Consider the following 61,550-nt stretch of genomic DNA (forward strand, 5'->3'; position numbering starts at 1 on the left):
GGCTCTTCATGGGGCATACTGGGAGAGGCGGTCCCGTAGGTATGAGGGTCCTAGGCTGTGAAGGGTTTTAAAGGTCAAAAGCAGCACCTTAAATCTAACCCTGTACTCCACCGGGAGCCAGTGCAGCTGGAAAAGCACTGGGTGAATATGCTCCCATGGCAGAGACCCCGTGAGGAGCCTCGCTGCAGCATTCTGCACCCACTGGAGTTTCTGGGACAGCTTCAAGCTCCCTCATAGAGTGAATTACAGTAGTCAAGCCTGGAGGTGACTGTTGCATGGATCACTGTGGCCAGGTCGGGGCAGAAAAGGTAAGGGAAACCTGTTAGGTTAAACGTTCCTGGTTTTAATTCCACTAAGAAAGCAGCTTCAGCCATTGATAATCTAAATAACAATGACTCTTAATAAGAATCTGTACTTTGTTGAGATGTCAAGCCAGTTCAAATTACCTAAGAACATCTCTGCCAGCATATCCTCTCAAACTCAGCAAAGGCCCCAAAACAGATGAACAGGAATGGATTCCTAAGACTCAAAATGGCTGTGGAAAACTTTAGTATAGCCCTATTGGCCTTTGTTAATGACTTTAAGAGGAGACATGGGAGGAATTCCTGCATTCCCAAAACTATCAGGTGTTGTGAGAATTACCTAAATTAAGTCTAGATGAATCCTGTAAAAATATTCTCTCTCTCTCTTTTTCTCTCTTTTTCATCTTTTAGCATTTAGCCCTCCCAAGACAGTTAAAAAAAATAAAACAGAACTAAATAATGAAATACATTAGCACACCAACACAACACAGCTTTAACCCAAGGAAGAGTGAAACAAGAATCTATTTTGGCATATGGCCAATGCAGATTGGGCCATGCATACTCTCTAGAGAAAGAATTCCACACGTGTGAGGCTACCACCAAAAAGGCGCTGTCTATGGTACTTGTTTAATAATGATGAACCTTATCAGAAAGGCAGAAAGGAAAGCTTAAGAATAGGATGTATCAGTGCAGGAAGGCCTTTAAGCAACTGATAGCTTAGCCTTAGAACTTCAAATGTTATAATCAGCACTTGAAAGTGATCTCATAAATGAATAGGCAAGCAGTGCAACTAGCAACAATGCCTCCTACAAGAATTCTAGAAGGTGCATTCTGTACAAATTGATGTTGCTGCACTGATATGTAGACATAACAACAATGTGTATAGTTGATGCAAGATCTGCTTTCTTCAGATAGGGCCACAACCCAAGCGGGAAACAGACAGTCATACACCTCCATAGATAACGCTGAATCCAGAAGAAGACTCCCAGACTCTATGCTTAGCTTTTTAGGCAAACCTCTACCCCGTTCAAAACCACTTGCAAACTTCATACATCATATATTGTGCAATGCACCACAACACTTACTTTCACTGAGCCACCAAGATGGGGGAGCCTTTTTTAATTAAGAAAATAAACAATATTAATAATTCATACATAGTTATTATATAAATATTTCATCCTTTCTGTATGCAATAAGAAATAATGACTAATGTGCTTTCCCCTTCCCCAACAACTCTGAAGTGGCAGGGGGAAAGAGGATGAGCATACCCCCCCCCAACACACACATATTATTAAAAAGGAAGCTGTGCTGAGAATCCACTTCTCTAATACGTGGCATTAAGCATTCTCAACGGCTCTAAATGAGATGAGCTTTGTTTCATCTTTCCCATGGGCAACATTCAGAGCATTGTAGTATGTTAACAATCGTGCATCTTAAAAAGACACTGGGTGTTCAGAGACTCCCTTATAGAACTGTGATGTTAAAATTTTGCCTTGGATGATCTAGTTGGATGGGCCAAAGGTCAGCTGTGTGTTTTGTTTTGTTGTAATGCTGCCGGTCTTAAAACTTAACGATGTATATTCCTAATATCAACTTATTTCTGTTAGAATGATTAAGCACCAGCAAGGAGAACCTTAAACGGTTTGGAAGGGGAGCATTATGGGGTATAATATTTAAGCATGAGGAAAGAGGCCACTGTCACCTTGAGAGCAGAACAGGTTTGTTTCTCAAAAGTGTACCTATCTTTTTTTTGCATTCCACTAACACTATACCACTATACTTGCTAGACAATATTTCAACTGTGTTTTCCCTGGACACACCCTGGACTGGTGTGGTTCCTGTTGTAAAATGTCATTTTGAGATGAGAAACATGTCACCATTAACTGTTTTGTTTAGATTGTATTTAAGTTTAGACAAAGCAGGGCATTAAATTTTAGTCCCACACTTTTCTGCTCCCCTTTTGCTATTCTGTTTTGACCTTCATTGTCCTTACAACAGCAGACACTCTTGTTCCCAGCTTTTGTGTGAATTTTTGCCACAGTCTTGTTGAGATTCCTTCTCCCTGACAGCAGCTGCATAGCTTTCCAATATTCCATGACAAGACTCTTTCCCACCAACAGCTAGAATATTCATGAGAATTCCACAGAAGTCATTGAATGTTGGGCTTCACAAGTAATAGGAGATAATCAAACCACTTTGCAAATTAATATGTAGGATGTGTCTGCAGAATTTATATAAATATATGCAAATGTCTTTGTTAAACTGCATTTCAGTGCAAACAAATTTGCCTTTCTGTTACTCATGAATGAAATAGGATTTACTTTAGAATTTCCTTGAGCAGTGTGAGACTGAAGTTACTGAACATTGTAATAGTATCTACACTAGGTACTCAGACCTGCTCAGTTGCCAAAGCTTCTTTCAAGACATGAGGAACTTAGGAGTTGTTACACCTGAAGTTATCAACATTTTCTCAAAGTTACAATTTTGGTCCCTTGATTAAAGCTAAGCCCACTTATGTTACCACAGTGAACATTTCTATGCCTTAAAAATACATGGTAGCATCTTCAGATGATAACCCTGTCTGCTGATTCAATGAGTTAAATGTCTATATGTGTTATACCACACTTCAACAGAGCAAGGAAGATTGGACGGATACACCATTTCATGACCCTGCAAGTCCAGAGCGTCTGTAATTTTAAGAGCTTAGATATAAGAAGGAATCTGGATATGCTTTGCTTGTTCAAGTCCTGCATCAGGCAGTTGGCTGTCCAAGGACTTAGGAGAAATAAAAAACTTAGATGGGGCTAGGGCAGCGGGTATTCTGATAGATCAGTCACTGGAAGAGTCCTGTGTAACACACACACGAGAGAGAGAGAGAGAGAGAGAGAGAGAGAGAGAGAGAGAGAGAAACACCCTATGATTATACCTGTAAGGTTTTCCAGGACATGATAAGCTCTGTAATCATGGCATATTAAAAAGACCAGCGCAATCAGCTCTCTAATAGAGGTACAGCACCCAAAAATAGGAGAAGGTAACAGCAAAATCATTTCCCAAGCTTTCCTAGTTACAGATGGTAGATGATAGTCTTTGTTGCCATGTTGAGGATCTTCACATAGATGTTGTGGATTAGGGAATGAAAATGTTGCCTTGTTAAAAAGACTTATGGGAAATAACACCCCTCCCCAGGTTTAATGTCATTGCTAATGACAAGAGGGAAAGATTGGGGTATAATTATATATTGTTTAATCATCTTGAGTGCAGTTAGTGAATACCCCAAATCAACAATGCTTTTGGAATTTTTCTTTTTTTAGATAGAGTTTTGAAATAATGCTACTGTTAGGTCTGTAGCTCTAGGATTAATGGAGACAAATGTGTTTCATTTGGCATAGCTTGGAGAGATGCCCACATGTAATGAGCCACACATTTCCCATTATTACAATGCATTGACTTGCATTTTTTTAAAAAACAAACCTGTAGACTCTGAAGTTTATTGCTCCTCTTTCTTATTTTAAAACCCCTTGGAGGCCGACTATCTCATTAGTCCTATAAACCCAAAATTCAATCAGATGAAGTTTAATCGATATGGCAAAACAAGGTGTGTATCTGGCAGAAAGGACGTGCCCTCAAGCAGCTCTGAGGCTTAATAAAAAGAAAAAAAATCAAATGTTGCCATTAGCCTACATTAGGCTTCCCCTACCCAATAACCTGCATATTTGGATATGAATTATAGCTTCCAGGAAAAATCTTTTTACAAAGTCTAGTGCAGAATTGCTAAATGAGAAAGGTCAGTTTGTTCAAGTGGCATGACTTTAAATTTCTGGTTGATTATCTATAGTGGAGCAGATTAACAACTGCATTGGAGTTACAAAGTTTTACTCTAATTCCCTGGTATAAATCTGTTTTTTGTAGGTCAGCCTTCCCCAATTTGATGCTCTCCAGATATTTTGGACTACAACTCCCAACAGTCCCAGGCATGGCTAATGGTTAGGGTTGAGGGAGTTGTAACTTAAACATCTGAAGGACACCAGGTTGGGGAAATCTGAAATAGGTTATTCGACAAACCTGACACTTAGGAAGATGAACTCCTGATGCTGATACAGCTGAATCCAGGAGAAAGCTGACAATATTATTGCAGAGCAGGCCTCAGCCCTGAAAAGTTTACAGTTCAGATAGACCAAGAAGTTTGACGTTATGTGTGAAACGAGACAGGGAGAAGAAATCACAGGAGATGAGATTCTATATCATATCTCTATCATTCTGCATGAATGCTATTTGCTGTCAGTTGAGTATTTGTAACATAAAATGGTTGCTTCAGTTGCATAGACTCCACAGGTTGTATCCAATTAAGTTCTACACTGAGTAGACCTATTGAAATAAATGGACCTTATTAATGGACATAATGAACTTTCAGTGAGTCTGCTTTGAGTATGACTAGTGTTGGATACAATCTAGTAAGTCTATTCCATCAGCCCACTGAGGACTGCCTTGCTAATAGAAGTACAGAATGTACCCAGCAAAACATTGGTACTTCTGTAAGAAAACCCTGCTCACACAATGCATTTCAGTACATCTACAGGTGGGTAACATGCAATTTAAAGTTGTTTTTTCCTCACTTTGTTGCCCACATATTGGGGAAAATCTGAATTAAATGGGGGCATTGTGCGGACAATGTGAAAAACATGCATGCAGATGATGCCTCATATACACTTTAAATTGTCGTGCGTGCACAGCCTCAATACCAGTAGTTGGGGAACAATGCTGGGAGGGAGATATTGTCTTAATGTTTAGTTTCTAGCCCTATAAACATCTGGTTGACCACTCTGGGAAAGAAGACAATATAGGCCTGTGGCTTGATCCAGCACAGCTCTCTTATGCTGATCATTTATGAAACCGTGGACCCATAAGTATTGTGTGTTTACTTGGAAGCCCCACTGCATTCAATGTGGGTGAGGGTTGAACTCTATTAAAGGCATATTTGAATCCCATGCTTGAGAGTCCCCACAGTATTTTCTTTACAAAAATAAAGCAGTTGCATTGCCCCCTCATCTGACTGCAACCACAATATAGTAGGGGGTGGGAGTTCATATTTTCCCTTTGCTATTTTCCTGCTGAAATTCATATCCAAGGCTACCATTTGTGCTTGTAGCCACTTGGGAGGCAAGAAGCAGCATGTGAGACAGTTCAGTAGAAAAATAGATTAGGGGTAAGTGTCAATACTCATGCAAACTAGACCAGATTGAGCTGTCCATAGCTACTTTTTAAAAATACAGACATAGATGTAGAGATCCTAAACCCAAGATTCTAACACAAATTAACATGTAGCTTGATGCTTTTTAGCAGGTAAGGATCACTATTAATCATGTCTGCATCCTGTCTCATATTAATATTCTTGTATGATTCAATTGAGTTCTTTACATTAATGTTTTTAAATAGTGGGTCAGATTTTGTTAAAACATTCAGTGTGCTTTTTGGTTATATTACAGCCAAATCAGAAGTTGTGCCAACTTCTGATTTATTAAGGCATTGTGCCACTTTCCTTTTGCCCACTAAATTGAAAGTTAGCAAGACAGAGTTCCAATCCTTTTAAAACAGAAGACAATTGTTTAATTAGTGGAATATTCAGTACTTAATTACAGTAGACAATTAAAGCCAATTAAATTTTGGCAGCCTCTTCACATAAGTGTAAATGGGTCATTCTGTGATAGATTATGACATGGGAACCCAAGATACAAAATGAAAATACTTCATACATCAGCACTTTGTAATTTGGCAGCGAAGTATGACCCCAAAGTTACTAGCCATTGTGAACTGTTTGCCTTAAAACAATGTTTTACTCTTTTCACATATTCTATTTTTTAAAAAAGTATAGCATATGCATGTATATAGCTATACTTGGAATAAACTTTAGCTGGAATGAAAATTAAGTTGTTCAATAAGTTAAATGCTTCAAATCAAGCTAAGAACTCTGACTGAATTAACAAGTGAAGGATTAATAATTCAAGCTTCTCACCACTTGGTGACGAGAAGGACTCCAGGAGACATTTCAGTACGTCTATAAACATTTGATTCCATTTGCAGCAGGTGGCAGCACAGAGCCCCTACTCTATTTTACTCAGTATTACCCATCTGTAACTACTCACAGAAATATATACAGCACTGGGCTTCCACTCACACAGGACAGCTTTTCAAACCCCCTGAAATGTCATCTCCTCTTAAGGTTGGGGGTCCAAAGCAGTATTCTGAGAGGTGTGAGACACTGCCACCTCCCCATATGCATGCAGATACATAGTGGAGTTTGAATCCTGACCATTTATAACAACGATGAAAGTTGTCTTTTAAATTTATTTATTTAATGAGAATGAGCCTTAATATGCAATGTTACACTAGCTCTGTGTAATTAAAAGCAACGTATACATGAGAAAATGCATTTATACAATATACTGTAAAATCATTTCAAAATGTGCACTGCAACATTTATTACCACATATATCAATCAAAATTAGACACATATGAGACTTACATGTGATACAAAGGGAAAGAATATCACAATGCAGACAATTTTATTTTTTTAAAAAACCACTTTTTCAGATGAAACAAACCTTATTAATGGAACAGTTTTAAAACAGGTAAATATCAACTAGGTTGACTATTCCACATCTTCTGAACAAAGTCTTTTGCAATTTGATTTTTTTAATACAATCACATGGCCTTGCTTTCACAGCTGTGGAAAAATAAAATACATAATATAACTATGTTGTCATGCTCTTTGCAATTTAGAACTATCATAAAGATCTGGTGGCAAAGAGAAAAAAATCTTCAAAAGTTGAGTAAAACAATCAAAATAACAACTAATTAGGCAGGTCCAAGAATGTTTTGTGTGTTTCGTACTACCCCTAAGCCAACACTATTTCTAAACATATTCTCACATAGCCATACAATGCTTCACATTGCACAATACATACACAAAAACTGCAGCTTGCAAAAAACAAAGAGAGTTTAGGAGTTAAAGCACAGCTAACCCAATTCCAATATAGCTCATGAGCCTCTGAGGGTGAGAGGGCTCATCTGCACCGTACTCTAGCCCTCTGGTTTGGTTGCTGTTCGCACATATTGTGGGATAACCAGCCTCACATAAATCTAATTAAAACATGAAGGGACGCAGGTGGCGCTGTGGGTTAAAGCCTCAGCGCCTAGGACTTGCCGATCGAAAGGTCGGCGGTTCGAATCCCTGCGGCGGGGTGCGCTCCCGCTGCTCGGTCCCAGCGCCTGCCAACCTAGCAGTTCGAAAGCACCTCCGGGTGCAAGTAGATAAATAGGGACCGCTTACCAGCGGGAAGGTAAACGGCGTTTCCGTGTGCAGCTCTGGCTCTGGCCAGAGCAGCGATGTCACGCTGGCCACGTGACCCGGAAGTGTCTCCGGACAGCGCTGGCCCCTGGCCTCTTAAGTGAGATGGGCGCACAACCCCAGAGTCTGTCAAGACTGGCCCGTACGGGCAGGGGTACCTTTACCTTTACCTTAACCCAATTCCAATATAGCTCATGAGCCTCTGAGGGTGAGAGGGCTCATCTGCACCGTACTCTAGCCCTCTGGTTTGGTTGCTGTTCACACATATTGTGGGATAACCAGCCTCACATAAATCTAATTAAAACATGAAGTGATTAATGGCATAGATTAAGCTCTCCTGTCAGGTTTAGCTAGGCCACTCCTCCTTACATTGGGAGGAGGGTAATCAAACCTATTGTTCCCCTTCAGTCTACCTGAGAAGCTCAAATTGTGAAGAGGTTTTGAGCTGGTTGCTGCAACTCAGACTACATGGCTCTTACAAACCATTTTTGTGTTCCTATGCCAATAATTTCACCACTGTAACTAATCCAAGATTTACTGCCTTTGTTTTCTGGCTGATGCATGGAAATGCACATGAAACTGACCTTTGGAGAATTTGTAAGTAAACCATTTTTAAACTTACCTTTTCTAAGCTAGAGGAAGATGGGAACTTTGGAAGGAACTTAGAAAGTCATATTTTAAAGGTCTAATAGCTTATATTTCCATGCTTTACTTTGCTGCATATTTTGTGATTTTAAACTTCTGCTGGGGTTCTCTCACCAAAGAATAGTTGCCCCAACCTTGGATCTTGACACCCAGGAATTCTCCTTTTGTATATCTATATTTTCCTTATAACCAACACATATTATTTTACAAGGACCACACATATGTTTACTTTTGTTTTGCATCTTGTGTAGCATTGCCATTTTGAATATCCTGCCCATGGCTTTGCGTAAGCAACCCAGATCCCTCTCTGCCCTCCACCCCGAACCTCTGACCATGAACTTTCCAGTGGAAAGAAGGTAAATTCATGTGCTGCACAGGGGGCTTTTTTGTATTTCTGGGCTTTTGTCATATTAGATTTATTTGCACATCTACGTAGAGATGGGTCTTTGCACTCTAACAAAAGAAAAGTACTAGGAATGCTTGAAAACAAGGAAATACAATTCTTGGCTTGTGGTAAGTAGTGCAAAATAGCTGAGAAGCACCATATAAGTATAAATCTAGTAGCAAATAAAAAAACCTTATGTGATATTTATTTCATCAATAGCTACGATCATAGGAAGGGGTATAATAAAAGAAAGTACAATTTAGTGCTTACATACCAGTTTTTTCTTTCTTTCTTCTCTAAATACTTATTCTACTTTGATAGCATACTGGTTCTTAGTTTCTTTGGCTTTGAGTAACTCACTTGTTTTTCCTGCCAACATGTTAGAGCATTAAAGCAAATTACATTTACAATTAAGAAAATCAAAATACTTTGAACTGAGTTGCATTCAGCCAAGAGCTACCCTAACAAATGTCATTCCTACCTATTACATATTTTTATTCTGAAATATTGAAGTAATGAGCATACGACATGGGACTAGCAAAACATCCAAGATATCATTCTAAAAGTTTTGATTAAGTTAAAATCAAAACCAGCCACATTGTTTTAGGCCATGGAATTGAAAGATTTTACTATAAACAAGTAAATATTTCATGCAAAATTACCACGTAATGGAGAATCAGAATATGGGACTGGGAAGTATGAATGATATTCTAGAATTAATTAATTTGCTAAACCCCCCCCCCAAAAAAAACCCCTCATATAAACATTTTTGAATAAGACTTTGTTCTTTATGTGGTGCTTTCCATTATTTGTTTTATGTATGAGTCAATACGGCAAATTTCCCTCTCCTTGTTCTTGCACTAACATGCCTATAAATACTATTACTAAACCTTTAACTGCTGTCTTTTTCCACTTCTGTTTGATGCAGATGCCAAGTGTGTTTCCATCTTTGACAAAATCTGAATTGAGTTTGTATCTTTGCAATGGGATGACTTGTTTGTCTTTGGTATCTTAAAAAAAAAAATTATTCCGCCATTAATTTACAATCATACATGGTTACAAATATCCTTGGAAATGGAACTTTAAAAAATATGTGTAGTGTGATGTGTCTTATCATTACAGTACATTCTGTGGAAAACTTTTAATCTTTTTTACTGTTAATTTTAATTCTTTTTACTTGTTTTTAACTGCTCTTATTGATCATATTTCTTGTAAACCACTCCAGGTTTCACCACAAACAAAGTGGTGTCATATATAAATTTTGTTAATATAAATAAAAGGAATGAGAAGAAAACTGGAAAGAAAGCAGATGCTTTTGGCAAGGTACCGTAGTTTACATGTTCAGTGCTAGCCCTGAGTATAAGAAGGTTTTGAATTTTACAGAACTCCACTGAAAGTCTGATCTTGCATTTTAAATGTACATTTTGTTCAATTCTCTTTTAAGAGTGTCATGCTAATGTCGAAGACAATATGAGCTGACCTCGCTTTGCCATCTAAGGAAACAAGTGGTCAAAATGTACCGGTAATCTATGTGGTACAACCCAATAATACTCTTACTGAAGTTAATGAAAAAATGTTATTCATTTGTCTGGTAGAAAAAGACCAGCATCAAAAAAAATGAAAAGGGTATTCTCACTTACCCTTCAAAAAGCACATAGTGAAAAAATCCTAGGCACTTTCTCATCTAGGCACTGATCAGTTTGAGGCCTTAGTTTTAACCATGCAGTATCAGTATGGTGTTCAAATTCTTTTCTAAGGCAGAAGTAGCTAAACTGTGTTGCCCTCCAGATGTTTTTGAGTCCAATTCCCATCATCCCAGCAAGCATAGGTAACAGTCAAGGATGATGTGGGTTGTGGTCTAGAAACATCTGGAGGACCACAAGTTCCACATCCTTTTCTAAGGACACATCTGCACAGATTTGTTTTATTTTCTGTTGGGCTCAGCAGTGCTAATTAAGCCCATATGATTCCCACAGGCCATACAGCACACACACACAGCCTGAGCTAAGCACCTGATATTCAGATAGCGAAGGAAGGTATTTGTAAGAAACTGCTGGCTAAGCATGGGTGGCACAATCAATACCTAAGACGTATACCTGAAATTTGACACAAAATGACCCCCCCCTTCTTTCTATGTTGTCTTTATATGAATCAGCAGTATGAGGAAACTCCTATGCTGAAATGGATTAAATTACTTTTTTTACTTGGTATACCTGTAGGCAGTTGCCCTGCAGATGATGACTAGTAGTCTTAATGGTATCTTGCTGGGATATTCCTAGTGATTCTTTGTGATCTCCTTGTTTGGCCCTTTTGTGTACTGAGCTGCATAAACTGTAAGCATTCATTTTCTCTTCTTCAGCTGAGCTTTGTATTTGATTGTGAAATATTCTGGGATTTCCCTCATCCACATCTGAGTGAGACATGCAGGGATGGGATTTCTTTGACTTAGTGGTCAAGGTATTCTGGCTTGTTCTGAAATTTGAAGGTGTATTCAGATGCTGGTGGACAACTGACACATGATGCACTGCAAGGTCACTAGGTGATTTCAAAGAGGAATTTAGTCTTATGGATTTGAATTTACTTGAATCCCTGTCTAAAACTGCTCCATTAGCTAAAGCATAATTTGCCAAGTGTCCATAATTCTCATTTTTCTCTTTTAATGCAAGTTTAGTAGACTTAACATTGGCTTTTCCAGTCTGTATCTGAAGAGCACTTCCGTTTGTAGTATTTTTTAATGATGCATCACGTAACAATTTGTTAACTTGATCTGTACTAGGCTTGAATACAGCCAATTTAGCAGCTGTGTTCATTACTTTAGAAGCATTCTGCCTTTTCTTTTCATGGGTGGTCTTTGTGGCCTGCTTATCCATCTGCAATAGCTTTCCTTTAAAGATGGGTATGATTCTGGTAGAATAATTTCTTAAAGTATTATTTGACGTTTTAAAAGATACATTTGAGTTTAGCATTCCTGCAGATTCTTCTGAAGTTTTTTCTTGTTTCCTGCTATACACTTTTCTCCCTGGAGCCTCAATGTTCTTGTCTTCTGCTAGTAAACTGAGACTGGTAAAAATATCTGTTTTTGGTTGGTTGGCTTTAAGCTCCATCTTGTGGCTATTTTCTATAGCACATGCTGAAGGACTGAGCATGCCTTTTTTTGGAATTACTTGAGTCAAAGTTACCTTGCAGTTCCTTTTTCCAGTGAGATTGGCTGGTTTGGAGCTAACTTTCTAAAAACAGAGAAACCACAGAGTAATTTGAAATACTTTATGTACCATTAACAGCTTTTGTATATAACAATTTTGGGGGGAAATCTGAATTACTTGGGACGGGAAGTGTGGGCTGCTACTTTAATGAGGACAACATCGTGTGGATGAAGTAAAAAAATAAGCAAGCATACAAGGCATCAAATCAAATAAACTGCATAGTTTAAGACTGCTGGGTGTCCTGTCATGTTGGGGGAGGATACCATATAAATAGCACAATGATTGGTTTCTGAAGGTATTACTAGTTTCTGAAGTTATTACTAGTTTTCCCACAAATCAGTGGAAAACGGCTCTTAATAATCAGAGATCCTAACTAGGAAGACCTAGAATCATTTTAGGCACATAACTATTTGCAGTTATCATGCCAGCAACAAGAGCAACCATCACATCTCTGGTTGTCACAATAAAAATTATGTGGGCTGCTTCAGTTTCCACATGACTGCTGTGTCTGCTTTAGTTGTTCACCCTCTTACTTCAGCCACTTCATATATTATCCCACTGTTATAAGAGCAGAAAGAGATGGCTTCTATGTGCCACAATGGCAAAAACCAAAGTACAGTAGCTGTCTTCCAAAGTTTCTAAAACTATTCCCAAGATCCATTAACAATACATCCAGGAATTCCAACAGGAATATTTAAATAGCCTTTACCTGTACAGATGATTGGGTAAGATCTTTGGTGGCATATAATGCTTTACTTATCATTTTAACAGGAAGCCCACAAATGTGTGGAATGACAGTCTTCAGATCAGCAGCAAAAGCACTTAGAACACCTTCTAAATCTACTCTAGGAAAGTACTGCACTGGCTGACTTCGTATGCAACTGAAAGGATATCTGAGTTGGTGTTAAGGACTGAAAGAAATTGTTTGAGAAATATACATAGAGAAGTTGTTGCTTCATTCCTTGTGCAATGTGTATGATAAAGACAGGGGGTACAATCTCCTGCACAAGGTCTACTGAAATGAATGGAAGCTGCACACAAGTGCCCCTTTCCAGTTCCTGTTTATTGCAACAAGGCTTTCACTTGGAAATTTTCCTTGATTAAGGCCATGCTATATCTGCACCTTAGCAAGAATTGTGAAGAATGGGATCACTTGGCAGTTAGCACCAGTGGCGCTCAAAAGTGTGTGCAGACTGCAAAAGGGCAAACACATAACTGTTGACAATGACCATTTAAACTTCCATAACAATTGATGCAATTGATGCATCTGTGGTAGCAACTGATGCATCTGTGCTGATTCAACTTAAAACTGAAATGGAGCACAAATAAAGTGAAGACAATTTGAATCAAATTTAACAAAACAAAATAAATTATGTTCATATGTATTTCAGTTATCTAAAGAATAGTGGTTCTAGTTCATGCAGTGCTCTGCAGCTGCTGCGATTCTACATAGAACATTACAGTGCAGCACAAATAATTCTGTTTCTGAAAAACCCACCCTTTACTTAGTTTAAAAAATAAATTTTGGGCCATTATGCTTTTTTCAAGCATGTTTTTACAACTATATAGATTCTGCCTGCTGAAATATCAGGAGCTGGGTAAAATGTTCTAATAGTCGGGATAATACTTCAGTGTCCTTCATACCTCCTTCTCCCTCCCAATGAAGATAAAAACCAGGATAAATGATTCAAAACAAGAAAAAAAATCTAAATTTGTACAGAATTTAGGTTGCAGGATTTAGCTTTTTGGTGTAGAATTTTGATTGTGTGTTTATGTGACCATTTAAAAAATGATTTATAACTCAAAGAAGATGAAATTATGTGTATTCAGAGTGGTGATAACTATTATTTGCACTTAACAAACGCTGAATGGGAAATAGCCTTTTATGTTCTCACTAAAATCAGAGACTTTAAAAGGGCTTATGTTATATTATGACACTTTCATGTACTATGGAACTACTTGATAATTTTAACTACTGAGCTTGATTATTTTATGAAACTTTGTGTATAGCAGGTTTGGCCCATAATCTTAGGTAGGTGCCAAAAAGGAGAAACAAATTAATAGATAAATATAAAGCTTATAAAAGATATGTGAAGAGTTGCTCCCCTATCAGTTTGAAGTAAACGTTGCAATAAATCCCAGGATCCTCCTGAAGAATATAGCCATACTGAAGAAAATATATATACATAAATACAAGGAGGTTAAGAACTTGCTATATAAAATAGTCAACATTGAACAAATTATGTATTTGCATTCACTTACCAGATTTTCCCAGTGCAGCTGCAAATCACTATATGACTGGAATGGAGTATCAGGTGGAATTATGTGGCTAATGCTTATGATCTGACCCATTTTCATGCTGTGCAGAAGTAAAGAAAGAAAACTAAAAAAATAATAATTCCATGCCATATAACGAGATAGAAAACATAGCTACTTTCATGACAGATATGAATTGTGCTGGATGATCCTACAGTCCACCCACACCAGTGAGTGATTTACAGCATTGTAACTTAACTTGGCTAGTGAAACAATTTGCCTGTTTTACAGGAAGTAGATCAGAAACTGAACTGTGACTCTTTGTTTATAATTTAACAGTAAAATTTTATCTGCTACAAAGCTGTGACATTTTCGACAGTCTCTCATACAGAAAAAGCTGGTAACGCAAATTTATCTACAGATATCACTTACAGTTTGATACAGGGAAAACAGATAGAATGAATTTTCCTATGGAAATGTGTAAAGATTAAAAATAGTATGCAATAAAATATAGACTTTGAAAAATTCCTTTAAAAAAAATAATGAATATGCCAATTGAATTTGTATGAACACTTATGAAAAGTTGACATTGGTCATGAAATGTTTTTTCTCCTTGAGTAATCAATTTCCAAACTAGTCATAATTACTAATACATATTGCAGGAGATGTGTTGTTCATCGCATTAGCATTTCTTGCTGAAATATAAAAACATACCTTGGCAAAACATAGCACCAGTTACTTAAAATAGAGTATTTTTGAATGATAGCATTATTATCACTGTCAAATTTCTTTAAGATGTTTGCTGAAATATTAAATTCTTCAAGCTGAGAATAGAAAAAAAATCAATAAAGTAATTTTTCAAAGTATCTGCAAACATATACGGCAAGTAAGTATTATGCATTAAAATAATTAAGGTACCATAAAAACCTATACGGCATTCATCTACTTATTATGAAATCAAAACTTCATGAGTACATTGGCTTATAACCAACACAGCACTAAGCAAAAATTTCACCAGTACAAATATTTCTCTTTGCAGAATGGGACTCCCCATCCTGCACACTCACTAAATCTGTTCTGCAGATTCCCCAACCCTCTGGAGCAGATTTGGAGAAGGTGTAGGGTAAGGAAGGGGAAAGTGTCATGAATAATAAATAAACCCCCAATAGGATGCAGACTTGCAGGCCTAGTTAAAATGCAAGTAGAAAACATTGATTTACTCCTGTACCTCAGGTGGTGGCAGACGCACTGTGAAAACTTCGACACTAATGCAGAGCTGAGTCTCTGATACATTGATGTCCATAACTAAAATAAAATTTGTAATATTCAAATAATTATGTCTTTTCACCACATGTACATATAGGCAAAAACATTGTGCTTAATTTTAAACGAAGTTTCCAACCAACAATGTACACTATAGGAATCTGGCAAATCCAATAGCTTAAGCACGTAGAAAATAGCCATCCTGCCTTCTCTGTGTAGCCCTAGTACTTTTCCTGGCAAAAGGGTTGTTTGCAGCAGCTACAGTTGTTTGAGCTATAAGGGAATTTGAACCCATGCTTGAGGAAAACCATAGTGCCTATGGTTCCAGACATGAATTGTTGATCTCCTAAAGGTCACAGAATTAGTAGCAGTAAAGGGGCATTCTAGGTTTTTCCTGGTAGTTTCCTTGTGCCTTGTATTGGGAAGTGACATAATATAGGCATTCTTATCATCACTGCATGTTGACAACTGCCTTTCATGCACATGTTATGTGCAGTCATCTTATTGGCCTCTGATTGCCACTTGACAATGGGAAGTATATGCATAATCTGCCTTCATGATGACTGATATACCAGGCTTTTAAAGATACATGACAGGATTCACCTAGTAAAACCCATCAGCAAGGGCTTCATTGTGCCCAGTGGGGCTTTCTCCCCTCCTCAGCCCCCCAAAATTGGCTCGGCGGGGGGTGGGGTGGGGTTGAAAGAACCCCCATTGTGGGGGGGAGGGAGAGGAGAGGGATTGTTCCATCCGGCAAGCTGATATGCTTGTGCAGTCTGAACATTTGTAATAGCCTGACATAACATTCCACCGAAAGATATCTTCATCAGGTTCCAACAAAGCAAACATAGTAGAGGTTCAGCTGGTGATCCTCTGTACCTGCATTTGATGCACAAATGATTCCATTATTTTTCAACCACACTGACATGAGTACACATATCACCAAAATAATTTCAGGTCCTGAGAGGGCAACATATATTTTCTTCAATCAATATTGTACTTACCAACTGCATTTTGCTTTCCCCTTTGTGACAGAAAATCTTTCCCTTAACAAATGGAATTGGTACATATTATAAAACAAATATGCCTGCTGCCTTTACAAAGCTTTTACAAATCAGTATTTTGGAAAGGATCTGGTTTCTCTAGTCTAAGGCTGCTTCAGAATAGATTCCTTATGCAGTATGAAGCTTGGGTTCTCAAACATTTCACCCCCAGGGTGCACTTGAGATGACTAGAAGTTACTGAGACCCACAAGACACAGAATGGTGGTGCAGGGACAAAGCCAGAAAGAAAATGGTGCTAAATGGAAGCAGAGTTTGACATAATCCGTTGGCAGTGATGGATATCATTTTCCACTGATATCTAATCCATTTTAGGAAATTCTTTGTCACAGCATTTTCCTTGTGACAAGGAGTTCCATAACTTAGCTTTCCCCAAGCTAAGCACAGACACTTGATCTGGAGGTACTATGACTCAACACCCCAATTTTAGACAGAATTTGCTGATCCAGAGCATCTAATAAATCAGGGGTTGACAAACCTTTTGGATCAAGGGACTCATTTTTTTTTTATTTTCAGAGAGGGCTGAGGGCACCAATCACAAAACCTTTTATCTCACTCTTTAATTACTTTCAGCACCTCCTCTGGTCCTTTGGGGGGGGTGTGGAAACTATCCTTACCTTTACTCTGTCTCCTGGCCATCTTTATTCAGCATACAAGGAGTTGGTGCAGGCATTGGTCCCACCAAAAGGCTATGGCATGGCTAGGGAGTGGGGCAGGCAGTTGAGGAGGCACTGGCTAGATTGTGCAATTGAGCCTCACTGAATGAAAAACACAGTGTCTCGAATGGAGTCATGGCAATTCAAACAAGCTGACATACTTGTCTAGGCTTTTCTTACATAGGATTTTGTATGGAAGTGAATATGTTTTGTGCTTTATCTTCTTAGAACCTGTAAATGCACAACTGTCATGTCAAATACCATTTGGCAGGAGTTCCAGTAGTGAACAAGCAGTGTGTGGTCTGATGAAATATGAACAAAAATTATTGTTCTAGTCATGCTATGCAGTTTAGCTCAGTGCTTTTCAATCAGCGTCCCATGGGACCTTTATTCCTTTTTCTCAACTAGTTAGTACTAGGGGAGGTGACTGCCTAGATCAGAAGGAATATGCAAATATGCATGGGTATTATAAGCATTTTCTAAAGTAACACTTATAATTTCCTTAGGATCACTTGACAAAAGAAGATCTAAAGCTAGCAAATTGACAATGTATGCAGAATAGAGCAAATATATAACACTACATAGGACTGTGATTGTCAAAGGTTCAGAATAAATACCTTGTATCAAGAGATGACCAGCTTGGTTCCAATTAGGAGCAAGTTTGGCTATAAGTGTATAGGACAGGCAGGTTTGAAAGACAGCTGGGACAACTCTCTCTGGCATTGCCATCTAGTGTGATAAACCAAAAAGCAATTAAAAAATACATGCTTTCTCTTTCAAAATATTCTAATCATACAGCATATTGACACTATATGAAGTTGATTGATCCATGCAACTCAGTACATTCCACTCTGTTTAGCCGCAGCTTTTCCTTACCAAAGGGCCGAACTAAATGGGGTGACCAACAATTGCAATTGGCAGTTGTGGGATAGTTTTCTGTTTAGTAAAACAGATGGTTTGAAGGGCAGGATACAGATCTGGACCACAGTGTGTGGAGAGAAGGAATGTAACCCACTGCCTCTGCCACGGTTTTTATCTTGATTGTCTCCGCCAGGGAGGGAGGAGCTGTTATTTGCAGGAGGGAAGCTGCCATTGACACTCTCTTAGGGCAGATAACACCTGGGCAGGTGACTCATGGTGGGGACAAAGGGTAAAATCTTATCTCCCACAATGTTGGTTCCAATCTGAGTTGTTATCTACTAAACAAAAAAGCAATCATTCAGTTCCCAGTGATGTGATTGAAATATCTAGTTTTGCCTTGGAAAGTGCTAACACAGCTTCCCAGTGTGCAGTAAAGTACACAAGTTATTTTTCTTGGTTCAACATAAGTGTTGTATACTATTACAATTGTATAACATCTGTGCTAAAAAATGAAGTGAAAATGTAAGCTCTGTACTGAGGTACAGTACTTCAACAGCCACAATTTTTCATGTTTTCTAATTTTCCTGGTTGGAGAGGAGGGAGAAACCAGCTGGGGAACCACCACGGGAAGAAGACTCAGAGCCCAGAGAGTGGTGGTGGGACAATGATGAGTGGTCAGAGGGAGAAGACGGAGAAGGGGAGGTATTGGAAGCTGAGGAGGTAACAGGCCTCAGTGAGCTGGGAAAGTGTGTAATAGAGAGAAGTTCCAAATCAGAGGCAGAAGCTGAAGCAGGAGGTGGAAGGAGAGAGGCCAAGAGGCAGAGATGAGTCAGGCTGGTGAAGTGTCATGGATGTCTTCTCCTGCTGCTGCAACAAGCTCCCCTCCCTCTTGTCTCCCGGAAACAAAGGCAGGAAAAGGGTGGAAGAGCGATTGGCGATGCACAAGTCACAGTCTCCGATTGCTTGGAAAACAAACCCTGGAGAAAAGGGGACTTAGACAGCTGTAGAAAGGCAGGGACCTTCCGTATCAGCAACTGATTCATGGGAACAAGACCTACTGGAGATAAGTTGCTGTGCTCACTAGGCCTTAACACCTCTGTGTCAATTGCGTTTTTGCTAGTAGAGATAGCTCCAACTTTCACCATGTGATTTACCGCTGGCTCACTCCTGAAATTCGCCCTTTTCCTTTTCACTTTTCCTACAGAAAATTAGTTCTGTATTGATAGCAGGTCAGGGAGCAGAAAACCTACAAAAACAGTTTTCTGTTGATTTATACTGAGGCATCTAATCATAAGCTTGCATTTTTATTAAAGCTTATATGTTTAATCAGGGCTTGTATTTTAAAATGAGCTTAAAGATTTTCAAATGTTTCATGCCAGGCAGAAGAGCAGCTGCCTAAGAACCTTGGCAAAATGTTTTTACTCCTAGACAAGGGGGCCCCCTGATTTATAGCAGAAAACAATTCTCAAAGTCGTAAAAAGGGAATTACAGGCTGAGAGCCAAGGTTACACTGACCCTACAAATTAAGGGTGGATAAATAGTAAAATGAGCCATATCTTCTTCCTAAGGTTAAAAAGGTCAAGAGCAGTGAAAAAGCAACTGGTCTGGCTGGCAGAAACAGAACATTTTTGGGAAGTCTTTTCTAAAGCTGTTTCTTTCTTAAACTAAGATCCTTTTAAGATTTCTTTTCCTTTTAAAAGGTTATTTATGTATTAAATATATTAGCTTAAATATAATTATGCAAAGGATTTAAGAAATGCTAGATTCTTATTTCATATAGTTGTAAGAGTTGTAACTATCCTGAAATTAAGTCAGCCACCAGCCCCCCTTGCCAGACAGGAGACGCCATCGAGCACTCCTGATATATGGTTGTCAGGCCTTTTGTTTAGAAACCTTCAAATGAAGGAGATCTCTCAATGTTGATGTGAACTCAAAATCCTTGACATATGTTTAAGATAAAAATTCAAGATTAATCATCTGTTCTGGAAGGCAATAGGGCAAGGAGGGCAAGAGGTGAGCTGGTAATTAAGATTCCTTGTTGAGACACATGTAAGATATATTACTACTTATTTGTCATTTATAGATAGAAGAATATATAGCTTTTTGATTCCCATAAAAGGGCGAGAGGAAATGGGTGTATCTTTTGTGATTGGTTCTAGCAAATAGCCAATAGGAATTTCAACCAGGCTGATTGGACAGAGGCAGCCACAGGAGGAGCAAGGGGGCTGGATTAAGGAAATATAAGTGCTGGCCAGAATGGCAAGAGGCCAGGCCAGAGCTTGGTAACCATATACCACTGTGCCTCATATTTATTTGTCTGACAAATAAATTACTATTTTAATTTCTCTATTGCTGCGTTGAATATTTCATTCCAGCTAAGCGTTAACCACAAGCAGGGTGCTACAATACTAATAGCAAACTCATTATCCAAGTGTGGATTCTTATACAGCCAAAACAACAAGCTTGTGTAAACTGGTGAGGCATTGAACTAGTGATTAAAAAAATAATCAACTTGTGTTACTACAGGTAGTCCTAGGTATACTGCCACCAGCCACTGGACTGGGCATTATAAAGAAAGTTTTCAAACTTTTCAGAGAGCTAGGTTTTATGGGAGGTATATACATTTAGCAAATAAACAAAACAAATAAGTATATGTAATTGCTAAACAATGTAACCAGGCTTAGAAAAAACATTTTTATTACTTACTATAGATCTGTTTTTCTCTATATAAGCTTGAAATTTTCCTGACTTATAGAAGAGTATCTAAAACAAGCAAAACAAACAAATATATCACAGATAGATATTGTTTGGATACATTTAATGAAGATAATCTTACATTTTTTTGAGAAAAATGCAATTGGTCTCAGTCCCATATGTAGAAATGTTGAAATTTTCTCTAAATGACAAAAATCACTACAAAGAAACTATGTTACTTGGTTTGTTCATGACAGTTGTTTGTCTTTAGAATCTTTCTAAACTCATGTATTTAAGGGAAAGAGAAAATGGGAAGGCACTATGTTTAGTCCCCTTGTGACTTCGGGATAAGACCTGAAGGGTGGCTGATAAAGGCAACTCTGTCAAATGCTACCGTTGTATAACAAGCTTCTATGGACTGGAGAGTAATAGTCTAATCTTAAGATCAGGGTATCGATCACATGAATTCAGCTAATAATCTTTATCTTTGTAAGCATGTACATTTGCAGGCCTGCTAAGGAGCCTCATCACTGGCTTGTTCTCTGGTATAATATGAGATAGAAAGAATAGGAGGTTAATGTCACAGATTTAGGGATTTAGGGGAGTGCTACTGGTTCAGTCACTTTGGGTGCAGAGCTTGGGGTTGTTGCAACTATGATATAGAATGAAAGGTGAGGGGTGGCTGGCTTGCTGAACACAAGATGCTGTTGAAATTTGAGACCCCCAGGCCTACCACTGAATGTCTCCCAGTTTTTCCTCCTCGTTCTTGGCCTCCAACCTAACCAACCATTGTAGCCAGAATGTTTGTTCCTCAGCCATATGATCAACATTTAAATTAAAGATGGGAGGCCTCTCATGCTTTCTGTGGTTGCCTGGAGTCCTATAAGACCTTGGGGTCTTTAGGAAAGAGCCATGTCATTTCAATTGCCAGGGCAACCAGGCCTCTATACTTTTCTGCTTGTACAGCCTCACCAGTTCACTGTTGCTTGGCAACTTGGTTTCAGTTCTCCAGATCCTGGATGGGGAGTGGCAGTTTATTCCCTGGGGAAATCTTGTCTTGGCAAACCCTGACTTCATAAGCTCAGACATAAGTGTGCTCAATATCTTGTCCAGGGGATCGTGGACCATCTATACTCTTAATTTATATACAAGTGACCAGAAATATTATTACTGACCGTCATAACCACTGAAATTTGATTCAATGTTCCAGGAACAGGTGAAGAAAGCACATCTTGATGCAGATGCAAGAGTTGCCTAGGTAAAGCATTCAAAACTTGTCAATAACCTCCATGATTCCATACCAGTAAAGCTACAACGCAAAGTACATTGCACTCTACAATTTTTTTTCTTTTAGTCAACATTCTTTAAGATGTTGCTTTACAGTCGTCTAAGTGTCCTCAGAATAACTGGCCATTAACTATGTAAATTCTTTAATTCCATGTATCTTACCAAAGATATTACCCATGGAAGTGAAGCACATTTGATCAATTAGCAGAAAACAAAAATCCTAGTAAATGCAATTTCATATGTATGGATGCAATACCCGGTTCTATATGTAAATTCTACTGGCCCATTCTTAAGACCTGATGTGCCAGCAAGCACAGGTCCACGTGGTCTGAGGCTAGGCTACAATTTTTAGAGGGGGACTAAGTCAGGGCTGGACGCAGGTGGCGCTGTGGGTTAAAGCCTCAGCGCCTAGGACTTGCCGATCGAAAGGTCGGGGGTTCGAATCCCTGCGGCGGGGTGCGCTCCTGCTGCTCGGTCCCAGCGCCTGCCAACCTAGCAGTTTGAAAGCACCTCCGGGTGCAAGTAGATAAATAGGGACCGCTTACCAGCGGGAAGGTAAACGGCGTTTCCGTGTGCGGCTCTGGCTTGCCAGAGCAGCGATGTCACGCTGGCCACGTGACCCGGAAGTGTCTCCGGACAGCGCTGGCCCCTGGCCTCTTAAGTGAGATGGGCGCACAACCCCAGAGTCTGTCAAGACTGGCCCGTACGGGCAGGGGTACCTTTACCTTTACCTAAGTCAGGGGTCCTTTACTTTTGAAATCATTTGAAGTGATGCATATTGTGATAGTGCCATAGTAACATAAGTTTTGTGATGTCGTAACAAAATCTTTATTGAGTGTTAAATATTTAATAATGTGTATTCATTATTGACTGGATGCCTAAAACTGGCTTTAGTCAGAGGCAGCTTCTTCTTATCATTTTGGCATTTATTAGTGTACAAAGTATCTGAATTGTGAAAAAAGAATATCAGAACTTGAGTTACAGCAACTCTCTCACAGTCACAACAGAGTGTTCCTTGGCTCAGCAAGCTGCAATAGGGTTGTGGGACCCTCTGCAGATAGTCTCAGTGCCTGTGATCTAACCACGATAAGCAACCTATATGTAAAAACATCAATGCATGCTTTTCCCCCAGCATCATCATTCCCTCTTCCGCCATGTGTCCACTATGAACTTCATTAGGATAGCAAAGGTGCAAAAAATACAATAAGCAAATTTCCTTTACCTGCACATCTTCCTTTGTGCTGTTCTAATTTCTGTTGCTGCCAACTGAGAATTCAGTGTAACCTTCACTGCACAGAGTTTTCGCAGCTCAGGCAGACTGATGAAAAACAAAGACTGGCACATAACGTCATTCATATTGCTTTGCTAGCTACAAGAACTGAGTAACCTCTGACCTATAACAAAGTGGAGGGTGGGAAGTGATTATCAGAAAGGGTACATATAAAGGCAAATTAATATAAGAAAGAGGGGGTAGGTGAGAAGAAGTTAGGTTTTTCAGTAGCACGTTATTGGGGGAGGATTACTGTACTGCATTATATGGGGAGCTGCCTCTGAAGTCAGTATGGAAACTTATGCTGGTGCAGAATTCGCCGACCAGGTTGATCACCAGGGCAAAACGGTTTGAGCATATAACACCAATACTGGCCTGACTGCACTGGCTGCCATTTAGTTTCGGGCCCAATTCAAAGTACTGGTTTTGACTATAAAGCCTTAAATGGTCCAGGATAGCAATACCTCAAGGATCACCTCTCCCCACATGAACTGACACAGACCCTGTGATGATCATTTGAGGCCCTTCTTTGTGTGCTGCCTTTTCTGTGGTAGTTCTCTATTTGTGCAATGCTCTCAGCAGGAAGGCTCATCTGACACCTTCATTACATAGCTTTAGGCACCAGGCGAAAACGTATTTCTATAACCATGTCTTTGGCTGATTAAACATTCTATGGTCTTTGAAATGTGTGTGTGTGATTGGTTTTTCTGTTCATTTTGTATTTTTATGTTGTAATCTTTGGATGGAGGGCAATATACAAATTTAATAAATGATCATGATAAATAATAAAATAATGGCATATGGGACTTCTGACTATAGAGCATGGCACACAGTAGAACAGAAAGCAGTTTTGTGAACATCAGTAGTGCCTTCTTTATTCAGTCATATCAAACAGAGCCAGGAGCAGTACACAAGCTGTTTTTCAGCCCAGCTTTTCATTCACCAAACATCATTCTGAAAACTGAATACCCAAATATATGACCAAATAACCCTCAAAATTTAAGTAATTGTATATCACTGGTATTATTTGGTTATGTATTCAAGCTGATTGTAGTGATGACCAGTAAGAGATTAGAACTTGGATTTACTGAGGGGAGGTGATTGTACAGAAAAAAGGAGCTTTGTGTAGTTTAAACTAAATTCAAATTGTTTCCTAAAAACAACTGCCTAGGTACATATTTCTACCTAAAAAACTAACGTGGGAGCGCATCAGAAGTCTGAAGGAAAGCTTTCTCTTGAGGCTAGGGTAGGGAAGACTGTTGAAAATCCCTCATCCTTATTTTACTGTTGACAGTTATGCTATTACGACATGACGACACTAGTAGTTCTACTTTTCTTGCAGTTCTTCCCTTACTTTCCCCCCTTCAGGCCTAATGTTAGCAGAAAGATGAAAAACTTGAAAAACGGGAACTAAATCATGCAACCTTTCTCTTACAGAAGTTGATTTTGGGGCAATCTGTTTATTCATATATTACTTGTTCACAATATCCAGTGGTGGTTCTTTTATGTGAATGGACAATCACAGATATTCCGTAATCCTGCCAATGGGCATGACCCATGGCGTGGTGATTCAAGACACAACCTTCTCGGTGGCAGCACCTTGACTGAGGAAATACAATGGGCACTGAGCCTGTTAAGTTTCAGATGTCAACTACAAACACTTTTGCTCACTTGGGCTTTAGGGATGATTTTTTTCCTCAGTTTTTAACAATGTTGCTATTGCGCTGTTGTATAATGTTGTTTAAAGCTGTGCTGCTTGTAATTATTGCGTTCGGCTGGTGTGCTTATTATCACATGGTTCCCTGCCCCGTCAAGAGGAAGGGTGGCATATAAATAAAATGGTAATAATAATATATTCAGCGATACTCAGTTGTGTCGATTCACACATTCAGCTGCTTGTCACAAAGTGCAGAGAAATCGAGGGATTCAGGTGTGTGTGTGAAGCAGGCCCCTGTGGCTTATGGATGCCTATTGCTGTATGTATGCCACATTCCTGCTGCCAGCCACCATTTGCCCAGAAAGTCTAGTTTGGCTCTGATGGTCGAGCTGCTAAGAGTTTTGCAGGGCAGCCTTTGAATCTGTTCCAAAGATTTGAGCGTCCTGAGGTGGATCTCTCCTCTTACTGGGAGGACTACCTCGAAAAGCAGAGGGGAAGCAATCGTGAGGGGAAGCGCCCCAGTGAGAAGCCGAGCATAGAAGCCACCTAGCAAGAAAAGCGCGGGAAACGTGAGGTGGGGAAGAACGCTACACAGGCAGCGTCCCCTGGAAGCGCCCTATGTGAGGGGAGCAATCACGATGATAGAAAGTTGGAGAAAATGGAGTCATGAAGGAAGAAAGGGCGCGGTTTGGAGAAGGAACACGATATATGGGGGGGGGGGGCCGAGTCAGTCGCCTTTTCTGCGGAGAAGGAAACCGGCTCCCCGCCTCCTCTTCACAAGCGTCTCAACTTTCCCTTCGCAACTCTCCCGCGGGGTTTAGGAGAGAGATAGTGTGAGGGGGAAAATGACTAAGTACTTTTTTTGGGGTGGTATGCGGAACAAGCCCCCGCTTCTTGCAAGGAAGCCTTGGATGTGGCGACGCGCCCCGCGTCCAAAGTTCAGGAAAGGCGCCCGGTTCCGCAAAGGGCAACCTTTAGTCCTGGAAGGGGGCGGCGTCGGAATGAGGAACAAAGCAGCCCAGCAGCAATGCGACTTCTCATCTCCTGCAGATAACCTATGCTGTAACATTCCCGGGGCCTGCCTGCCAGGAAGCACAAGTGTTCTTCTCCTTGAATCGAGGACCCTTTCCTTATCTCTCTTTCTCCCTCTCTGTGTGTGAAGGTCTTCGCAATTGGTTTTTTAAAAAATTGCATTCCTTTTTACTGAGCCTCAGATCACATACAGTGCTGGACTTTCAAAGTTCCCTGAGTTCCCTGCTATACTGTGGTGCAATTTTGAGAGGGTTTATTTTGAACAAAGCCCCATTAGCTTATTTCTGCTAGCTTCAGGGGGTGATTTCCTTAATGACCATGGAAGAGAATCCTAACAAGAATTCTTGCTTGGATCCCAGAAAACTGCAATGTGTATGTATAGAATCCTAGAATTTGTAGAGTTGGAAGGGATCGCAAGGGTCAATCAAGTTCAACCTCCTGCAATGCAGGAATCTAATCTAATCTAATCTAATCTAAAGCATCCATGTAGAAGTGCACAAGTTGACATATTACTCCTAAAGTATAATAATATATTTTTCTGTCTCAAGGGGATGGGGACTCAGCATTACAGCCACCCAAATTTTAGGAACAACTGGCATTTTGTAATGTGTGAACACTATGGTAAGCATACAGATCTCTGCATATTTTAGAAAATCATCTTCCTTTTGGTTTTTCAGCCAAACTTGTTTTTGGTTTTTAAACTAAACACCTGAATGTTTTAGACAGCAATCATATACTGTATCCACTCAACTGGGAATAAGCCCCTTTGAAAACAGTAGACCTATATAGCATTATACTGTTACTGAAGCAGTTTTTAATCCAAGGGAACTTTGTTAGAGACTAATGGAGTTCACATCAGATTTCATACCTGCTCAGTTGTGAAATATTTAACAGTTTTGAACTGACATAGTCTTGAATAGGTAAATAAGGCTCTAGAATAGAAAAACTGCCAAGAATCTTGCAGCACATTAAAAACAAATGACTATGATATAAAGTTAGAAACCTTTATAAACCGGAGCCTATTTAATTCAATTGCAACTGCTGAAACAGTGCTAGTGAGCAATCTTATGTACAAGAAGCTGGTGTAAAGCAAACTGGTGTAAATTAAGCTGATGTAAATTTATACGAGATCCAAACTCTTGAGCAGCAGGGGTGCTACTGTCTAAAGCCAACCTAAGTCTGGCTGAGGGAAAACAAGTCTTTAAAATAGTGTTTGAGTTACACCATTGTTTCCCAAGTGGACATATGTATCTGTCAAGAACATAGATTCTCAGGCTTAATACCCTAGGGTATTCAACCACTTCAGATGGTTGCATATTAATGAGGCCCACTAGTTACAAAATGTGGTACTGGGACTGAACCAGTCAATATGGTGGCAGTTGGAGATAAAATTTGGCATTATATGCTGGCAATTACTTACACTACTGTCAACTGATACCTAATACATCTTTGGAAATTGGTAAATTCTTTGCCATAGTCTTTTTTTTTTGTAGCAAGGAGTTCCGTAGCCCAGCTTTTTTCAGACTAAGTGCAAACATTTGCTGTGAGGTATTGTGACTCTCCAATTTAGGAAGAATTTGCTGATCCAGAGGCTCTAAATGGATTCTTTTATATTAACTCTTCCTACCTCCACATACCTCTCGGTGTTTTTTTTTAAAAAAAACCAAATCTCTGGTAATTTATTCTCCCATTCTCCAATTCGTACCCTATTCTCCCTGCTCCCCAAACCCCACTATGCAAGTTTCTTTCATCCCTCCTCCCTGGTCCTTTTCACTTCTTTCTCCTATAACAGCTTTCTTCTTTTATCCCTTTCCTTTCTATTCCCACTTTGTTTGTTCATAATAAATATGAACTTCTTATCTCATTTTCTAATTTCCTTCAACATCTCTTCTGGCCCTTTCCCCTCAGAGGAAGCACTTCCATCCCTTCTTTGTCTCCCTCTACTCAGCATACAGATAGGTAGCCGTGTTGGTCTGCCATAGTCAAAACAAAATAAAAAAATTCCTTCCAGTAGCACCTTAAAGACCAACTAAGTTAGTTCTTGGTATGAGCTTTCGTGTGCATGCACACTCCTTCAGATACACTGAAACAGAAGTCACCAGACCCTTCTATATAGTGAGAAGGTGGGGAGGGGTATTACTCAGAAGGGTGGTGGGATTGGGTGATCACAGCTATCTGCCAATCACTCAATCCCACCACCCTTCTGAGTAATACCCCTCCCCACCTTCTCACTATATAGAAGGGTCTGGTGACTTCTGTTTCAGTGTATCTGAAGAAGTGTGCATGCACACGAAAGCTCATACCAAGAACTAACTTAGTTGGTCTTTAAGGTGCTACTGGAAGGAATTTTTTTTATTTTGTTTCTACTCATCACTTGTAGCCAAGTAAGATTATCTTCCATAAACATAAAGTGTTGCTGGTACTGGCATCAGTCCAACCAAAAGGCTATGCCACTGTTAGATGCAGGGCAGTCTGTGGCACTGTGGCCCACCTGAAAGTGGCCCATGGTGGGTTCCTGGCTGGCTCACTGTTTGAGAAACAGTGATGTAGAGAATTCATATCTTGCAACTCCATAAGGTGTCCAAAGCAGATAACAACTCAACCGCTTCTTACAGGTGCCACATGATACTGGTTCTGCATTTCAGAGAATTCAATCTTTTATGGTTGCAGCAGCTGCACTTGCCTACTGACATCTGGTAGGCGCCTCACTGTACTCTTTTAGGCACTTCCTAAAAGCGTTTCAGTTTCAGCAAGCCTGCCCTGATGTTGATGAGAGTTTGAATCTATTTATTTTCATTCTGTTTGATTCTTCTTTTAATGTTAATGTTTCTTGTTGATGTTATTATTTAGTTTTATCTGTTTTATAAACTGCTTTGAGGGTTGCTTTTACAATCAAGCGTAACAATTTGCTGGGCGAAACATACCTGCATTGCAGGAGGTTGAACTAGATGACCCTCTTGGTCCCTTCTTACTTTAAAATTCTATGATAATTTGTATGAAATAAAATAAATTAAACAAGAAAGCAATGCGGTAATAAGAAACACGTTTTGTAAGATGCTAAGGGGCTCCTTTTTGTTTTTGTTATATAATGTTTTTGTTTATTGATTTTTTGTTGTTTGTTATATAAGGCTGAAATCCAGGTAACAACAGTCTAGTCTTCATTTCGCAGCATTGCGTGACTGGCTCTACTTCCCTATGTCAGCGTGAATGTTGTGCTTTGGTTTCCCCCTTCCTAGCTCTCTTTTTCTATCAGAAAAGAAAGCCGCCGCCTTGAGTTCTTGGAATCTGTGGAAAGGACAAACACATAAACAAACAAACCCACGAGCTTCTTAAGTCCCACATCCCAACCAATGGGCAGCCAGCTAGGGCAGCTTTCCCCGCCTTCCTGCCGAGAAGTGGGCGGTGCTTCGTGATTACGGAGCTGGCGGCGTAAAGGTTCGATCTGCGCGTGCGCGAGGAGGCGAGGCTGTCCTGGGTCAGAGTTCCCAGTTGGAGATCTCCCTCCGCTGCTGCGCCCGAGGGTCAATATCTGCCAGGTTGAGAAGCGAAGCTAAGAGTTGGGGCGATGGCGAAGGTGAATGCTAGCGGCGACAGCAAGCCTGGAAAGGAGCCGTGGCGGGGTTGCTATTATACCCTCGAAGAGATCCAGAAGCACAATCACAGCCAAAGCACCTGGATCATCCTGCACCACCGTGTGTATGACCTCACAAAGTTTCTGGAGGAGGCAAGTATAAGGGGCTGGAAAGGTGGGGCTGCTGAGCTTGCAGGCGATTTCAGTCCCGTGGAAGAGACGAAGGGGGCTCGAGTAGTTCTGCACGATCATGCACGCTGGCAACTTGCTCTCAGCGAAAAGCTCCTCCTCTGGGTGTTTTGAGACGAGGGATAGATAGATGGGGACCGTTCAGAGAGCAAGGAGGTGCTTCCGTTAAAGTGCTTCCTTCGTAGGCGTTTTGTTATTTTTGCTGTTCGTCGAAGTGACTTTCTGGTCCTGTAGTGCTTTTAAAGATGAGAAAGTTCAGCTCACATACCACATATTCCATCTGTATCGTTTATTTTATTGTATAGCAACGCAACTTTGTAAGAGGCACTATCATTGTGGGATGAGCTAGATGGAACTGGAATAGCTTGGAAAAGCAAGGTTGCCAAATTTATGGCAAGCTTTGCAATGAAACTGTTGTAACCAGATACTTACAGGCCATTTCTTGCAAGCAATATGACACGCTTCATCCATCAGTTGTTCAAGTATAAAGGGTTGAGTAATGTCATCTTTGTACTAATTAGCTGATTAGAAACAGCCCACGTTCACTTCACTTTCTCCTTTATTCATCAAGGAGCTGAACTATTGTATATTCTAAGGTGCTGTATTTAGAACTTGTGTATCTGTACAGTGCTATTTCTGAAATCCATAACGCTCCTGCTCCCCTAAGGTGGGGAGAATCCAAATGCAGACAATGCATTTGTCCTTCTGTTTCCGGGCTGTTAACATTTCCCCCCAACTTTTCCTATATTTTCCTTCCCACTAGAAATAATGGGAGAGAGAAAGTGAGCTACACTCCTGAGCACATATAAATTTTGCACAGATTTGGGGGAACCCCAGTGGTTTTGGATCTTTTAGCCAGTAGAACCCTTCAGGGTATTGTGGGGGCAGAGAGAGGTGGGCACAAGATCTGCTGTATCTTGAGCCTGTCTTCCCATCACGTGACAGCAGTGGGCCCAATCTGGGCCTCTTCACTACACCAGTCTTGATAACTGGCACAGCAAGGGGCCCGACATCCGCTCTGACTGGTGCAACTGCCAGGGCTGCAGATGTGTCTGCCATCCCATTAAGTCCTGCTGCTGCTGCCCAGTGGTTTGCATTGCCTTCTTAGAAAGAAGTATGGTTGGATGACTAGCCAGAAGTTGTCACTTGTGGAATGTTACCATATCACAGGGTGGGTTGTTTCTCCAAAGGAGGAAAAGATCATATTGCATCAACGTGGGAATTGAATTGGAATCCCTTTGCTAGTGCTGTCTCCGCTTTTTCACTTTCCTAGCATAGTTATGTTAAGCAAAGGATTCATGTTGGGGGCTGCAGTGAAGGATTGTGTCAAGAGTATCTGCAGCACTGCAGTCCTGCACATCTTGGGTGGGTTTTAAATAGCAAGGAGGTACAGCTATGTACCTTGGTCCATTCATCAAACATACAGAACCGTTGCATTGATATACACCAGGGGTCACCAACTTTTGGGCCTTCAGATGTTGCTGAACAGCAGCTCTGATCATCCTTGGCTGTTGTCTAGGCTGGTTGGAGCTGCTGGGAATTGGAGGCCAATAACATCTGAAGGGCCACAGGTTAGCCACCCTTGACAGAGACCTGCTTACTAGTTGTAGCTAGGGAAGATGTTAAGGTTCATGCCATACAACTATTACAGCCCAAAAAATGACTGTGAGTCAGGGGATTGGGGAGCTCTTAAGGAAGCTTAGGATCTTTCAGTTGTCACTGTTGATTTAAATTTAATTCTATAAATAACTGAGCTGCTGTGTGTCATCTGCTGACTGTATTTCTTGGTACACCCATGTGCACTGATAAAAATATGGTTTAAACCTTCTAGCAAACTTTTTGCTAATTTCTGATCTTCTTCTCTGACAGCAATATCTTGGTTTCAATATTGCATGAAAGCCAACGGTGGCTCTTTCGCCTGTGAAATTGATTTTATGTAGCCATTTATTTCATCAGCTTATTCTGAGAAACTGATTGAAGATAGTATGCTATGAAGACACTTTCTCCTTTTTAGATATATTCTCACAAAACTTACTTCAATCACAAAAAAGGAAAAAAGTTGTTTCAATAATTTTTTTTTTTTTGCCACAGATAAACATAATTGCATCCCTCAGACATTGTGTGCAGATAACTTGTGCTAAACATGAGGAAGCTTTTCAGGTTTGGGAAAACTGTAGCAAACTTCCTTTATAGTTTAAATTGTTTACAGTAGTAGGTAAACTATTGGGACCTGTAACAAAATACTGCATTGTTTCTTCACCTTCTGACTGGCATGCTCCTGTTTAGGGTCTCAGCCTGTTCCAGTTCTACCCTTCTCCAGAGCATTATAGGCCAAAGGTCCCCAACATGGCACCCATGGGCACCATAGATGGATCTGCCAGGGCCCACTGCCCCTTCCAGTTTTTTAATTGTTAAGAAAAACAAGGGGTTTTGACTTCTCTTTCGTTACATACTGTGGGGTTCCTTGTTTGGGGTTGTATTTTATGTTTTGGGGTACGTAGGTATTTTGTCTTGCGGAGGGGATTCCAATACCCATTTTTCTTCAGTGAAATGAGTATTTTGTGGTGCCCATAACAGTTTCTTACATTTGAAAATGTGTCCCAATGTTGGGCTCTTCAATGCAAGATCCCCATTCATTCCTTCGCACCTGCTGTTATCAATTTTATTTTACAGCTGGCAGTCAACATTGTGTGTTTACTGACTGAGCTTATTTTCCATTTAGCATTCTTAGTTTTTTTAACATAGTTTTTAAAAATGAAGGGTGAAAACTATTTGGTGTGCTTCTGCCCCCTAAGCATGCTGGCACCTTGTTTCTCATTGGGGCCCTTTTGAGTCCATTCCTCTCAGTGCTCACCACTGAAATTTGCTGTGGAATGATAGTCTAGTTGGGTAGTTGTGCCAAGGCATCTGATAGGCATGTGAGAGCTCCTGTTTTAGTGGGGGGAATACTGTTTCAAGTCTCAAATGTAAATGAGGACAAACTTGTTTGCTCACCCTTTCACCTACCAGGTTGCAATACCAGGAACTCTTCTGACCCCTGCGATCAATAAGCCATCAGCACCAATAATTACAAAATGAGCACCCTTTGGCAAGAACCTAATCTTGACTATTTATGTTTCATATTTGAGTTGAAACTGACCACATTTTGTTTTAATGTCTCTATACTGACAGAAGGGTTGAAGAGTGAAAGGTTGAATTTTTGAAGAAGGAAATCTGGCAGCTGCCTCTACTGCCATTAAAACTTATAGTTAAATATGTGGATAAACTTTTTTCTCTATCATAACTAAGCACATAAAATAATAGGAGAGCAAGAGTCTTAAAAAAGAAACTAAAATGGTCAGACCACCCCCCAACCCTTCTCAAATTAGCTATATTTAAAAGGTAGTGATATTAACAAATCTTTTCCTTTTTTTAAAAAAATAATATTTATTCAAATTTTAAAGGTTAAAAAAATAAAAAAGACAGAAAAAATACAATCAATTAAAAAAAGAACAAATCGAACCTTTACATAGCTTTCTTTCCTTTACTTATTTCCTTGACCTCCTCACACCTCCCATTTTTGTATTCTAATTCAAATTATTATTTCAGCAAATCCTTCCAACCTTGTTTTTATCTTAATAATTTGTCTTAATATACTATAATTTTACGTTCTCTCTTTCACCAATTCATGTTTACTTAATCCTTTATGTCATTTCTGCCAAAACCACATAATTTTCTTTTCCCAACATCTTTCTAACAATCCTTAATTTTACAATATTTTTGAAGATAAACTTTAATTTTTTTCCAATCTTCTTCCACCGACTCTTCTCCTTGGTCCTGGATTCTGCCAGTCATCTCAGCCAGTTCCATGTATTCCATCACCTTCATCTGATATTAACAAATCTTTTCCAAGGATGTTCCCTGGTTAGCCTGTTGCGTAACTTCAGTACCAACACTAGGCACCTGCAGATTTAATATTGTTAATTGGTCACTGATAACTGGCAGCATCCAGAACAAGCCTCTCAGCTCATTTTTGGGAATGAACAGGATTTAGGGTGTGCTGGGTACAGATAATCTGCATTTAATAGGTATTGTCTTAATCTGCCTTTCTCCCTTCAATTCTACATGTATTGCAGGAACTCATAGTGCTCTCTTCTGAGTTTGAACTAACTGTAGCACGTGGTTATGTTCAGTTTCTTTGTGCTTTTTATGCACTGTGGTCTGATTTACATGCAAACTTTTTTTGGGGGGTGATACTGGATGGGTTGCCCTCCTTTTGAGCAAGGGTTTGGCCTAGATGGCTGTGAAAGTGTTCCCAGATCTAGGATCCCATAACTCTATATAGAGAGTTTGATGACATTGTATCTGTACACTTGTTTAAAAATAAATATTACATTTTGACTTTACAGGGTGGGGAGCATAGGAAGCTGCCTTACACTGAGCATTAGTCCATTGAAGTCTTGATTGTCCTCACTGAGTGGCAGTGATTTAATTTGGGAGCTTCTTCGTGCAAAGCAGATGCTCTACCACTGAGCTTCTGCCGTTCCCCAATATCATTCCGCCATGGGATTGGTTTTCTTTTGTTGGATTTAACTGATACACCACTCTCAAACAATTCCTACAAAAACTGGTTCTCCCAGAAGCTTATTTGAGGTTCTTCATTGAGAAAATAGGCATTAGAAGACAACTTGCTTCAGAAAGAACAGTTCCAAATGACTAATCTTGGTCTGCATTGTGTAACCACAGATGAATGCTTTGTTTTAGGGTGCATCTAGTGTGCATGGGACAGCAACTAGGCGTGGTAAGCAAAGGCTTCAGACCTGTGTAAACTGAGACTGTATAGAGTTTCCCACGCTAAAGTAGACTTCCAGACTACTCAATATGGAACACAAAGCTTCTTGATAGTATGAACTTTGAAAACCATTGGAGCAAGCATTTTTATTTCAGCTTGCATGCAGAATTCATTTTTAATGATGGCACCTAACAGAATGCTTTAGATCTATGCAGCTGCAGAGGAAGCCGCTCGGGCGCCTGAGGCGGTGTGCCCAGGGTTGGGGCAAGTCACCCATAGGGGCAGGGTGCACCGCAGGGCCTCCAGAGTCTGCCTGCCTCCTCCCACTCAGCCGCCCTACAGCTGGGGGGGGGGGACAGCGGGTGAACCGCGTGGGCAGCGTGGAGCCTCTGTGCGCCCAAGCCCCTATGGGTGCGTCTCTCCCAGACGCGTGGCTCGGGTGCTGTGCAGGCCCCGCGGTGAGTGCCACCCATCATTTTGTCACCCCCTCAGTGGTGACACCTGGGGCGGGTCGCACCGACCACACACCCCTTCCTCCGCCCCTGGATCTGTGTGTCCTGGCTTCCAGTTGCTCAAGAATAAAGACAGGAGGAAGAGTTATTTTGAAAGGCTTTAATTCTTAGATTACTGCAATACATATGCAAATTGCTGCCTTAAGGCACTTCAGGCAATACACATGCTTAACACAACAGTGGTACCTCAGGTTACATACACTTCAGGTTACATACGCTTCAGGTTACAGACTCCGCTAACCCAGAAATATTACCTCGGGTTAAGAACTTTGCTTCAGGATAAGAACAGAAATCATGCTCCAGTGGTGCAGCAGCAGCAGGAGGCCCCATTAGCTAAAGTGGTGCTTCAGGTTAAGAACAGTTTCAGGTTAAGTACGGACCTCCGGAACGAATTAAGTACTTAACCTGAGGTACCACTGTACAAGAAAGGTAGGTACTGTTGCTGGCAAAGCTTTGGAAGTTGATCCACCACTGTCACTGTTGCACCCCTTTGCTATCCTGTATATAGGAATGGGGTGGACTCCTCTGAAGGCTGTAAGTGTTTCTGCAGTCTTTATCTATGCCTGGTAGGTGGAACCCTTTGTTCCCTTCTCTTTTGATTGCTCCTTTACTTAGGTGATGGGGAAGGTGCCTCTGCCTCCTGAGCGGTGGCCAGCACTCCTGAAACATCCCCCTCTGGGCAGATAGAGCCACTCCCAGTATCTGACAGCTCTGGAGTGAGTGCACCACAGAGAGGCTCTGTCAAGCTAGGAAAAGGAGGCAGGGACAGAGAGGGAGGCAGAATTCACAGCTTGGAGATGGAGAAGACTTGAGAAGATTGAGGAAGCTGCCACCCCCACCCCCCCGGCCAGTCCTCACTAGCAGACATCTGGCAGAGGTTTCCACATCCCGCTGGAGCCTTTTCCCGGGTCCTTGGCCAATCCTCCACCTGATTCAGACAGCCCATTACACTGTATTTCAGCAACATAAGATCTTCATTTGTGATGTAAGGAACATATTTATATTTCACAAAGAAAGTGAACAAGCTGAGACAGGCAGGTTCAACTTGAGCAAAGTTTATATGAAACTGAAATTACCCTGATATCACACGGCTGGTTGCTACATTTGAAAGGCAGCTCTCAGTTCATACTCAAACAACTCTAGAAGTCCCTGCAGGCTGCAGTCAAGACTTGCAAACTGTGCAAGTGCTTCATGGTTCCTCCTATTAATGTGTCTTTTATTTATTTATTTAAGGTACCCACTTTACAAATTTGGTCTTTGACCTGGGTATGACTTACAAGACCACTCCCAATTCTTGTGGGAAGTGTAAACCCATTGGATGTACATTAGCACTCTTGGATAAACTTAGAACATTTTACACAGAAAGCAAATAAAAAGAAATTTGGTTGTCATTAAAGCCTGTGAAAGTCAACTGGTATCTATGATGCTGATGGAAAAACTCCAGCTTTTGGGGAACTATTCTGCTTTTGGGTAACAGGAGCAGGGAACTGTGATCTCTCACTGCTCTGACATATGAACTTGTAGGCTAAGATCTAACATTTAAAAACAACTGCTACAGCAGTGTTGTAAAGTATGAGTGCTGGCTTGCAGACTTGTGCAGCATCATTGCATTTTTTTGCACTTGTGGCTCTCATAAAAGGTACTTGTGTGTATGCAGCCAGGATTTTAAGAGCTATGTATCAGACTTTTCCCTCTCCTCACAAGTTTAATGCGTTAAAAGGTAGTTTGTATGTTTTGGGAGAAGAGTATCTAGTATGCTTTGAAAAAAGAAAGAGAAGGAAAAACTGTTTGTGTAGTAATAAGACTTTGCGAAAGTCACTCGTTTATTTGTTACACTTACAACCTTGATATTTTAGTTGTATACAGTGGTACCTTGGTTCTTGAACTTAATCCATTCCAGGAGTCCGTTCGACTCCCGAAACTGTTCGAAAACCAAGGTGCAGCTTCTGATTGGCTGCAGGAGCTTCCTGCACTCAAGCGGAAGCCGCGTCGGATGTTCAGCTTCCCAGAACACTTACTTCCCAGTTTGCATTGTTCAGGAGCCTATTTGTTCGACAACTAAGCTGTTTGAGAACCAAGGTATCACTGTGCTTAAGATATTTTACAATCTTTTATTTGTGAATTGTCCCACATACACAGCTGCTTTTTGAATAATCTGTATTAGGCAACCACAAGAATTAGGATGGCTAACCTGTGGCCTTCAAAAGGTTGCCTACAACCCCCTTCATCCCTGATGATTGACCATGCTGGTGGGCCCAAAGGGAGTTGTAATCCACAACTGCTGGAGGGCACCAAGTTGGCTACCTGTGCCCTAGAGGCTGCTTCTGCTTGGGTTTAAAATGTGTAGAATGGTGGTATTTTTGAGAACGTGGTATTTGTGTGTCAAGGGAGTGTCTTTGTGCTGCTATTTCCTTCACCTGCTTTTTCTACTGTTGCTTCCAGTGGTGCTATTGTCTAGTGTGGAATGAAGTGAACAGAGCTCACATTTGTGTTAATTGCTGAAAGAAGCCATTTATCATCCAAACAGAAATAAGTTTCTTATCTTTCCATGTGTATCTAGTGAATACTTTTAATTCTAAGGTGTAGCAGGTATGTGAATATTTTGAAGAGATAAGAAACCAAAACATCGTTTCTACACCTGGAAAGATTTACACATATAAGAGTCTGGTGGGGTGTTTTTGCTTTTACTTCACTGCTTTTTCTCCATGGAAAATATGTAGCTATTCCGCAGGTTATCTACAATATATATAATCTTTATCAGTACAAATCATCTAAGGAGACACAGGTCCAAACCTTAGTACAGTTCTTTGTACTAAAGAATGTTGGGGTCTTGGTTTGTGACTTTGATATCTTCTCTCAGTTCAGAAGAACATATAAAGAGGCCACTGGATCAGGCCCATGGGCCACAGATTCCGGCATTCTCTTCTTACAGTGGCCAGCCAGTAGCATTTGACAGCACAGTATATTTTTGCATCTTTACTTGTGGACTCTCCTAAAGATTACCCAGGTGAATGCGTCTTGTGCTGTCAAAGGGAAAACTGTTTTAAATCTGATCATATTTCTCCTTTTCAGTATTTTTAATATTGCTCTGTGCCTTACAATTCAGAACAGGAAGCTTTCTCTCTTCAGTTCATGCTCCATTAAAAAATGGATCACTTCATGAAATGACATTTCATTGCAGCTATTCACCTTTCTTTCAGTATAGATGTACTAATAGGAGTTTGGCCTCATCATCTCTGAAGAGTTGTGTAAATTACGATTTGTTGTTCAACCTGTTTTCTGGATTCAGTTTGCTGAATGCTCTGTAAATCTCACAGCAATCAGCTTCAGCGTCGTTCAAGACCTTTGCTCTACTCCTTTGCTTGGATAGTTATCAGTACTGATTCAAGGGCAGGATTTTGTCATTCATATTTGCACGTTCGCTTTGACTTGCATAATCTCTCTCCAGCATGCACTTCCTTAACCTTTTGGGGATTGACGGCCACATGTAATCTTTGCTCTACACACTTGTGTAACTTTTTGCCCCATTTTGCTTAGTCACTGTGCATAAGCACTGTGCACTTTCTTCACCCAATTATTTTTTTTACACAAAGAAACTTGGAAACTTTTACAAGTTTATCACTTTTAGGCAATAAATAATACCTATGTGTGTTTTTTTAGAATGTTGCCAGGGCATCTCTAGACAGGAGTGGTTTCTTTTGAATGGTTTGATATGGGGAAATTGAGAAAGTTGCCTATATGTTCACTGCCTTGCATATCTGCTTTCCTTCCCATTTCTCTCGAAGTCCTGAAATGACAAGACTAGGAAATGTGGTTTGGTTTTGTTAGTGTTTTCAACTGCTCTTTGATTTAAGAGCTGCAGTGTCAGTTATGTGTGAAATTAATTCTGGAATAAGATCTTGGCTAAACAAGTGCTTCAGATGCCTGACTCGTATGAAGTGCTCTGAGGGTTAAAAACATCTTTATTTTTATATAATGAATGTTATAGTACTTAGGTGGAGCAGCATTTACAGGATCATATAACGTGGATTAAGAACTTCACTCATCCCCTTTTATGCAATAAGAATGAGTTAAACACAGGCAGATTGGACTTCTGCACTGGCAGAGGGCCCACTGCCAGTGGGGGAGGCTGGGTCAAACTTCACAGTGGGAGTGCCAGAGAGAAAGAGAGTGCATATTTATTTAATGGTGTGTTTTTTAAACCCTGCCTTTTAGGAAAGCTTTCCCCTACACATGGCTCTGTGTGTGTGTGTGTGTGTGTGCGCGCACACACACACACACACACACACAACATTCACAACCACAGCACAATCAATCAACAACAATCATTACTAGGTAAGTTAATTTTAAGACATTTAAAACATAACAGCCTGATAAAACTATAAAATGACAGAGCAGCACTACAGAAACTGCAGCTTGATATTTTAAATTCTTCAGATTATGAAAATGCAGTTACAAATCAGTTTTAATGCCCACAGAAGCACCTACACAGTTGGGACCTGCCTGTTCCTAACTGGAATGGAGTTACACAAATATGGTGGCTTGCCAGCCTATTTGGTTTGGTTTTACTGACAAGCATGCTGATGGCAGCAGGGCTGTGAAAACTTATTAAAGTGCCATTAGACTGATATGGGCGAAAGTGAGGCTTCAAGGTAGCCAGTCCTAACCTGTGTTTCAAAGGAACAAGACCCATCTTTGGGGAACTTGATCAGAAGCTGCTGTAAATATTGCAGTTGTAAGACATAAACCAACCAACAATTAAAAATACATTTTTATGAAGGACAGTATAAGGCTGGATGATTGAACTTTGTTTTAATCACAGGCACAGATATATTCTAGTGGTATTTTCCTTGTGTCTACAATATCTACAATACTGATGGTAGTTGCTGGGCAAAATAGTGTTCTTCTGTGTGCTCGACTTTTCCAAAAAACAAGAACCATATGCACACTTGTTATGCATCTAATATTAGAATTTAGGGTCATTCATTGATAGTGATTGGCAGCCAGTTTGGCTTAGAAGTGTACTTTCAGCGGCACAGGTCAACATTTTGTGCATCTAATGAAGTGGACAATGCATGAAAACTCATGCCATAATACATTTGTTAGTTTTTAAGGTACTACAAGATTCCTTATTGAGCATGCAATCTTCCGCAGCTCCATTTGTGAAATTGACAGCTTTAAGATGTACTGATACCTATTGGGACAGAAAGCTTTAAAAAACTATTTGTAAAGTTCATGGATACTTATTCATGTGTTGTTTTCTTACAGCATCCAGGTGGTGAAGAGGTTCTAAGGGAACAAGCGGGAGGAGATGCTACAGAAAGTTTTGAAGATGTTGGCCATTCCACAGATGCCAGAACATTGTCGGATACATTCATTATAGGAGAACTTCATCCAGTAAGTGCACTTTCCATGTACAGAACGTGTGCTTTCTTTTACCTGTATATTTCTCCATATTTTTAAAACCGTAATGAACATATCAAATTGGATGCTGTGATGCAGTGTTCTGTGTCAAGTTGTAACTTTGTAATTTGGGATTAAAAATGTTTGTGCAGTAAAGCAGGTTATCAGTACCTCCTCCCATCAGTTGATGACTTTTTTCAGTGTACAATTTATTAGTGCTTCTCTGCAAGTTCTAAGCTATTTTTTAGGTTTTAGGTTTTTTGTTTTAAAATAGTTGGTTCCTGTGTTCAGGATGGATTGGGAAAGTGAGAAATAAATAACAGTTAAGAAGCAAAATAAGTAAAACATAGCAATAAATTGGCAGTGGCAGTAGAAGTTTAAAAACAAGCTTGTGATTTAGAAGAGACTGATCTGAACACACATTTGCTGCACTGCAAGACATTTGAGTCCAGGACAACAAATGTATGTCCTTCAACAACACTTAATGTTATATCTGAACCAATTACTCTTTGCTAAGATCCCACCAATGCAGTTCCTGTAGCTAACCACAGGATTTATCCTGATGGCTGTTAATTAAATTCTAGCACTAACTGAAACAGTCTTCAGTTTCCAAAATTCTCTGCACATCAGAGAAGTTGCCAGTGTGTGTGTGTGTGTGCATATGCATGCATGCACGCACAAAGGTGCTGTCTCTTTTGGTTGGGTAAAGGACAAACTCTACCCAAGTCCTCTGACACTTAACAGAGGACCTAGGGAATGTTCAGGATCATTTATGCGTTTTGTGCAGAGAATTAGTAATGTTGCCAAGCTATTTCTGCCAGGTATGTCTGCATGGCACTTCCTGCATTCTTCCCTTTCATCATATTTAGTAGGATACACAGCGGTATGGGGTTTTGAGGTTACGTCTCTAAATCGAGCCTCTTCATGCAGTTACCAGACTAAAGTTTAGGTTGGTGCGTTTGATATTTCTGGAGCTGGTACATGAAGAAATTTGCTTTTGTTTAGCATGTGATAAACTACTGTAATGGGTGTTCAAAGTGCACTAATACTTGCTGTGTTCCATGCAAAAGTACCTTCATGACTTTAGTACTGGAATCAAGATGCAGTTACAAAGTCCACTTTTTCAAAAGAGCCAAACAGTTCCTCCTGTTTCATAACACCCCTGTGTCTAAAAGGCATTAGAAGCTTTGTAGAAAACTGATTTTGGCATCAAAACATTGCAGCAAGATTTATTTTTAATAATTTTGTTTCCTTTGCTTTTTTAAAAGTCTTCCACCCACACTTAACTGTTCTGTTATGCTAAAAGATCTGTTATGCTGGAGGACTTGAAAGTAGCTCGTGTGCTACCAGGGAGCATTTAATCAAGCTACAGTAATGTTTATCTCATGTGGAGATAATGTGGAACAACTTTTCTGGAGGCAAACTCAAAATAAGTTTGGTAGAATAGAATTGGATAAGGAAGCATGTTGATAATTATCAGCAAATACTACAAAGAAGATAGGTTGCGAAATGCTTTTAGAATGTATGTGTATCCATATATTCACTAATCAACAGGGTGAAATTTACTATACTAGTTTTACATGTATAAATAACTTTTGGTATTTTGGGGCATTCTACATTGTGTTGCTTATCACTGTTTTTGTGTTGCAGGATGACTGGAAAAAAGTTCAGAAACCAACGGTAAGCATTCCACTTTAAAGCCATCCCACCATGTTAATGTTTGGCGGCAGTGATCTGTGTTACATGCAGTGCTGGCAGGGACTTTAACTAATGTTAAACATCTGTTGCTCCTTTCTGTATCAGCTTGGGAAGAACAGCAAGCAGGGTGCTGTTGCTCTTGTGTCCTGCTTGTGGGATTCCCAGCAGCATCTACTGTGCCATAGTGGGAAATATGAGACTGGACTTTATGCGAGGGTGGTCTTAGGTTTATGGGGAACAGGTCTACAAAATCTTAAGCATGCTAAGTAGCCTAGAACCAGCTGATGTAAGGCTTCACACAGTGTGCGCTAAGAAGGTTCTGCAGCCATTCTCATGTTTCTGATTGTGCAAAAGGCTATGCACTAGTAGAAGTCTTTGCAGAAGTGGAAGAACATCTGAATTCACTCTCCTCAAGCAACATTCTAGCACGAGGCATACAGCAATCCTTCCTTGAACAAGAAGGCACCTTGGGTGGTTCAACTAAATAATTCCGGGCTTTCCCTCCTCCATGCCCCTCCCACCCCCAATTCTACTTCGAAGGGTTGGGCAAACCCTCAGGGCAGATTTAAGGGGCATGTGGAGGAAGGAGAGGGGAAGAACTTTTTTGCTGCAGAAGGATAAACAATTGTGCTGATGGAACACCCTCCCCTTAGCGATGCTTTTAATACAACCCCTTCTGTGCACAGAAAGGCACATCTGGTCCAGCTTTTAGTACTGAAAAAGGAGTTTGAGTCAGGAATTCTTACTTGAAAGCTTTTTCAGATATGAAAATAATGCTGTTCAATATTGCAAAGTATTCTAATGCTCACCAATACTGAACAACAGCTGACATTCTTCAAAAGTAGAGATCTGACCCATGAGACTCAAGTGCTATGTTGTGCACACTGAAGAAGAAAAAAGTAGATGCCATCTAACTCAGTATTGTTCACATTGAATGGCAGTGGCTCTCCAGGGAATGTCCCCTGCCTTGAAACCCTGAGTTAGTCTGATGTGGTAGACGGCAGTCTCCTATCTCACTATTATATTAGCCCCTTTATTCAGAATCATGAGGACTGGAATCTGAAATCGTGGAGAATCCCTGCTAGTCAGTTTGGTTAAAATAGAGTTAGGTAGACCATGATTTTGACTGTATATAATAAGGGAGCTTCCTACGGTCCATGAAAGGTGATGATGCAGAGAATGCTGATATGGTTTACGTCTGAAGATTTTTCAGCAGTTCTGTTCTGCTATCAGGGTACTTTGTCAGGCCTTGACAGATAAGCAGTTCAAATGTGAGCTGAGTGGAAAGTCTCTCCAAATCTTTCTGCATCGCAGAAACTGTTAAGAGGGTGCAAGAACTGCCCTTCTGGATCAGGCTTGAAGATCCACCAAGTCCATCATTTCCCCCCGAGTGGTGGGCAGTCAAATACTTAAGAGACTCTAAGAATTAATTCCCTCCCATTTGTGCAGCATGTGTTTTCCATAGGCATTTCCGTCTCTGAACGTGGAGATTGCAATTAGCTTATCTTCCACAAATGCTGCAAGAATAACAAAGGATCTAGAAGGTTAATTGTATGAAATTTAATTGTGGATAAATTGTGTGGCAAGATTTAAGTGAGGGACACACTGATATATTCCCAAGGCTGAAAAGTGTCCTTGTGGGTTGTAAGATGTTGCAATGAGCCCAGCCATTTATTGTCTAGCTGCTGTATTTTAGGTGTTGACTTTTAAACCAGAACATGGTGGGTTTTTTGCATGGCAACAAGAAGTCATTTCCAAAATTCAGGGAATGTAGCATATACTGCCGTAGCAGCAAGTGAGCACAGACGGCTAATGATCATGATGAAAGGTTAGGTGTGAAAGGTTACACCATATCAGAGGACATCTGAGGAAACAGTAGGTGAACACTCCATGTCAGTAATTGGCATGAGTTACCTTTGTGACAAGGAGGATGGGCAGGAGAGACCACTTAAGTCTAACTAATGTATTGCTTTGTTTTTCAGGAACCTTACATTACCACTCTTGATTCTAATTCCAGGTATTGTATGGCCTTCATTTAACAAGCCAATACTGTTTTTCTTTTAAAAAATGGTATTCACAGTGCTTTTTTCCTAGGAAAATATGTGCCGGTACTCACCGTGAAATTATTACAGTAGGTGTCACAATTTTTAACAAAACAAAACAAAAAGAGGTGCCAGTACTGTGTACCCTTGAGTTCCCCCTGGAAAAAAAAGCACTGGGTATTCAGATAGGTTGACATCCAGTGACGTTCACTGCTTGTGAAAAATAAATTGACTCACTCAGTGGAATTCTGGTTTCTCTCCTCCCCGTTTCCCATGCCCCCGCAAAATCTGCTTGGAGGCGATGTCACCCAACCCTAATGACAAGATTTTGAGGAGCAAGGGGGTGAGGAAAGAGAGGCCATGTTATGCAAGTGGAAGTTTGCTTGCTCTGTGTTGGCGTTTACCTTTACTAAGTAATTTTGTTACTTTCTCATGATGCTATTATTATTTTTATTATTTTTATTACCCTGCTTTTTTGGCTTACAGATAAAAACAAGAATAGCTAAAAACAGGGAAAAATCATTAGAAAACATTAATATATACATTAAAAATCTGAAGACAATTGGAAATGGGGTCATATTTGAAGACTAATGCTTGCATGTGTGTAATTGTTTATTTAACACGACTAGGCCACATTGTGTTTATTGAAAGAGCACCCTAACTCTGGATCTGGCACATTTATTTGTTTATATAAAATGTATAGCTTGCCTTCTGGTGCCTGCTTCACTGCTTCAAGCCCACTGTCTCTAACAGACTTGTAGAAACTTTCCAGTGCTTGGGTCTTGGGAATCTTAGGTTGCATTTGGAAGGCCACATATTTTGAAAATGTTTACATTATATTTGCTTTTTTCACTCTTACTTCAGGATTACATTTCCTAACAAATGTTTTTAAAAAACTTACGTATCTAACTAATTCAGTCGACCTTCTGGATAAAAAGTTCATTTTGGTCTCAGGCTTTTGTCCTAAAGTCTTCAATCCAGCTATATATTTGCTTGCATTTCCACCAGTAGTTCAGAAAAATATTCCTTTGTCCAGGTCATTAATATGAGGAAACCTGTGGCCTCAAGCTGCCAACATCCTTGATAAGTTGACCATATTGGCTGGTGCTGATGGGAGTTAGGAATCCAGCAATAACTGGAGGGCCACAAATTCCTCATCTCTATCTTAGCTCAATGTGACTAAATCTTCATTATAGTTTGCCGAAAATCATATACAACCTTTACTTAGTTGGCTTAACTATATTATCCATTGTATTTCACTTCAAAGTGTTTATGATCTGCTGCTGTCAGACCTAGGATAAAGCCTTAACCAAAAGTTCAGTTTTTCTAAAGTCCATCATATAAAAGCTAATGGATATTTGTATCAAAGTAACTTTATTCTATTTTATTTTATTTATATTTATTGAGTTTTTTAAATACAAAAAGAGCAAAAAAACCAACACCGTATATCCTACCCAAACGAAAACACACAAAAATACACTATTATTTACACAAACATAAATCCTTCCCGCCCCCAATCCCTTCCCACCACCACACCACGACTTCCTTATTGTTTAAGTTCGATATAATCATTGCACTCTTTAGATTTGGGATTTTTATATCTTTATAACATTCCTAGATAATGTTGTTCTTTCCACTTTACTCCTTTAATCTAAACATATCAACATATTCTTTATGGAACAATATCTGACCATGTATTCTTTAAAGCATTGCCATTCTAGTCTAAGTTTTTGGTTTGTCTGCATTCTGATATATCAGAATGTATCAAAGTAACTTTCTGTTTCTTCTAGCACATGGTCCAACTGGGTGATTCCAGCTATAGCAGCAATTATTGTGGCTCTAATGTACCGTTTCTACATGATGGAGTAATCAACATATTGAGAAGCTATAATGGAACAGACTGTTTTGGGAAAGAGAACCAAAAAATGCATCTGAATCTTCACATCAAGACAGTATCTGAGAACAACTTTCAAATTCCATCCTACTCTTTCCCAGAAAGCCAAAATAGGTTGCTTCAGCAATGCACTTTTTAACTCTGCCTTTTATGTAACTGTTTTTAAGTGCTAAAAATTCAGAGGTCTCTTTTATATCATAATGTTCATCAATTAACTATCTGATATTATCACAACGTTTCTTAAGAATAAGACCACTGATTTTATCTATGTTATCAGTATGATACAAGGACACTAAGGCTTAAGGCTTGTCTGGGCTTTCAATGAGTTGTTTGGACTTCTTTTGCTAAAAAAATTAGCAGAGGTTGTGTCTATGCAAATTCCTTCCATTTTTTTTGCCTTCATTTAGAATTTTCTAATGCAAGGACCCACTTTCCATCAGTTTCATAGGTATAATTTGTATATTTTCTCCCCCCCCCCCGAAAAGTCATAGTAAGTTTTTGTTAAGGAAATGAGACAAGGCATATGTATATTTTTTCAATTTAAAACACCGTATTTTCCCGTGTATAAGACGAGTTGTTTTTATTTTTAAAAAATGTTTAAATATGGGGGTCGTCTAATACACAGATGATTCAGATGTTGGATGCGCAATTGTTGACTGCAGCAAGGTCTGCTGGCAATTGGCTGCTGCGGCAATTGGGCATGCAACTGGTGGACAGACAATTGTTCGCTTTGTTGATGCGTGCAATTGTCAGCGGTTCTCAAAGCTCAACAACTCTGGGCATAAACCATTTCCTCAATTTGGAGTCTCCAAAAATAGGGGTCGTCTTATACACGGGAAAATTAAGGTATTTCCATGGCTCCAAAGATTCCACTAGGTCGCATGGCCAGTTCCAGCCCCACAATCAGCAGGCCTTCAAACTTGATTCAAAATGTTAACAGAACAAATCAGACCAGTTCTCTTCTCCACCCCGCCCCCCAAAAAACTGTGTGAAAGTGTGTTCTGCTTGCAAAGTGGGATCTCTGGCTCAACGCTCCTGTCCTATGGTGACAAAATATATTGGGCTGTACTAAATGCTGCTGATCGGCAACAGATTGCCACTCACACAATGGAACTTTCCCCTCTACTGTCCCTTGCAGCCCCCTGTGCACCCTCAAAATTTGCTCCATGGGGTTGGCAGACCCTGCAGAGCAAATTTTAAGGATTCATGAAAGGGAAATCCTGTTGTAGGAGTAAAACTCCACATGCAGCATTGGAGGCAACCCATTGCCTGGCCGACCTGAAATTTTGTTAAAGGAGCAAGAGAGGGAGAAAACATCCAGGGAGGAATTCCACATAGCTTGCCTGAAGGAATGATCTACTCTCTCCTCCCCCTACCCCACACTATTTCGGAGGGGCAATGCAAATTGGGGTGGGGAGCCCCGTTGTGCTTGCGGAAGTCCTTGCATGGGTTTCCACTGGTTAGATTAGTTAGTTGAATGTGGGCCCTGTCTTTGATTTTCCACTGCCTGTGTAAATTTTCTAAGTCTAAATGAAATAGTAGAGCTATTTTAATCAGAATCCACATAATTGTGCAACTCTTAATCATCTTGCTTAATTATCCTTAATTAACTTGATACCTGTCTCTGATTTCTGTGTGATTCCCATGTCCTGCGGAATATATGTAAAAACATATGTGACCTGCCTGTGCCTGTTTATTTTGATGAAATAAGGGTAGTTTGCATCATGTGCCCATTTTTGTTTTTCTTACCTGTGTGTATGTCACTTGCTAACAACATTTGCATTGGTCACATAGAAGATACTCTGGAATAAACTGAAATGTTTACTTCTTTGTTGTTGTTTTCCTTTATCACCAAGTTGTACCATCCATCCACCCTCAAGCTCAGTTGATAGTAATGTAGTAGTTGAATGGGTCATAAAGAAATATGAACTGTAGTTAAAGCAACTGCTTTATGACTCCGAAATAATATTGAATTGGCCTAACAATGCATATCTAGATCTGTACTAACAAATGTTTTGTGGAAGTGCTTTCTCTACCAAAATCTAGAAAATTTCTTTTTAATAGCGATCACAGGGGATTAATATTTCTAAGCTGATCATATAGGAACACCATTCATAGCCTTGCTGAGTGAAAGCCTCTCTGAGCATACCCACAGGCAACTGAACTCTCCCCTTGTACAAACTAGTGCTTCCACTTTTAATTTCAACCATTTCAAGAAATTATCCCTGGATGACCTAAATGCTATTACCGCTTGGCTGGTATTCAACTCTCATTTAAATTATGGAATAGGTCTCTTCATTTCAATGGGTCTACTCTGAGTAAAGCTTAGTTGAATACCACCTCGTATGTTTACAGTCTTTCATATTAATAATCCAGAATCTTCCAGCCTACTGTTATCATTACAATTGCTGATAATGTTATGGGAAACAGCCCTTCATCTGAGAACATTTTTAATATAAAAGCTAAGAGAATTGTGGTAACACGTAGTTCTTCACTACTGTCAATGACACACTCATGTTTCTCCTGTCCCCTTGTGTAATAACATACTTTGGCCTTTTATGTGTACTTGGTGTGCACCCAACCCACTTGCATTCATTAAAAGCATTTCCACCCACTTCTTATTGGAAGACTTTAGTATTGGATTATGTCTTTGAATGCAATAACCAGTCAAACCTGTTTTCAATCTCACTGGTTCCAACAACTTTATAGCAACAGTGCCAGCGTTTTCTCCTTGTACTGCATTATTTTCCACAGCTCAGAATAGAAAACAGAACAGGTTTTTTGGAGCAAAAAGTACACTTTGAGAAGACATCTGAAGGCAGCCCTGTACTGGGAAGTTTTTAATGTTTGATGTTTTATTATATTTTTAAATGTATGGAAGGCACCCAGAGTGGCTGGGGCAACCCAGTCAGAGGGGTGGGGTATTATTATTATTATTATTATTATTATTATTATTTTATTATTATTATTATTATTATTATTATTAAACACTGTATTTGCATTGACAGCAAGACCAAACACCTTGATTTCAGCTGTGTTCACAGATTTATACTTTGTCTGGTGCATTCCCACTGGTTAGGGAAGCAGTGTACACACAATGTTACTCATAATCCCTATCTATCCTATAACTATTCTATTCTTTCTTATGAAATACTGTGTTTTCCGCAAATCACCTTTGATCGAAACTAAAGGGGGGGAAATCTAGCTACTTTTAAAACCAATAATGTTTCTGCATAGTATTTCTAGGAAGTAAGAATGAGCTATCCTATATTCCTTGAATACTTCTCAAATAAATAGGTTTATTTTAAAGCACTTATATACCGCTTAATATTTTATAAATCTCTAAGTGGTGTCCAACATGAATACAATAAACAATGTCATTAAACATAAAATGCAAAACCAGTAAAACTAGTATAAAAGCATATAAAAGCAGGAATCCAGAGAATTCAAATAAATAAAAATACGGCTCAGTCTTCTGGATCCTGATATGTCTCTACAATACATCTGAAGCAATTGATGGTTGCTGCTTCACGTGTTGAAGGGCATTCCATAGTATAGGGGCAGATACCGCCTCACAGATATCTCTGAAATGGGGCAATCTCCTTTAGGTCAATATGGAATTTGTTAATTTTAAAATTTGCATGTGCCATGCTTCCAGAGTACCTTACAACAGAGTAATAAAATGAAAATGATGATGACTGAATAGCCATATAATCCTAAATCTTGATAAGATTTCAAGAGAGGTATGGAAATGCTAACCCATGAGGTGCTTTTAGCATCTTTTTTGAACTGTGGTGGTCCAAAGGCACTGAGAAGATTGTGGTCTCTCCTAGGACTTAAAACGTCCATGCACCTAACTTTCCTCGGCCGAGGTAATATGTACCTAATTTGTTTTGGGTATGAAAATATGTCAAACCCCAGAAATGGCCTGAAGAAAAATATAACACCTCCCCGCCCCAAGAGAGACAGACAAACAATGCCCCACAAAAAACCATGCCCCACAAAACATTAAAATAAGGCAAGCCTTGTTGCATCCCTAAGAAACAACCCAAAAAGACTGGGATCACCACCACTGACAGCAATCCCAATCAGGCTGACCTTTATCCTCCCTCCTCCAGCACCAAGGCAAAGTGTGCTGGTTTGGGGAGTTTTCTGAGCAGCTGCAGCCATGCAAGTTGATGGTCTCTACAGACTCAGTGGAGCCTAGCCCAGAGGAAAATGCCTCCCAGAAAAGACAGCCTCTTGGAGGTAGCTGGAGTTGTCATGCTAACCAGTACCAGAACCTCTCTCCACTCCCTCTCTTCCAGCCACTGTCCCCCATGCTTGCTTCTTGCATTCTTGGCTTTTGTTTTGGCCTCTGTTGTAAGTTGCCTGGAGGTTTATTTACTTTTGTAGACGCTGACTAATAAGACAGATATTTAAACAACATGTGCACAGTTGGCTTGATTCCCCCCACGATATTTTCAAGTACACGATGCTGCTCAGTCATTGCCAAACAACCTCTGTCACCCCCCTCAGCTGAAATAGCATATGATCCAGTATGTCAAGGCAAAAAACCAGGATAACGTCTTCTGGTAGGCGGGGGGATGCTCCCCTGTGAGTCATGTGACCTGAAAAAGTGCTTTTGGGGGGCCATTAAGGTAACAAAGGAAGTGGCTCTATGCCAGATAGCAAATGGGTGCTGCCCCTCCATCAACTTGCTGGTAGTTAGAAAGACAAAAGCCAGAGCTCTTTGTGTATAAGGTAAAAGCTGGAAGCAAGGCTGTGAAAGCAAAGGATCAGTGCCATGCTTGATTTCTGCCTGACTCCAAGACTATGGTTATGGGAGAAGCAAGACCCTCTTGGGGTGTTAATGCTGTGAGCGCTTCCATTATAGGCTCAGGTTGCATATATGTGTAAATATACCACATATCATAAGGACACTACAGTTTCCACTGTCCTCATTCTGAGGAAAAGGGACCCTGGGTCAGCATTTGGAACCCCTGGAATCTTCCACTGCTCAGAGACTGGGGTGTTACGCAACAATATTTTGCTATCCAAAATATTTTGCTATCCAAAAGCTATCTCAATCCTGTCTAAGCCAAGGACAGCAGCACCATATCATTAGCATAACACAGTAAGTTTACTTTAGAGGACACGATTGACACAGGAAAAAATATATATCTTTGCAGTCCTGAGAAAAAAACCATTAACATACAAATTGAATTTTTTAAGAAGAAGACAACCTGGCTTCACTGTTCTTGCAATAGGAATTATCCTAGAAAAGCTTTATTGTAGTGATTATTAGTATTACAGCAGATGACCCCAGTTTCTATAGGTTTTGTTCTGAGAAATAAAACAAACCATCCTCTCCCCCTTGCTTAACAAACAACAAACAGAAACACATGAATGCAGCCAATTCCACCCCTTTGTTATAATCACCGCTCACATTTTAACATAACAATGAGCGCCCTCTCCTGACTAAATATTTAACTGAAGATTATAAATTAATGTGTGACAGTAGTATTTATTTTGGAAGTGCAAAGACTTACATCTAAGACAGAAAAATGTTGTCTAGAGGGGAAAGCTCATTTCCCCGCTACACAATTTTTAAAAATAAGAGCAGAGTTCATCACATTATATTTCATAATAACAGAGAAATATAGGGCTGTGCTGCAGATCAGTTCTCTTGGGATGTGTTGGGATGGTTTAATTTGTTGCTGATCTCCAGTTCTGAGAAACCCAGAGCCATTTTCCTCCTCTCCATTCTTTGCATTCATACAACTCAGAGCATAATGATGCTTTAAAATGGACCCTGTTAAAATGCACATTAACTAAAATGAAAGTGTCCCCCAATCTGTTATATTTTGATGGCTACAGTTGTAAAATGGCAACATTCTCCCTTAAAAGGGTGAAAAAAAGATTTCTTTTTACAAACCAGATTGGTCCCACAGTACTATTCCAGATTATGTTTATGTAGAAATAGAAAATGAAGGGAAAGAAACCACAACAAATGGCAACCAAGATTTCCTTCAGCTTTTTTGGCAAAGAAATTGTGATTTCACAATAGTTCTTAGTAGCCAGGGTTTTCAGACAGCAGTGCCAGCATGGTAGCCTCTTATTTAATATGAAGATTGGGAAATGGTCTAGATTAATTGCTGCAGTATAGAGACAGCCAATTTCTGTGTCCTCAGGGGTTTACTACATCTTCTGTCCTAAATGCTGGGATTATTCAGATTCCTCATGTGTGGTGTGGTTTCATAATAAAGTTGGCCATCACCTAGCAATGAAGATGAAGCCTTGGTAGGACAAATCAATTGATCGGGAAGACAGAAGAACAAATGTACTTTCTTAAAATAGACAGACCATCAGTGAATGGTCGGAACAGGGAGACTGGGAAGTGTACACTCAGTCTGATCAGCTTTTATCCGAAGAGGAGGCGGGGGAAGTTTCACTCCCCTTGTCTACACCAGTTTTAGGAGGAGAAAGTGTGAGAGAGATGCTATATCTTTCGAGCAGGAATTGCCTAGTTACAAGATAGTGTAGGGAGAGGGGGAGGGGAGAGCGCAACCAGCAGAGACCTCCCTGGAGAGTATAGGGGATCCTCCATCTCTACGGGCCCATCTGTCCCTCCACATCCTAGAACAGAGAAGGCAGGGGGGTGGGACTACTGGGACTTCCTGCTGGCACTCAGGATGTTGTTGGGGATGAAGAGGCGGGGCTCAGAGTAGCCAACATCTCTCTTTGTGTGGAGTCATGGATTCTTGTCGTGCAACAGATGACTGAATAAAAAGGACCATACAATACGAACTGCTTGCTATTCTTGCCTTTGATGCTACTGGAGGGAGAGAAGACTCTCCATGCCTGACACAGACCAGCAGTGATCTTCTAGCTTTCTGCCACATGCACGAGTAAGCAATCCAATAACATTTCTATGAAATATCCACAGAGATGCCTTGCTTTTTATCTTTACAACTGAAACTGGGCAAAATGTTTTAGCACAACATAGCTGAGATCTGGTAGGATTAGTGGGGACAGATAAACATGCTTCTTGCCCAGGATACGTCTTCTGGACCAAGGCCTGAGCATGTCCATCCATCCCTGTTCTAGGCAGATGGAACAATGGTCTGACAGTATAAGGCCGTTTCCTATTATGTGCACTATTCTGTTGTTTATATCTGTTGTGGATTATGTAGTCAACTGTCTATTAGGATTATACATAAGCAAAAATATTGCGTTCCTTATTTTAAAACGGTCTGTTTTTCTGACCGGTAGAGAAAAATGCAATTGAGGGCTACAGGTTCCACATCACTGCTTTAGCTGGACCAGCTATTCTGTCAGTCCAAGTGTCGGTTCAAGAGAATGCAAACTGCTGAGTTTCACAGGCCTCTTCATCAGGCTTGCATTCAACATCTTTCCCCGCCTAAATCCTTTCCGATTAATTTGTTATGCAAACATTTGCATGAGCATATGCTGTGTTGGAGTCACCGCACATGAAGAATGAAGGGGAGAAAGAGTTTTGCATTTCTAACAGTTAGTCCTCATTAAATGTTTATGAAAATACATAATGTTTACAACAAATACATTCAATAAAGATAAAAGTGCTGAGGATCCTTGTGAATTTTTAATCTGCAAATAATGAAAGTTATTTGAATGCCTCATTCCATCATTAAATATTTAAACAATTTTCTTGTCTAAATGTCAGTGGTAATTAAAATCATGCTTGACTTTTAAATGAAGCTATAAGGATGGCATCTCCACACTTAACAATTATTATTTGGGTCTGGAAATCTAAGACCAAAGACCCAAAGCCACCTGCACAACTGGGATTTTCTGTACCTGTGTTCCATCAGAAACTTTCAAGACATTTCAGGGAATTTCAAGACATTTCAGGGAAAAGATTCAGTGTCCTCTCATTGTGGGAGAGAGTGTGTAAAACAAACATGTACATATATATTTTTTAAAAATGATATTTATACTCTCTTTCATAAGGCATGAGAGGCTCTGAAGTGACTAACAAAAAGTTCTCATAATAAAAGTGATATCTGCTTTCAGGAACAAAAATGTCCTAACAGGATTGTACAGGTGGAGTTTCCTGCCCACAGGGCTGGTTTTGTCCTCCAAGGCAAGAAAGGAAGGCTGAGCAGCTGGATCTCACTCAGCCATAATATATCTGTGTATGCATGTGTTGTATCCAAGAGTGTGACTCAGCTGACAGTAAGAATTTCATCTATGAAACAGGGTCATGTGTAGCAACTTTTCGCAGGTTATCAGGTTCAGTCCTAGGCACTGGCGGAGGAATGGGGGCGGGGTGGGGCGGGGGGAGTGCACCACCCCTGGTACCATCAGGGAGGGGGGGTACCATCGTGGCCACCCCCCCGACACGTGCTGCGCACCCCCCCAGCGCCGGGTGCCATGCCCCCGGGACGTGTGCCAGCCACACCCCTGCCTGCTCTCCACCCCCGGTGCTGGAGCATGTAGCTTCACCACTAGTCCTAGGCATCTTCAGGTAGGACTAGTTACCTGTGAAAGCTGCTGTGAAAGTCAGTGCAGATAATGCTGAGCTAAATGGACCAAAGCAGCTTCCTACCCTATACATTCCAGCTCTCCGTCTTATACAGCCCAAGGTACCTCTTGAAAGCTTCTTACTTGTTTGGACCAAAGTTCTACAATGTCCTTTCCAGACCAATTTTTCATCTTTCATTACAGGAGCCCCCCCTCCCCACTGAATTTGTGTTATTGCATCTATAAATGCCTATGAACTTAGCCAACCAAAGCTCACAACACAGCGATTTCATGGTTCACAAACATGGCAGATACATCATTCCATATCAGTGTCCTCCTCCCTCTGTTACCGGCCCCCTTTTGGCACATGACATTAAACACTGGGAAGAATATGGGTGCACCTCAGTCGCACAGTTGCTCAAATTATATATGTGTTCACACACGGCATACCATTCAAGGATGAAATATACATGCATGCACAACGCACACACACTGAGCTGTTTCAGACATCGAGGGATAAAATGAAAATGTGACAAGAATTCTGGAATTCTGGAGTGGTAATAGCAGCCTGACTCAATGAAGAGAAAGGGCACACTTAGACACTTTTTAATTCCTACTGATATATATAGAAAATATTTAAATTCAAGGCTGCAGTGAAGATAGAGAGACTCGCCTTAAGCAGATTTTTTGATTAACATACTTTTGTAAACTTTGTGGCAGAGTGCTGATCAATGACACCAGGAGTTTACCACATTTTAATGAAATTGTTTGTGACATAGATTTCTGTGGCCAGGAGGTACTTTGTATGGTCAACTTTAACATTTATATTTGGCACAAATGTCTATTTGCCTTGCCTTGCATAACATGAGAGAGAGAAGTAATTATTCTAGAATAAAGAGGTGGCGTTTGGTTACAAGAATCAGTTGAAGGATTCTTGAGTGAAAATAGAACCACAGCACATGAAGAATTTGAGTCTAAACTAAACCACTTCAGAGATTAATGACTCTATCAATAGGTCTCCTCACAACATGCTGGTCCAAATGGGAAATAAAATTAACTAGGGCACACAGTGTCCTGAAAGGATCTGTTATGATTAATCCTCTTGCGGAAGAAACTCCAGATGGAACTGTTGAAATTCACCTTAGATGGGATGCTTTAGATATATGATGGACTTTCCTTAGCAGGAGTTCTGACAGTCCATCAGCATTGCCCTTCTGGTAAAAGAAACGTGCTATAAACTCTGTGGTCAGAACAGTGAAATATGTTTCCTAGCCTAAATGACTGCTATCAATCAAATGGAGAAAAAAATTGTGGCTAGCACATAGCTTTTTTGTTACCGGTTGAGATTTATTCCGTTCCCCTTCCCTTGGTTTGCTGGCAGCCATCCTGAATCTTTATAAAGGTTGAGAAGATTGCTCCAAGTTGGCAAGGAAAATAAAAAAAACAAAAGGATGTTGAGAGTGAGGATTTTGTTGGTGGTGCTGGGAAGGAATTCCATAGTTCTGGATACCATTCAAGTGCAGAAGTAATCCACATTTACGGAACAGAGGGGCAATGAAAACACACAGAAGCAAAATATTGCTCTTTATTCCTCTTGTAGCTTGCTGTTTGAGATTTCCTGAGCTTCTACAGGCAGGCTATAAATTCTAAAACAACAAAAGATTTAGTACGAGAGTTTAGTAAAGCCTAAATAATAGATGATGGGACTGACTGTATATACTTTATCATACGCTAGAGTGCTACAGCAGTCTCCTTACTAAGTGGAATGGTTTGGCTTGCCTGAACATCATGCACCAGGAATGGGTGTTAAGTGGAAGAAGAGGCTTGTGCGAAGCCTCCCACACTTGCGCCAAAGCAGCTCTTATCACGTTGGTGTGAAGGATGCTGCAACCACAGTAGATTACAGGGGTGAAGGATTTGTGAATGGATTTACCTGTTCCTCAATCTGTTGCTAATAAAAACTAGATATGCCCATCACTAGATAGCCCTATTCAGGCATTCAGAATCCTGGTTAAATAAAACCAGGGAGTGTGCACAAGCATGCTAGTTTCATCCTGTGTGGAGTCTTCGATGTGCTGTAGAACCCTGGAAAATCAGGGTTCCACATCATATATAACACCGTCACATGGCATTTGGTTAAAAGATGCCTGCTTTTCAGGTTATGAGAGTTTGAGGGTGTAATGACAGATGAGCAGTTGGTATTTTGATAAGGAAAGGGTGGGGGGGGAGCACAACCTCATACCCCCTCCCTTACAAGAGGATGGGGATACTTTAGAAGTTGCAGATGTAAGAGGAGGCTTTTGGTCATTTGATGGGTAAACGGCAGAGGCGGGTGATGTATATTTCCATTCTTGTAGCATATACTTACCATGCCACAACTAAATTTTAATGATCCATCTTGTTCTGCATTTCTCACCATTCTGACTGTCTGGGAATAATATTTAAGCGAAAGATAAAGCGATGTGAGAGTCGAAACACACTGGCTTAGATCCAAAGATTTTATTCTGTGAACAGGAGTTTCCATTCACAGAAGGCGAGTTATGTTCATAGAAGGACCCCTTCCGTGTGTAGAACTCTTATTCAACTAACAGGCACTCTTCCCATTCACAGACCCAAAGCTTAGGATCCAAGCCATTATCTGCAATGTGAATTTATTAACAGTTTTACAGCAGTAACGTATTATCTGCTGTATGTTATTTACTGGGCTAGCCAGTACAACACATTGTGCAATGTTATATGATACCAGCCATTCTAAGATGACCTTGGTGGCACAGGGGATTGGAGGATCCCATGTGTGTGTGTGCACACGCACTCAGGCTAGGTAAATTGCATTATTGTTGTCATAATCTGAGCCTCTGAAAAAACTGTTGCTCAACTGATGTAAAACGCAGTGATCTTGCATTATTGAGGATATGAAGTGGAACCATCTGTTACTAACCCAACCACAATTTTTTGCAGGCTACATCTATTCTGTTCTATTACAACAAAATGCTGCTGTTTGTGTTCTTCTTCTTTTTTTAATCAGGCACATAAAGTTTATGTAAAACAGATGCCCACAAAATGAAACTAGTTAACTCTTGTGCTAGAGGGGCATACCGTGAAGGGTTTTCTGGAAGCTGGTTTGGCAATTAAATAGTTTATTATACTTATTAGATCACATCACACATTAGTAGAGTTAGTAATACATGCTGGGATTGGCAGGACAGCAGCTTTTCTCAGTTTATGAATGGATAAAACCACATTGGAAACTGTCCCCTGGAACCGAGTTCGATTGTCACAGCTTGGCATTACAGCACAACTTCTGTCCAAAATGGCATCCATCTGGCACCACAAATGAATATGAGGGAGGATGATTTGCATCCTTCAAACCAATCTCAGAAACATTGCTTGACTGCCAATTTTTATATAGTCTACTGCGGAATGAAAACACTTTAGAATGAATGTCTATTTGAAATGGCAGATTCAAAAAATCCAGACCAGACTATATCAGCGCTGAGGCAGAATTCATGTGTTGGTGTGACACTGAGGGTGTTTCCACTCTCTCTATAATTCAGTGCAGGTGAAGGTTGTGTGTGAATGGTGGAAGCATAGGGATGAGACAAACTCTGTGGGAAAGACCAAACTAATCAGTGAGTGCTCATGTTAGTGTTACAATCCCTAAATGACCAAAAAAATCCCCAAATCTCTGAAAGAAAGGTTCCATCCCCGGTCTTTGACACTTGAGATATGTATTTTTAGGAGCCACCCTATTCTGTGATTTTAAGTTGCTTACCATTGTTTCCAGTGTTGTATTTTAAATTGCGCTGGCTAGGGTTGATGGGAGTTGTAGTCCAACACATCTATATTGTACCACCATGGCAAAGGCTTAGACCAGGAATCTCTGCCTGCTCTTTTGAACTTGCTAGCCAAAGCAGCAGGTCCTTGAGTATATTGACACAAATTGGCAGGTGATAAACTTAGGTTCCTCACCGAGCATGGTATTTTACATTTAGCAAACCGATCTCTTTTTGATGTGCCCTTCAGTTCCATTTATACTGCCATAGATTGGCTGCAAATTAGCAAGCCATTGTCCGCCCTGATCCCGCATGCTTGATCAGGACATATAATGTATTGCCGGACATCAAGTCAATAGGCAATGAAGGGGAAAGCTTAATTCAGCCTCAAAATCAATCTCAGAATCCTGTGCAGAAGCCAGCTCGCCTGTGCTTTATTCTGATAAATTAACTCTGCAACCAGCAACCTGCCCTGTCAAAGCGGGAGGAAAGCAAAAGTTCCCCAATGTGCTAGCACAGGCATATTACAAAAAGATGGCACACAAAGCAGCGAAGAATTACAGCTGCTGTGATTTCTAGCTCACTTTCTCACGCAAAGGGACAAAGCAGTCATCAGGCTGTATAAATATATAATACACAGCACTATATTGTTATGGGTTGGGGGGAGGGGGAGTAGGCTGTGTGCGGAGACCCTTCTAATTCCTGGGTACAGCAAATGTTAAAATCTAAAATCCAGTTTCCTGGAACAGCCAGGCTAGCTTCTTGGTCCTCTAAATGATTCATTAAGGTAACAAAGAAAGTGGCTCTGTGCCAGATATCAGATAGGTGGGCCCCACTGTCCCTCAACTCGCTAGTAGTTAAAAAGATAAATGCTGGAGCTGAGAGCTAAATTATGTGACTTAGAGGTAGAAGCTGGAAGCAAGGCAGCAGGCTGGGAAGGCAGAGGGAAAGCCATGCCTGATCTCTGCTTGAATCCAAGGCTGTGGCTATCAGAGAAACAAGACCCTCTTGGTGGTCTTAATGCTGTGAACCCCCCCCATTGTAGACTCAGGTTGTACAGAGGTACCTCGGATTACATACACTTCAGGTTACATACGCTTCAGGTTACAGACTCCACTAACCCAGAAATAGTGCTTCAGGTTAAGAACTTTGCTTCAGGATGAGAACAGAAATCATGCTCCGGCGGCACGGCAGCAGCGGGAGGCCCCATTAGCTACAATGGTGCTTCAGGTTAAGAACAGTTTCAGGTTAAGTACGGACCTCCAGAACGAATTAAGTACTTAACCTGAGGTACCACTGTATATATGTGTAAATAATCCGTATATCATAAGGACACCCCAGTCTCTGCTGTGCTTTGTTCTGAAGGAAACACAAATCCTGGGTAAACGCCTGGAACCCCTGGAATCTTGCACCACTCGGAAATTGGGTTGGTGTTCAACAATATCTTTAACTTTTCTAGGTGGTGCCTCAAATTCATCTTGCAGGTATATAAATTATACTTACTTTAAACCAGGCTCCCAGCAAGTTTTAGCAGCTAATTGATGTCAGCTGCAGAACTGGCCATTTATCACCATAATGAAAGTAGATCAGCATCTCAGCACTGGGCTGGTCCCTACGGAATGGAAGCTACAGAGCAAGGAAAGACTGGGTCATGCCTTTTATTGGACTAACTAGTCTTTAAAATACTGGGAGTTAACTTCTGGAAAGGCACTGCCCCGCCCCCATGTATTTCTTCAGTGCAAGTATTTAATTTTTTTAAAAACTATGACAACATAAAATATCCAATTTATCCATGCTTTTGGAGAACACATAGAGACTGTTGGTCTTAATAACAAAGAGACAGGAAGAAGAATTGGATTCATATTTGCTCTTCTGTTCAACGAAGGCACTCAGATCCAATGGAGGTTCCTGCTAGGGGAAGAAAGGGGGAGAGATTATGTTCACTGCTTCCCTCTTCGGCTTCTAATTCCACCTCCCACCTTGTTCCAGAGGATCCGCTGACTTGCTACAGGAGGTTTTTGGGGACACAGAGGGAATTGGCAAAAAACAAAACAAAAACCCACCTCCCCTTTCCCCCTGAACAGCAGTTTCACCTGCTGGTTATCTGGATCTAACCCAGTGGCTGGCTCTGTACTCAACATTGCAACCTTATGCATGTTTACACTAAGGATAGAATCATAGAACTGTAGAATTAAGGGACCTTGAGAGTCATGTAGTCCAACCCCCTACAATGTAGGGATCTTTTGCCCAATGTGGGGCTCAAACCTATGACCCTGGGATTAAGAGGCTCATGTTCTACCAACTGAGTTATCTTCCCAGGTGTCTGACTTGTGTTCATTGCAGTTTACCTCCAACCCTAGAAGCTATAGTTTGGTTCTTATTTCTATGTGCCATGCTTGCAGGTAAGTACTCTGTGAGCCTGGCATGTTGAATGATTTCTTATAGTGCAAGCCCGTTTTATTTTGCTATAGGAACTGGGCTGATCTGCATGTTCATTGAGCAGTTGGTAGAAATAGTGTCATCTTGGTAAAGCTAGGTGTGTCCAAGTCCAGCCAGTGTCCAAACAGAAGACTGCTCTGCAAGCTCATTTCAACATAGCAGAAAAAGGAAGAACAGTTTACATGAGAGTCCTGGGGAATCTTCCACCAACACTGATATCCATTTCAGGGTCTCACCGCCTTTGTAAATGAGACATCAGGCAAGATAGAACAAACAGCAATTATATTAGTTAATGTGGAGCTTAAATTTGGAAAACACAACAAGAAGGGGATATGTGCAGGCAAAATTCAATGGCGTTTGGAGTATTATAAAGATGATCTAGTATTCTAAATTGTTGACATTTTATTGTATGCATCTGAGTCTTCTCAGCATGGTCAATAGGCATTAAGTCATGCCTACTGACTTCATTCAATTAACAAAATGGGGAATTTAATCCATAGAACCTTATGGTATTATATAGCATTACATATTCCAAAGCATAAACCTGAATGGCATGTGATTTGAATGCTATTATAAAAATCAAAGGGTGATACCTAATGACTGAGACGGATATCACCCTAGTTGGTCAGTAACTCAACTCATTCACTATCAAGATTTGATGAATACTTGTAATACAGTGCATTTTATGTTAAATGAACGATGAGCTAGAAAAGGCTTATGTGATGCAATCTGTCAAAAAGCCCACTAGATGGCAATATTATTTACCTTTAGCCAAACAGAGAAACATACCAAGCTTGTTGGATACTGCAATTTGTTCCCCAGCTTTCAAAGGAAAGGAGAACAGAACAGACCCTGCT

At 40.3% G+C, this 61,550-nt stretch overlaps 2 protein-coding genes across 2 annotated transcripts; one reads left to right on the top strand and one right to left on the bottom strand.

Moving 5' to 3' along the window:
* Nucleotides 1-5,880: 5,880 nt before the first annotated feature.
* On the bottom strand, nucleotides 5,881-25,585 carry LOC307219833 (uncharacterized protein C18orf63). The gene is made up of 14 exons (XM_079983326.1): nucleotides 23,181-25,585; nucleotides 21,847-21,925; nucleotides 20,684-20,740; nucleotides 17,734-17,845; nucleotides 16,404-16,445; nucleotides 15,365-15,441; nucleotides 14,851-14,960; nucleotides 14,143-14,239; nucleotides 13,971-14,047; nucleotides 12,590-12,773; nucleotides 10,873-11,904; nucleotides 9,568-9,687; nucleotides 8,952-9,046; nucleotides 5,881-7,023 (listed from the first exon to the last, which is right to left on the bottom strand). Exons 1-13 carry the CDS (start codon nucleotides 23,312-23,314, stop codon nucleotides 8,987-8,989), a joined length of 2,181 nt encoding a protein of 726 aa, XP_079839452.1. The 5' UTR covers nucleotides 23,315-25,585; the 3' UTR covers nucleotides 5,881-7,023; nucleotides 8,952-8,986.
* A 3,760-nt stretch (nucleotides 25,586-29,345) lies between these two features.
* Nucleotides 29,346-47,824, top strand: CYB5A (cytochrome b5 type A). Its single transcript, XM_079984867.1, has 5 exons — nucleotides 29,346-29,641; nucleotides 40,229-40,357; nucleotides 42,014-42,043; nucleotides 44,044-44,078; nucleotides 45,894-47,824. Exons 1-5 carry the CDS (start codon nucleotides 29,483-29,485, stop codon nucleotides 45,970-45,972), a joined length of 432 nt encoding a protein of 143 aa, XP_079840993.1. The 5' UTR covers nucleotides 29,346-29,482; the 3' UTR covers nucleotides 45,973-47,824.
* The last annotated feature ends 13,726 nt before the right edge of the window (nucleotides 47,825-61,550 follow it).

Source organism: Podarcis cretensis, assembly GCF_951804945.1.
Source record: "Podarcis cretensis genome assembly, chromosome: 7".
Taxonomy (NCBI): domain Eukaryota; kingdom Metazoa; phylum Chordata; class Lepidosauria; order Squamata; family Lacertidae; genus Podarcis; species Podarcis cretensis.

What these genes read in the sequence shown, in the direction of transcription:
- CYB5A (XM_079984867.1), top strand. Translation starts at nt 29,483, where the DNA reads ATGGCGAAGGTGAATGCTAGCGGCGACAGCAAGCCTGGAAAGGAGCCG. An exon ending in TTATAGGAGAACTTCATCCA is followed by an intron (nt 40,358 to 42,013) that starts GTAAGTGCACTT and finishes TTTGTGTTGCAG; the next exon opens with GATGACTGGAAAAAAGTTCA. An exon ending in AAAAAGTTCAGAAACCAACG is followed by an intron (nt 42,044 to 44,043) that starts GTAAGCATTCCA and finishes TTTGTTTTTCAG; the next exon opens with GAACCTTACATTACCACTCT.
- LOC307219833 (XM_079983326.1), bottom strand. Translation starts at nt 23,314, where the DNA reads ATGAATGACGTTATGTGCCAGTCTTTGTTTTTCATCAGTCTGCCTGAG. An exon ending in AAATTTCAGTGGTTATGACG is followed by an intron (nt 20,741 to 21,846) that starts GTCAGTAATAAT and finishes TGCTTGTTTTAG; the next exon opens with ATACTCTTCTATAAGTCAGG. An exon ending in TGGTGCTATGTTTTGCCAAG is followed by an intron (nt 14,240 to 14,850) that starts GTATGTTTTTAT and finishes ACTTCTGCACAG; the next exon opens with CATGAAAATGGGTCAGATCA.